General features: G+C 39.1%; 1 protein-coding gene, 1 long non-coding RNA gene and 1 other non-coding gene across 7 annotated transcripts; 1 reads left to right on the plus strand and 2 right to left on the minus strand.

Moving 5' to 3' along the window:
- Positions 1-15,028: 15,028 nt before the first annotated feature.
- Positions 15,029-16,885, minus strand: LOC141658716 (uncharacterized). Its single transcript, XR_012549365.1, has 3 exons — positions 16,312-16,885; positions 15,604-15,641; positions 15,029-15,284 (listed from the first exon to the last, which is right to left on the minus strand). It is a non-coding gene; the product is annotated as an uncharacterized LOC141658716 (long non-coding RNA).
- A 12,045-nt stretch (positions 16,886-28,930) lies between these two features.
- LOC141586746 (putative helicase MAGATAMA 3) lies at positions 28,931-38,904 on the minus strand. Of its 5 annotated transcripts, none has more exons than XR_012519618.1 (10): positions 38,746-38,904; positions 36,593-37,940; positions 35,789-35,977; positions 34,003-34,098; positions 33,738-33,903; positions 33,491-33,623; positions 31,559-33,325; positions 30,257-31,086; positions 29,690-29,830; positions 28,931-29,436 (listed from the first exon to the last, which is right to left on the minus strand). XR_012519618.1 is itself a non-coding variant. In XM_074408063.1 (8 exons), the coding sequence occupies exons 2-8, from the start codon at positions 37,851-37,853 to the stop codon at positions 30,802-30,804; spliced, it is 3,897 nt and encodes a 1,298-aa protein (XP_074264164.1). In that variant the 5' UTR covers positions 37,854-37,940; positions 38,746-38,904; the 3' UTR covers positions 29,993-30,801. The 5 variants fall into 5 exon arrangements, 2 of the variants coding, with proteins under 2 accessions (XP_074264164.1, XP_074264165.1); XR_012519617.1 differs by lacking the exon at positions 28,931-29,436 and adding an exon at positions 29,469-29,583; XR_012519616.1 differs by lacking the exon at positions 28,931-29,436 and having other exon boundaries at positions 29,469-29,830.
- On the plus strand, positions 35,570-35,688 carry LOC141589034 (small nucleolar RNA snoR80). Its single transcript, XR_012519992.1, has one exon. It is a non-coding gene; the product is annotated as a small nucleolar RNA snoR80 (small nucleolar RNA).
- Positions 38,905-72,089: the final 33,185 nt, after the last annotated feature.

A 72,089-nucleotide genomic window follows, 5' to 3' on the forward strand; every position in this document is an offset into this window, starting at 1 on the left:
ACGAACAAGCTGTTAGTCTATTATTTGGAGAGGATCGATTTGTTAGAGCCGCGCAGGATGAGATCATTACCATGATACTACAAAACGATCACTTCAACCCTACCGCGTTAATCACAGAAACAAACGCGAATCAACAGAAAGGATGGAGAAAATCAATCAAGTGGACCAACAATCAAGGAAGACTCTTCAAGCTCACCACTGTAGAAGGAGAGATGTTCAAAGGAGAACCAAAAGACGATGAATTCGAGTCGGAGTCGGAGTCGGAGTCAGAATCAGAGTCTAGAGAAGTCACTAGGGAGTCTCCTCATGTCGTCATCCCCATTCCCTTTGTTTCTCCTAGCTTAGCCTCGAGTAGTAACAGTAAATCGGGAAATGTCCCAACAACTGTCCCTTTACCGCCACTGACCACATATCAGATGGCTTCTTTGTTTCAACTTTTCTCAAACTTAAACATGAATAAATCAGGTTCTGCTTACTCTTTGTGTTTTCTTGAGTGCAATTCTGTTTACGATGATACTGAGGATGACCAAGACCCAGACTCAATTGAAATACCTCCCTACGTAGCCAAAGAAATACTACAGGAAGGTGAAGGGGGACCAGTAATAGAGGACACCGAACCCATGAATGTAGGAACCGAACTAGAACCCCAAGAACTTAGGATAGGGACTACCTTGAGCTCTACCGAAAGGGCCGACTTCATAGACCTCCTACACGAGTTCAAAGACGTCTTCTCAAGGTCCTACAAAGACATGCCAGGGATCGACAGGGATATCGCCGAGCATAGAATTCTGATTAAGCCAGGTTTCAAGCCTGTAAAACAGAAACTTCACCGAATGAGAACGGAATGGGCTCTCAAGATTAAGGAAGAAGTCGATAAGCAATTCAAAGCCGGGTTCATCAAAGTTTCCGAGTATTCTGACTGGGTAGCCAACATAGTACCTGTACCCAAAAAGGATGGGAGAATCCGTGTTTGTGTTGATTTTAGAGACTTAAACAAAGCAAGTCCTAAGGATGACTTCCCTCTACCACATATTGACATATTGGTGGACAATAATGCAGACCACACATTACTATCCTTCATGGATGGGTATGCGGGTTATAACCAAATCAAGATGGCCATAGAAGACATGCATAAGACTGCTTTCGTCACTCAATGGGGAACCTATTGCTATACGGTAATGCCGTTTGGGTTAATCAACGTCGGAGCTACATATCAACGCACCGCAACTACACTCTTACATGACATGATGCACAAGGAAGTTGAGGTATACGTAGACGACATGATTGTCAAGTCCAAGGATAGAGAAGGGCATATTGCGAACCTTCGCAAATTTTTCGCAAAGCTACGAAAGTACAACATGAGGCTGAATCCTCAGAAGTGCGCATTCAGAGTAACATCCGGCAAACTCCTGGGATACGTCGTTAGCCAACGAGGTATAGAAATAGACCCTTCCAAAATCAAAGCTCTGATCGAAATGCCGCTACCTCAAACAGAAAAAGAAGTCAGAGGATTCCTAGGAAAAGTGCAATATATAAGTCGATTCATATCGAAGCTCACCATGATTTGTGAGCCTATATTCAAGAAGCTCAAGAAAACGGATCACACCATGTGGGATGATGATTGTCAAAAGACATTTGATCGAATCAAGGATATATTGGCTAAACCACCAGTGCTCATGCCACCTCAACGAGATCAACCTCTTGGTTTATATCTCACAGTAACCAAAACAGCCATGGGTGCCATGCTAGCTCAAACTGTAGGAAGCGAAGAAAGGGCTATCTACTACCTTAGTAAGAAGTTCTTGGAGTACGAGTGCAAATACTCACAACTCGAAAAGACATGCCTCGCTCTTGTGTGGGCAACGAAGAAGCTACGCCATTACATGCTTAGCTACTCGGTCAAAATATACTCCAAAATGGATCCAGTCAAATACCTCTTCGAAAAACCCGTCCTCAACGGACGCCTAGCCAGATGGACTTTGATGCTCTCAGAGTTCGACCTCAAATACGTGCCCCTGAAAGTTATAAAAGGGCGCGCCGTTGCCGAATTCTTCGCAGAGAATCCCATCAATGATGCACAAACAATAGACACTTGGTCATTTCCAGACGAGGATATACTCCAAACTGATGTAGACTCCTGGGACCTTTACTTTGATGGAGCATCAAACTTAAGAGGATTTGGAATAAGAGTGTTGCTCATTTCTCCTGAAGGCGAGCATACACCAATCTCTGTCAAACTCGACTTCGAGATGACAAATAATGCTGCAGAATACGAAGCTTGTCTCATTGGACTACAAGCGGCAGTGAGCTTGGGCATTAAAAACCTCCGAGTACATGGGGACTCATCCCTGATCATCAATCAAGTTACAGGATCATGGAAAATTCGAAGTGAAAGCCTAGCGCCTTATCAAGCTAGAATAGATCAAGTGGCCCAATTCTTTGATCACGTGACCTATCTAGACCTACCTCGGGAAGAAAATCAATTTGCGGATGCTCTTGCAAAACTCGCATCTTTGATTAATATGCCAGATGACATGGTGGAAATGCCTTTATGCATCGAACGACGGTCGGAGCCGGCTTATGTCCATCAAATCACCGATGAAGAGGAAATCGCACAGGAACCCTGGTTCCAAGCAATCCTGAACTTTAAGCTCAACGGTACCTATCCACCGGATATGGACAAAAGGGGACAACGCGCTATACGCCTACTAGCTTCCCAATACGTTCTCATACAAGGAGAGTTATACAAAAGAACACCTCTTGGCGTAATCCTATGTTGCCTTGATCATTCACAGGCACGGAAAGTGATGGAAGAAGTCCACGATGGAGAATGCGGTCCTCACATGAGTGAGCCCATGATGGCAAAGAAAATCACACGTTTGGGGTATTATTGGACCACAATGGAATCCGATTGCATCAAATACGTAAGACATTGCCACAATTGCCAAATCTTCGGGAATGTACAACATGTCCCTCCTTCATTGCTCTACACAATGACATCTCCTTGGCCGTTTTCTGCCTGGGGAATTGACATAATCGGGAAGATAACTCCAGCCGGAACAGGAGGTCACTATTTCATCCTAGTGGCAATTGACTATTTCACCAAATGGGTAGAAGCGGCTTCCTACACTAGTCTCACGGCTAAAAACGTGGCAAAGTTCATACAAAACAACATCATATGTCAATACGGTTGCCCACATGAGATCATTAGTGATAACGGATCACATTTCCAAGCTGAGACGGAGCAATTGCTAGCCAAGTACAAAATTAGGCATCACCACTCTTCGCCTTATAGACCACAGACTAATGGCGCGGTAGAAGCGGCAAACAAGAACGTTGTCACAATTCTCAAGAAAATGATTGACAACTATTACCTCTTCCGTGATAGGAACAATTACTAACTCAGCTGTCTTCTCATTCCCCTCCTTGGTGGGTTCTGTCCCATATATCGCAGCCTCCAAGGCATCCATCTCGACTTTGAAAAGGGAAGATTCACCGTAACCATTGTCCTCCTTAAAATCGTCATCCAAAACGAACCAAGATGACATTTCATTACTCTCCATGGCCAAAATGTTCGATCGAGTAAAGATAGTACTCGATCGAAAGCTTTCCTCTTGAATAAATCCCTTGAGGCTAAAGACAGTACTCAAGGAAAAAGATAAGAACTGCCTCAAGGAATAAATCCCTTGAGGCTAAAGACAGACAAAAATTAAACAAGTAAATAAAATAGTTGCCTCCCCGACAACGGCGCCAAAATTTGATACCGTCGTTTCAGTACCAAAAATAAATACCTAAGTACTACTAACAGAAGTCAGCGGTAAGTAGGGTCGATCTTCACAGGGAGGCGGTCATTATCTACTTGTCAACTCGGTCTATCTACGGTCACAGTTAGGGGTTTTTAATTGTTTGAACTAAACTAAGGGAGATTAAAATGAGAAAAAGGAATAAGAGGTATTAACGATAGGGGAAAGAGAACTAGGAATGTCGGGTCATCAATGAATATCGGTTAATTGCAGCTAAGGTCACAGATCGGTCACGTGTATCAGTCTAGGTGGCAGTAAATATCTCCTTCCGGTCTCAATTCACCCTAAAATACTATTAGCTTAGCTTCCGCCCTCACTAAAGCATCCTAATGTTCACTGCAGGTCTCACCCCTTCCAACCTTCCGGTCTAGGTTAAGGCTTACCAAGATTAATTAAGCTAAGTGTATAGATTCAAGTAGCTATTTACAGTTAATTGCAGTGATTAAAAACAAAGACATGATAAGAACGAAAGATCAGTAACGTAATTAGAAACTAACAATAAATCATCGAATCCCCTAAATCCTAGAAGGAGATTTAGCTATGCATAGTAATGAACAAAGCAAGAACAAGATATGAAGAAGAAACAAACATTGCAAATTAAAGAGAATTAAAGAGAGTAAAGAGAGTAAAGGGAGAATTACAACTTAAGATCCGGAAAAATAGAGAGAAGCAGCATTCCACCAGAGAAAAGGGAGCAAAAAGGAGAAAAGAGGAGAGATAAGAGAGAGTTTAGACCTAATGACGTCTTTCCTATTTATAGGAAAGACAATTATTAACCTAAACGATATTAAAACCTTGCGGCAAATAGAAAAGTACTCGATCGAGTGGTTTAAAACCTCTCGATCGAATAAATTATAGAAAAACCTCTCGATCGAGTAGAAAACCTACTCGATCGAACACTATCTAAAATAAGCTATTCGATCGAGGACTTTAAACTACTCGGTTGAACACTATCTACTCGATCGAGTAGTTTCCAGCGCATAATTCCTGCTTCACGCACTGAACTTCAAACGGCTTCCATGTCTTCGTTACTTGGGAAAACAGAGTGTTTCCAGTGGTGTTGGAAAGCTAAGAGGACAAGCTTTTATTTCCAATTGGAATAACCTGAAAATCAGTTGTATAACTCGAGATATGGCTCTTCGAAGTAGGCACTAGTAATTTGAAGTTCTTCCTTTGCTCGCCTAGCCATCTTACTTCTTTGCGCATCATAATTAGTAGTTTCCAAGCTCCGACTCAACTCATCTCCTAAATGCATGCATAGGGACATGTTTTAGGCTTGATTATGCTCCTTTTCGGTTTATACCTGCAAATAATACAAGAGAAACCAAATTAGACAATTCGGGGGACATTTGTAGCTAAACACTACTAAATATGCATATAAATGCGTGCAAATGAAGTACGAAATACCTATATAAAATGCACGCATCACAACGCATCAGCAACCATGTTTGCTTTCCCTTCATGGTATATGATATCCATGTCATAGTCCTCTATCAGCTTCATCCATCTCCTCTGTCTCATGTTCAACTCATTTTGAGTAAAGATATACTTGAGACTCTTGTGATCTGAAAACACTTTAAATGTCGCTCCATAAATATAGTGCCTCCAAATCTTGAGAGCAAACACACCTGCACCTAACTCTAGATCATGTGTCTGGTAGTTCTCCTCATAAGGCTTCAATTGCCTAGAAGCATGGACAATTACTTTTCCATTCTACATCAACACACATCCTAACCCATTCTTTGAAGCATCTATATATACCTCAAAGTTCTCACACCCTTCAGGTAAAGCTAAGACTGGAGCTGTGGTTAAACGCTCATTTAATGTTTGGAACACCATCTCACAACTTTCATCCCAACGATACTTGTTCTCTTTCCTCATGAACGCTGTCATAACTCTGGCAATCTTTAAAAAGTCTTTCACAAACCGACGATAGTACTCTGCCAAACCCAAGAAACTCCTGATCTCTGCCACATTCTTTGGTGCTTCCCACCTAATTCTTTGCCTCTATCTTTTAGGATCCACAGCTACACCATTCTTGGAAATCACATGCCCTAGAAATGCAACTTCCTCGAGCCAGAACTCACACTTACACAACTTTTCATATATTTGATTGTCATGCAAAGTATGAAACACCAACCTCAAGGGCTCCTCATGCGCCTCTTTAGTCTTGGAATAGACTAAGATATCATATATGAACACCACCACAAACAGATCCAAAAACTGACTGAAGACCCGGTTCATCAAATCCATAAGCACTTCAGGTGCATTAGATAACCCAAACGGTGTCACCACGTACTCATAGTGACCATACCTCGATGTAAAAGTTGTCTTTGGTATGTCCTCGTCCCGAATCCTCACCTGATGGTAACCTGATCTCAAATCAATCTTGGAAGAGACTCCTGTCCTACTCAACTGTTCAAACAGATCATCTATCCTTGGCAAAGGATACTTGTTCTTTACTGTAACCCTGTTCAGCTCTCTGTAGTCTATGCATAATCTCAAACTCCCGTCTTTCTTCTTCACAAACAGAACTGGTGCTCCCCACGACGATACTCTAGGTCTAATGTATTCTTTATCAATCAAATCATCCAGCTCTTTCTTCAGCTCCTCCAACTCCTTAGAACCCATGCGGTACGGGGCCTTGGTCCCATCCCTGGTTTCAGCTCCACACTGAAATCTATCTCCCTCTTTGGTGGCACACCTGGTATCTCCTCCGGAAAAAAATCTGGAAACTCTCCCATCACTGGTAGATTAGCTGTCGAACTCACTTTACTATGGCCTCTCACATGGCATGAAATCAAAGGAGCTGGGGTATATCTCGTTACAACTGTGGTGGTATAGGCCATAAGTGTTGTGGGAAGGAGTTTTCAGAGGCCATCACATGGGAGTTTCTCTCAGGGTTTGTCTCAGATTTATTTTAGCAACAGGTCGGCTGGGTCATGGAACAATCAGGGTGGTCAGAGTAACAACAATGGGGGATCTAACCGCAATGACGGTAATTCTTTTCAGAAATTGGCAACTAACAACAACCAGGGGTCGGCTGCCAAGCCGTCTACTAGTGCTAGTACTAGAGGTGGCAATTATTGACATGACACGAAAACACGACATGAACCCGACACAAAGTTAGCTGGTTAGGGTTAAGACTTTGTGACCCATTTAAGTAATTGAGTCGACATGGATACGACATGAAATATAAGGTCGGGTTACGGTTGAGCTCTTTTGACACGAACCCGACGCGAATAACCCGTTTATTTAAAAGTGTCATAATATATTTGGACTGAATCAATAATTCAAACAAACAACTTAAGAATATGCAATTTCATTCATTATTTTTCGGATGATAAGGCTATAAAGCTTAATTTAGTTTATTAATTTATTGGGTTAAATTGGTTAAGTGTGTTAAAAAAGACCTGCTAAAAGATAAACGGGTTAAAAAGGTCGGGTTGGAATATGGAAAAATTAAATGAGTTGGGTTAGGATTGAGACAAATGACTCGTTCATGTAAATGGGTCGGGTTAGGGTTGGGGTGGTGATGACCCGTTCAAAGTTGACACGAGCACAAACACGACACGACCTGATCTGTTTGTCATATCTAGGTAGTACTGTCCAGGGAGATGGACAAAAGACTAGTGGCAAGTTATTCATGATGGACAAGAAAGCTGCTGAGGATGATGCTCACGTAATCACGGGTACGATTCTTGTTAAAGGTGTTTTTACATTTGTTTTGTTTGATTCAGGGGCGTCACACTCTTTTGTATCGTCGAGTCATGCTAAGCTTTTGGGTTTAAGAGAGTTTGAGTCTGTAAAAGATGAGGTTTTTATACCGTCGGGCGAGTATGTATATTTTGGGAGGTTATGTAAGGGTGTATCTATGATAGTTGGGCAGGTTAACCTTCCAGTGGATTTGTTAGAGTTTCCTATGATTGATTTTTGAGATGATAGTTGATATGGATTGGCTGGGTAAGTATAAGGCTAGAATAGATTGTCACCAAAAGAGAGTCTCTTTGAGAGGTCCTAAGGGAGTTAGTGTGTCTTATCGTGGGTTTGTTGTCAAACCCAAAGTCAAAGTAATTGCAGAGGTGACATTGAAGTCTTATCTAAGGAAGGGGTGTCCTTTGATTCTATGCCATGTGAGAGACCATAGTAAGGCGAGTTCGACAACTGATCAGATACCAGTGGTGGAAGATTTTCTAGATGTTTTTCCGGAGGAGATACCAGGTGTGCCACTAAAGAGGGAGATAGATTTCAATGTGGAGCTGAAACCAGGGACGAGACCAAGGCCCCGTACCGTATGGGTCCTAAGGAGTTGGAGGAGTTGAAGAAAGAGCTGAATGATTTGATTAATAAGGGATACATTGACCTAGTGTATCGCCGTGGGGAGCACCAGTTCTGTTTGTGAAGAAGAAAGATGGGAGTTTGAGGTTATGCATAGACTACAGAGAGCTGAATAGGGTTACAGTAAAGAACAAGTATCCTTTGCCAAGGATAGATGACCTGTTTGACCAGTTGAGTAGGGCATGAGTCTTTTCCAAGATTGATTTGAGATCAGGTTACCATCAGGTGAGGATTCGGGATGAGGACATACCAAAGACAGCATTTATATCGAGGTATGGTCACTATGAGTACGTGGCGATGCTGTTTGGGTTATCTAATGCACCTGCAGTGCTTATGGATTTGATAAACCGAGTCTTCAGTCAGTTTTTGGATCGGTTTCTGGTGGTGTTCATAGATGATATCTTAGTCTTTTTCAAGACTAAAGAGGAGCATGAGGAGCACTAGAGGTTGGTGTTGTAGACTTTGCATGACAATCAGCTGTATGCAAAGTTGTCTAAGTGTGAGTTCTGGCTCGAGGCAGTTGCCTTTCTAGGGCATGTGATTTCCAAGAATGGTGTAGCTGTGGATCTGGCAAAGATAGAGGCAGTAACTAGGTGGGTAGCACCAAAGAATGTGGCAAAGATCAGGAGTTTCTTGGGTTTGGCAGAGTACTATCGTCGGTTTGTGAAAGACTTTTTAAATATTGCCAGACTTATGACAACGTTGATGAGGAAAGAGAACATGTATCGTTGGGATGAAAGTTGTGAGACGGTGTTCCAAACATTAAAGGAGCATTTGACCACAGCTCCAGTCTTAGCTTTACCTGAAGGGTGTGAGAACTTTGAGGTATATACAGATGCTTCAAAAAATGGGTTAGGATGTGTGTTGATGTAGAATGGGAAAGTAATTGCCTATGCTTCTAGGAAATTGAAGCCTTATGAGGAGAACTACCTGACACATGATCTAGAATTAGGAGCAGGTGTGTTTGCTCTCAAGATTTTGAGGCACTATCTTTATAGAGCGACATTTAAAGTGTTTTCAGATCACAAGAGTCTCAAGTATATCTTTACTCAAAAGGAGCTGAACATGAGACATAGGAGATGGATGGAGCTGATAGAGAACTATGACATGGATATCATATTCTATGAAGGGAAAGTAAACGTGGTTGCTGATGCCTTGAGTAGAAAGAGTGTGCATTCTCTATGCACAACTATGTCCTTGATGAGATTGAGAGATGACGTGGGCAAGATGAGGATACATGTGATACAAAAGGGGATGCTAGAGGAGACTTGACCATGGAGCCATACCTTTATGATGATATTCGCAGGAAGCAGGCTCTTGATCCTAAGATTGAGGAGTTGAGAGCTGGAGTAGAGAAAGGGACAGTGTCACGCTTCTCTATTCATACAGATGGGAGTGTTCGGTTTGATGGGAGATGGTGTGTTCCAAATGATGAGGAGTTGAGAAAGATAATCATGACATAGGCTCATTGCACACCGTATTCAGTACATCTAGGTGCTGACAAGTTGTATAAAGATTTGAAGAAGACTTTCTGGTGGCCTGGGATGAAGAGGGAAACAGTTGAATTTGTAGCTCGATGTTTCACATGTCAGGGAGTTAAAGGAGAGCAACGACGACCACAAGGTAAGATTCAGTCTCTTGAGGTACCTGAGTGGAAATGGGAATCTATCTCTATGGACTTTATAGTGGGTTTATCGAGGAGCCAGCAGGGTAACAACATGATTTGGGTGATAGTTGACTGTTTGACTAAGTCAGCTCACTTTATTCCTATGAAAGATACTTGGAGTAAGGTTCAGTTGGCTAATGGAAACATATGTTACATGGAGTCCCTAAGGACATTGTATCAAATCGGGATGCGAGGTTTATTTCTCGATTTTGGGAAGAGTTACAGGGGATGATGGGAACTACCTTGAATGTGAGTACTGCTTTTCATCCTGCAACAGATAGGCAGACAGAGAGGACTATCAAGACCTTGGAGGATATGTTGAGAACTTGTGTAATGGAGTTTGGTGGTAGCTGGGAGGATAGGTTGGATCTGGCTGAGTTTTCTTATAACAACAGCTATCACACGAGTATTGGGATGGCACCATTTGAGGCTTTGTATAGGAGGAGGTGTAGGAGTCCGATTTGCTGGGATGATAGAGCTGAGGCAGTGGTTTTAGGACCACAGAATGGTACGGGAGATGATAGAACATGTTAAGGTGATTAGGCAAAAGATGAAAGTGGCCCAGGATCGACAATAGAGTTATGCAGACCTACATCGCCGTGACATAGAGTTTCCGGTTGAGGACAAGGTTCTTCTGAAAGTGTCTCCTATGTATGGGGTTATGAGGTTCGGTAAAAGGGAAGCTGAGCCAGAAGTTCATCGGACCATATGAGATTTTGGATCGCGCGGGAGAGGTTGCTTACCGGTTAGCGTTACCAGCTGTTGGAGTAGTGTCCTCCATAATGAGTGCGTTTACATATTAAATCTCGTAAAAGGAATATCAGGGATTTATTTATTTATTTGTCAGCTGGTCATCGTTAATCGGTAATGATTAGTTGACTAGAGTTTGACATTGCTGTCGTGTGACGGCGGTGATCAGCTGATCTCTTTAGGTCACACCTATAGGATGACGCCCAAATAGAATAAATTAATTATTTGTATGAGATACGAGATAATTAATTCCTTATATTATTTGACTTTTAGTTAGTCACATAAATGTATTATTTGATGACGGGTTACGAACTCGAGACAAGGAGATTTAGTATTTAATTATGTGATGTTTAAATAATAAATGATTAGAATTTATTAATTAATAGTTAATTAATTAATTTTATACGATATGTGTATATGTTTTGAGGTGGAATTAATTAGCTATTTAATTTTCCAAAAGGTTGTAAAATTAGCTAAGTGGGATAATATTGACACATTGTATGTTGATAAAATAGTCTTATGACCACTTAATAATTAAGTAGTCATTGGTAGTTAATTTGTATTATTTAAATGTTAAATAATAAAATTAATATTTAATTATGTAAGATAATTAAATATAAGACTTATAAGCATTTGTGGGGCAAATGTCGAAAATCGAAATGGACCCAAAATGGTCCATATGGACTATTTTTTAGGGCATTACAAGTGTTCATTTAGTGGCATTTTCCACTCATAATTCCCCCCCCCCCCCAAATTGCCTATAAATACCACCAAACTCCACCATTTTTTGTTGTTGGAAAAATTGGTCTTTTCTTGTTGTTTTGGAAGGCTCACTTGGAGTTTTTAAAGACCATTTTTCTTCTTATTTTGTTCATCTTAAAACATTTAAAACACATATAAAATAAACTAATAATATTATCAAAGTAATAATATAATTAGTACATCAAAAATACAAATAAACAAGGTTACTACTACATTTACCTAGTTAGTATTTTAGTAGTATTTTGGGTTAATCTTGGGTGCCACCTTAGGAGATTACCTACTTTGGTAATTAAGGTGTTGGAGGATCATCCTTATTGCATTAGCTCAAGAACAATTTCAAGGAAGGAGTCCTTGAGTTGTGCCCATTTTGCCTTATAACAATGTAAGGAATTTTTATCTTAAGATGGTTTTATACCATCTCTTTAATACTTTTCTTTGCATGCATGTAGATTTAGACCACAAAAATTAACTTGTAATTTTGATATCGTAAAATGAGTATTAATTTGGTCTAAATAACTAACACCAGCGGCTTTGGATCGTGTGCATAATGTGTTTCATGTGTCTGAGTTACGGAAGTATGTGAGCGATCCTTCACATGTGCTAGAGGTGTAGAACATAGAGTTGGACGAGTCCTTGTCTTATCTTGAGGTGCCAAAACAGATTCTTGATCGGAAGGTTCGGAAAACTAGGTCCGGGAAAACGGTGTTGCTTAAGGTCCTATGGTCTAATCATGAGGTTGAGTAAGCTATTTGGGAGGCGGAAGAGGCTATGAGGGAGCGGTATCCGTCTCTTTTTTATCAGGTATGTGTGATTACGGGGACGTAACCATATTTTTCTTTTAGGGGGGTAGGAGGTGATCGCATAAGGTTTTGATATGGGTTAGGTTAGTTTTGGTACAGTTAGTAGTTTCTTTGAGTCGGTTTGAGTTTTGGTTGGGAGTTTTATTTTGAGTTTTTAGTTGCGTTGTTGTGTCGTATTTGAGTTAGCATGTGTTTTTTTTGTGTATGGGTTGAACTCGGGGACGAAGTTCTTTTTAAGGAGGGAAGACTGTAATACTACGGTTTTCTATGTCTTTGGGTACTCTATCGAGTGGGGCTTACTCTGTCGAGTAAGTATGTTAGGTTTACGAAACAGTGTTTTGCTGAAGGGTACTCGATCGAGTAAGTGACTTACTCGATCGAGTAACTCGGTTCTGCGGGATATTTTAGTCGGGTTTTGTTAGCAACGCATGATTGATATTTAAAGCTTTTCGTCAGTTTCTTCATAACTTTTATCTTTTCTAAAAACCTTTCAAGAGAGAAAACAAGTTACGTTACTTTCATCTTCGCGTTTCTATCAAATCTCAAGAGCTAAGGTTGTCGGATCGTCGTGTTCTTTACGCCGTTGAGTTCGTTGTGTCGTGGGTAAGATCCTTGTATTGTTTTTGTACCTTTTCTTTGATTTTGTTTAAAACCCTAATTGGGTAATTTGGGGAGTTTTGGGAGTATAATATTGTATTAGATGGTAATGGTATGATTATGTGATTATAGGAGGTGGTTTTGTAGAGGAGCAATATTGATAGCTGCTTTGTGACAATCTGGTGATTGCTTATTCTAGGTAGGGTTTCCCTACTCGGTTATTGGTTACATAGTTGTTGGTGATGGTTGTGTTTACTGTTGATCTTTATCGTATTGGAATTGTATTGTTGTTGTTGTTGTATAATTGGTTGTGATGTGTTTGTCTGTGGTTCACGAGGCGTGTCCTCGGCTGAGTGAAGTCACTTGCGGGAGTGACTTCACGCCCTTGATTCGCCCTTCGTGGAACCCGCCACAGGAGGGGATGTGCACATTAAGGAACATGGGTTATCGCTCAGATTAGATGATCGGGGATTTGGTGGGTACGGCTGCGGTCCCCCACTGGCGGCGTGGAATATCTGTTGCGATGGGTATTTTGGCAGGACTACACACTTTAGTGTGTAGTCAGGTGTGTGGAGATATCATGGAGTTGGGAGTTGTGTGTTGTTTGTATATTGTGTATCTTGTTTTATGTAATCAGTAACTGCCCCGTTTTAAATGTTTTGAAAACTGTGGTGATCCATTCGGTGATGGTGAGCAGTTATTGAGCATGTATTAGATGGCTTGTGCGAGAGATAGCTGGGATGGAGTCATCACCTGTCATTAGAGTCTTCCGCTGTGTCATAAAGTTAGTTTGCTTTTCAGTTGATTAGTTTTTGGGAACATTTGTATTTGTTTTACAGTTTGGGATTTTGATATTGTAATCACTTAAACTCATTCACTTATTTAAATACGTTTCTTTATGGTCTATTTGATATATATTGCCTCGGGTAACCGAGATGGTAACATTTTCATGCATTAGATGGCCTTGGTAAGGCACATTGGTGTATGAGGGTGTTAGCATATATCTTGACCATCGCTAAATTAATTAAAGGCATCAAATTAAGCACTTAGTCATACACCTACTATGATCACATCACAATTTACGAAAACGTATCTCGTATCAGTCATGGTATAACATGATTCGCAAAATCTCAAATAATATAAATGTAAATTAGACCATGATTATTAAACTCAATAGTAAAAATAGTTAGAACGACTTACAAATTAGGTTGGCCTCATTTGTAATATAAGAATCAAATATAAGAGAATAAGATCCAGTATTTAAAAACGATGAATACTATTATCGGTAATTAATTGTTGGTATTGTATAGAGACTCGTGTTGATAACGCGTTATGAAATGTAAAGAAGTAAGTGTATGATAATAGAGAAATGTGTATATCTTATTAGCATATATGAGGTATATATACAAATATACAAGGAGGAGTTATACAATGGAAATGTAAAGAGACATTCTAGAATAATCCTATAGTAATTGACATTCATTAGCACATGACTTATGGACATTCACCATAATTCTCATAATATAAACCATTTTATCTATAGTGTGCAGGGGCAGAACCAGGAATTCAATCTATCTAGGGCTAAATTTTAATATATTATGTGTCACCTTCGTAATCTTTGAGCCAAACATAAAAACGTATTAAGTACAAGCTATTATCCTTCGTCCCAATCATTTGTTTACATTTGTTTAAAATATTTCCCGCAAAAAATAAAAATTGTACACAAATAACTGGGACAAGGGACTAATTTTTAATGATATTATACAATATTTATGGTTAGTGGAGCTAATTAATAACTAGAATTGCAAAATAACGCCTTTATTTTACTTGTTACGTCCGTAAAAATTACTTTTTTTGCCATCTTTAAATTTTTTTATATGTTTTCCACACTCCTTAGCAACAAATGCAATGAAAAAAAATATAAGAAGAAGAAATATAAATTAGCAACGAATAACCGATAACTTAAGTAAAAAAAACTTTATTGACAAATCAACGAATATTTTAGTATATATGATGTACTCATATTTCAATATAGAAACAAATGTACACATTTTTATTTATAAAATTATACAAGGAAAATTTTAAAAATATAAAAATCATTGTAATGAAAAAAGCATATAATTTTATATATTTAACTCAATATCCGTAATATGATTGATGGTCGATGAAAGAGAAAAAAAAAGTAACAAAGACAATAAAGCAAACAGCTATAAGTCTAAAACAAAAAAACAACAAATAATGAAAAAGAATCTCAAACTCCGTGTAACAAGGAGTTAGGAAGAATCAAATTAAGGAAAAAAAAGGCAAAATAAAAGTAGAAAAACTCTCCACTTAGGGTCGAACACGAGTTGCAAGCGTGAAAACCAAGTTCTGAGACCGATAGTATATATTTTTGCACGAAAATCTACTCGGACTAAAGCCCTTGATAGTGTGTAATTACAATAATATAAACATGAACTCAAAGCTCTACCACAGATGCGGGTTAATAAGACTACAATTGCAAACGTTGCATCAACAGAAGTGTAAGAAACAAAGATGGCATGATACAAATATAAATCTCCTTGATACCTGTGAACACCAAAACAAAAGAATTTATCACCCAGCTAGGCAGATGAATATTGATAGAAAATTAATTCGTATACCTTATACGGATTGACGGCCGATAATTTTCATGAATGATGGATACGTTTGATAATGATTTAAAGTGACGAATAGATAACGAATGATACTTTACTCGATTTAGATCCATTAACATCGCTTTTAAAGAGTCACATTAGAAAGAAAATTATACTCGGCATCCAACGATTTAAACAAAATAAAAGAAAAAGCTAAATAATACTCCGTATGTCATTAGTTAAAAAGGCAATGTGTAAAGATAATCATGTACCATTAAATATTAGTTTCACGGTGCCCGATTTCATGCACCTGAAAATGTGAAGCAAAACAATTAGACACAATCAATGTGCAAGACATTATACATAAATAATCATCAACATGAGAATAAAAATAAATAAAAACACATAATAGACGTAAAAAGTATTAGGCACAAAATTAAGGGGAAAGTCATAGCTATATTATTGCCGTTTATATGTATGCTCCATGCCAAAATTTTATCCACACACAATTTTAGATAGAATTTCAACTTGTTTGTAACCAATATAACTCTATCATGTTAATTAGATAGAATTTGTTTTTTTATTAGGGAATATAAATAAATATGTGTGTTAAAATTTTAAAAATTAATTAGGTGTTTTAGAAAAGTTGGAGACTACCACGTGCTCCGAAAAAACCCTCTTTTATATAAATAGGATGATTCCTTTTAGGTTGGCAACCAGAGGTAGTGCAGAAAACAAAAGATGGAAAAGTGTAATTGTGCGTTAACTTAAAAATATAAATATAAACAAAGTACCTCTTAACTCCTAGGGAAGATAACTGTTAGACAAATATAGTGTGGATATTGACCCCTTGATTCTCTCCTTAGTTAGCATAACTTCCTTCGTAATTCTAGCTATGTACATTGACTCATAAATAGTAATATATATATATATATAGGATCCGGTGAGAACGATCACTCGGTGAGAACGGTGAGAACGACCTTTACAATAAAAACATAACGCGCGTCCTTATTTGTGACTACCAAATTTCATTTCTCACTCTCCCAATCACTAACTTCCTCAAACCCTAACAACACTTCAAACTTCCCCTTACCACCTACCCCTGCCGTCGCCACCTACTTGTCATCATCTCCGACGACGATCGCCAACAACTCCGGCGACGAATCCTCCGAGCTTTCTCCAACACGCGATGCAATAAATCTTGACGCCGCAATCACCACGCTTGTGCACCTGACTGTTGTCGGCATCAACCATCATCGTAGATCTCCGACATCTCAAATCGTTGTTGTGAACTTCCCAAATGCCGGCTCAATTTCATGGCATCCATTCAACATTTCTTCCCGTTAATTTTTGTGCTCCAAATCTCGATTGTCCTTAGCTCTTAATCGTATAGAGTTTTAGGTTAATCTCTGGTTGTTTTCGGGTTTAGGTCTGTGTAGGTGGCGGCGTAGGTTAATCTTTTGTTTGAATGAAATGTTTAATAGTATGGAACTATGGTTGATGATGTAACTATGTCTCCGTTTCTATTGTTTAGGAATTAATGAATGAATGACTTTACACTGGAATCTCTCTGTTTTCGATCTTTCTGTTTTTAATTAATCGTTTCTGCATTACTACCTCGGTTATTTTTAGACTTGTTGATTTATTTTTAACAAAGGGGGCAATTCTTAAGAATCGGAGGGAGTAATTAATAGTCCTTCAATCCCTAATATTACGATTATATTGGATGTTATTACTGGTTTCGTTTGTCTCTATTTACTTGGTGACTATTAGTTCAGTGTTCATCCAGCAATTGTTCTGAGGAAGTACAATAACTAGTAATGATACAAGAGTCAATTCCGAATCGTTCAAATCATGTAACCGATTCTGCTAGATTATATATGTATCATTTCGTAATCGTCATGACGGGTAATTCTCTTTGTCTCGTGTATACAACTTAAACTTGTTGTGTACTAGATAATGGTATTGTGTGAGCTAGTGATATCAGTTTGGAGTTTGACGCAGAATATAGACTCACATTACTAGAAATTATTTGGGGATTCGTCATGGGGCTGGCGGTAATTTGGGGTTTTTTTTAATTGAAGTTTAGATTTGTAATTTGGTTGTCTATTTGTGTATCTGTATCAGATAAATACGTATCTATATTAATATTTAGTGTAACTAGGTAATCCGCTTTTTTGTATTATATTTTGGAAAAAAAATGTACCTAGGAAAAAAAAAATGTATCTGCATTGTTATAAAATGTAGGGTTTTTCCCATTTGCCCTCGTACTATTCACTTTTCCAATCTGTACCCCTTCGCATGAGAACTTATTAACCGTGCCCTTAAACTTAATTAGTTGGCCCATCATTAGCTAATCTTACATTAACCGTCTATTTTAGACGTTAAGTGCCATGTTGGCACGCTTAGTTGGCTTTTCTTTTTTTTTTTCCCCAAAAACTTTCCCTCCATTTTTTTCATTCTTTCCCTCCAAAGCTTCCCTCCATAAATTCACCTATATAATTCACTCCTCCCTCTATCTTATTTCATTATCAATCCTCCAATTTTTTCACACTCCTCTTATCTTAACAATGTCTTCTTCATCCAATTGGAGAAGGAATAACCCAATTGAAGATCTTGAATTTCGAAATCAAAAATGCGATTTATGTGGAAGAAATGCGGTTTTAAAGATATCGGGCTCAACATCGAATCCCCGGAAAGCTTATTTCAAATGTCTTCAATGTGATAGATTTTTTATGTGGCTAAGTGATGAACATGTCATTAAGAAAAAAGCTTTGGGGTTGAAGATGAAGAATGATTATGAAGATGAAGAGTGCATGAAGATGAAGAATGAAGATCTAATTAAATTTGAGCTTAATGGGTTGAAGTTGAAGTTTGAAGAACTTGTTACTTTCATGAAATTTATGCTCATGTTTAATGCTTTAATTTCATCTTTGTTGTTGTAGTTGTAGTGATTAAAATATAATGGAAAACCTTGAAATGTAATGGAAAAAATGGTTTGTTTGATGTTTTACAAACTTCCAGATTACTTCAATTTTGGCGTCAATTAATGGAAAGAAACAAATGGAATGATAACCTGGATTATGGAAATAAACAAGGCATCTATAACAAAAGCCAAACTAAGGCAATGTTTACATTGTTTTACTGATACTAGCTACCCAAAAAATTGCCAAACTGACATATACATAGCATCAGGATGCCTTACTTCATTGTTCAAGAGATCTAAACATGAAAAAAAAACAAGATCATGGATTGACAATTGCATCAAATGAAAACCATTCAATCCCACAAAAAGATGCTCCAACATGGCTCCAACACTTATCAGTTACCTATCTTCCTCTTTTTACCCTTTGGTGCATTAAGAGATGTTCCAACATGGCTCTGACTTTGGCTTCCTTCCCCTATCTCAGACACACTTCCAACTTGGCTTCTTGTTTGAATATGTAACTGTCGCTTCTCCTTAGCTGTGTACTCTCCTTTGCATGTCTTGGAGTTATGGCCAAAACATCCACACTTCTTGCATTTAACTGTGTTGGACCTCTTCCACTTTCTCTGTTCACCTGGCTCTCTCCTCCTATTTCTAGATGGTCTGCCAATGGACCTCTTAAGTGTTGGAGGTTCCAAGGTTGGGCAGTCCAAAGTTGGCCACTGGTCAGGGTCAGTTATAGGTAAAATTGGCAGCCCATATGCAACCTTATAATTGGCCACTGTAAACCAATGACTGACATAGTCTGAAAGGTTCTTGTTAGCAGTGATGATGGCACGGATGGCATGTTTGAAGGAATTCCAGATATTTGCCATTGGCCACATTTGCAGGTTCTATCTATAAGATTAACAGGCAGGTATGTTCTCCCATCACGTACCTCATACTGAGCCTTGACTGATGATGTAAATGCCTCACAGAACCTTGATTCTTTCTTCAGCACTTTCAACCTCTGTTTGATGTTTGGGCATATCCCATCATCTGGCCATGAATCTGCAATTTGAGCCCTTGTTGCATGTCTGACCATGGACATCCTTCTAATGCCTACAAAAGATGGAAATTGTTAGTGTTTCTATTCATGTCAAGACAGTAAAGACAAGATACAAGATACACAAGATGAAACATTAACTGACCTTCAAGTAAAGACAAGACTGGATTGTTCTTATGTATGCCAAGTGTGCTATTGAAACTCTCAACAAAGTTAGATGTGTTCTCATCATTAGAAACTCTTGGGTCAAATCTGTATCTGGCCCATGTCTCATGATCTCCTAAGTCTGAGAACCAACTACCACATCCTAAGCCACCATGCTGCACCAAAGACTCAAGTGACTTTTTGAAGGTGAACTCTGAATAGGAATTAACTAGCTTCCAAAATAGCTAGTGCATCAGAAGTCCAGGATAGTCTTTCTTGAAATTTTTGCACAAATGTCATGCACAAAATCTTCTATAACAACTTGGCCACACTTGTTCCAAAGCTGGTTCAATTCCTTTTTGTCTATCTGATATAATTGTCCAATCTTCCCTTCCACTTTCAGCCAAGACTTGTTTTAGGTGCCAAAAGAAATTGGACCAACTCTCTTTATTCTCAGACTCAACCACACCAACAGCTACAGGGAATATTTCATTATTACCATCAACAGCTATAGCTGACAATAACACACCTCCATAATTACCCTTCAAGTGTGTGCCATCCACCCCTATTAAACTTCTACATCCTGCAATTAATCCCTTAAACTGAGCACTGAATGACACAAACAAGGATTTAAATTGCAGAGGCTTCTCAGGGGTGTCCATAGTAGTCCATGCACAAATAGCATAAGATCCAGGGTTAGTAAGCTTTACTACCTCACAGTAAGTTGGTAATAATCCATAAGATGTGTCATGGCCACCATTGATAAGCTTTAAAGCTTTGTCCCTCATCCTATACAAGGTGGATTTCTTCATGTTGAGTCCATACCTTTCCATTAACTTTTTCTGAATGGACTCCCCAGTAATTGCATGATCTGCCCTTATGTCTTCAATAAGTTTCTTAGAAACCCATTCAGCATTTGCCAGGGGGTTATAACTTTTCACACCATTACAGCCATGTTCTGCAGCCCTGATGGATTTGATAGCTCAAGTGGTTCCATCTTGTAACACACTAACATGGATTCTCCATTCACACCCCACAGTGGCACATTCAGCAGTGTACCTGGACTTATCAGCCTTCACAATTATTATATGAAACCCCTCTTGAATGCAGAAATCTCTTAGGGTATCTTTGAAATGCTCTTGATCCATAAATAGCATCCAAGGCCTAAGCTTAATTGTGCCAAAGACCTTATCATCATATATCTCCCCATTTGCAAGAATTTTTGAGGCCCACCCTTCTTCATCTACTGACCATTCAGTAGTTGCATATGGATCATATCCATCATCAATTTTGTCAAGACCACAGAGGACTGTATTATCCTCAACCTCTAAGTCAGAAACTTCCTCATTATTAACATCTTCTTCATCAGTTGGATTGTAAGAAATGTCTGAGCCAGAATCATCTTCCAAATCATGAACCTCAGCATACTCAAGTCTCCTCCTTCTATTTCCTGTTCTACTTGGCTCAACAACTTGGCCTACAGTACTCCTAACCTTAGGCATATATACACCTTTCAGTTTAGCAGTTGATTTGGAAAGTTTAAATTGTGGTTGTTCCTCCATAAGTTGTTTTACAGTGGCTTTGGATTTCTTATTTGTGGCTGATGATTTTTTTTTGAGTAATGAGATTTTTTGAGTTGATTTTTGAGTGACAGATTTTGTGAGTGACAGCTTTTTGATGGATGTGTTTTCAATGACAGAGGACTGTGTTAATCTTAATCTTGGACTCCTTCTGATCATTGAGTTCTGGGCTATCACCTCATTAGGGGAAGGTGATACATTATGAATGGTCATTTTGTTCAATAACTCACCACTCATCACAGTCCTCAATGGTGACATGACATGTTCTCCACTATTCCTTGGAGATATTCTAGAGTTTTGGCTAGGTATTACAGGTTCAACAACATCATTTATTATCAAATTTCTCCTAACATCCAGTTTTTTCCTCACACCACCCTGATTACTTGGCCACATCTCCTCAATTTCAACAATCTGTTTCTCTTTCTCTTGGACTCCCATAAGTTTTCTAGCCAATTTTAACACAGTAGAAGGTGTTGTACCACATCCAATCCATTTATCAATCACCTTCTCTCCCTCAAACCTACTGAACATTTCTATGAGATCCTTATCACACAATAACTCTATGGATTTCATTTTGAAACTATAAGCAAGACTAGGATGATTAGGCAGAGGAACCTTCAATTTCACTGCCTCATCATATAAGTCATTCACAACATCTATGAGCAAGCATCTATCAGTATCATCAATGTCCACATAAACACAACGCCCTCTATAATTCATTTTCAATTTAATGTTCTCCATTCTGCAATAATCAATCACTACACTTCAATATAAGATACACAAAGACAGGGATGATATAAAAAAAAGCCATATTTTTTAGACCAAAATTATGTTCTTGACAAACCCTAAACCCTAAATGCAAAATTAAATCTTAACACTATACATTAAGCAATAATCAACTACCACACTCAAATTATAATATAGAAAAGTAATGGAAAATGGAAAAAGCCCTAATTTTTAAATCAATTATCTGATGATTATGAAACCCTAAATCGTAATTGTAAAACTAAAACTGTAGTCTGTTTTAGATGTAAACAAAATGTTCACCAAATAGATCATAATTCACATGCAAAAACATCAAACAAAAATGGAAAAAAAAAACACATCATATTGCAGCAACAAACAAATCTAGGGTTTCGAAAGACCGTTAGAGATGATTACATACCTGACAATGAGCAGAAGGAGAGCACCGTTGAAGGGATGAAGAAGCGACTGAAGAGAGTAGCGTTGTGGAGGTTGTGATGGGACAGTTGATGAAGATGAACAGGGGAAGTGAAGGGTTTGTTCAGGTTTTTGAATGGGAAGAGTGTATATGAGGAAGGGTATTTTAGAGGGAGTATATGTGGCTGCATAGTTGGCATAAGTTGCCAAGTCATATGCCAACTCACTGCTTAGTAAGACGCTTACTTGACAAAATGCGTGCCAACATGACACTTAACGTCTAAAATAGACGGATTATATAAGATTAGCTACTGATGGGCCAACTAATTAAGTTTAAGGGCACGGTTAATAAGTTCTCATACGAAGGGGTACAGATGGGAAAAGTGAATAGTAGGAGGGCATAAATGGGAAAAACTCTAAAATGTATCTAGCATTTATGTAAAAAAGTGTCTATATGAATAGCGTAAAGTAAATCTGAAATTTGGCTAATAAAAAAAATGTATCTATACCGTCAAAAAATGTATCTAGAATAATGAAAAAAGTGTATACCATGCATCAAAGTGTATCTCAGATTTTATTGAAAAAAAAATGCACTACATATATTTCAATGTATCTTGGGTCGTTCTCACCGAATGATCGTTAAAATATATTACAGATACACTTTTTATCAATAGTCATATACACTTTTTACTATCATAGATACGCTTTTTATATTAATTTAGATACATTTTATCTTAATGTAGATACAATTTTTCCATTTTTATATATATTTACAACTAGATACATTGAAATTTGTCTAGATACACTTTTTTTATACCAAAATCTCATATGCACTTTATGCTATTTTAGATGCACAAGCATATTCTTGTAGATACATCAATTTTTGATGTAGATACACCTATGACCTATACCAGCACTAACCTGAATACACAAAATAAATTAAATTTATTACCCATCTTTCTGATCTCCTTTATACTTATACATAAATCACCTCAAAATAGTGACGCATCACCATCACCAGTACACGCCTTCCACTGCCGACAAACACACGTGACGACGGCGCGCCATCTGAATATCTCGGAGACCTTCATCGAATACCGGTGACCAACTCCGTCACCGGACGTACCAGAAATCGCCAACGACATCATCTAGTCCACCTGACGAGACCGACAACACTATCCGCCTAAAAAACCCGAATTCATCTTCGAGTAGCTGGTGACCACCACCACCATCATAACTGGACCTGAATTCCCCAGACGACGTGTTCTCAGATTCAATTTTCCGAATAGGTCAAAATTGTTATCATTTTCTCAAAAATCTATTTCTTTTAATTAAATCTATAATCAAAATCGCAAAGAATTGTCATAGTATGTCGGAATTAAAATCTCAAAAATCTACACAGAGTACTGCGCTCGCCTGTTGGAATTGTTATCGTCTGTGTGACGGTGTCGGCTGCTCGGTTGTTGTGGTACGATGAAAAAGGGGGCAAACAAGGAGGGATGACGGTTATGGACTTGGTCGGAGCTCCATCGATCTTATGGCGTAGATGGCGAGATTTTTCGACGAGGGTATCGTCGGAGCTCCGGTGATTGGGGCTCTATGTGGAAGATGGTAAATTAAGAATGATGGAGTAAGGGAGGTTTGCGTTTATGTAGGGGTTGTTCTAGATTTAATCTCAGCCTCACATATTAGTCTAATCTAATGGTAGACATGCGTTCTCACCGAATGATCGTTCTCACCGGATCCTACCCCTCTCTCTCTCTCTCTCTCTCTCTCTCTCTCTCTCTCTCTCTCTCTCTCTCTCTCTCTCTATATATATATATATATATATATATATATGAAGGAATAGAATCCTTCCAAATCGGGGATTATAATCATTAACATGGTATCACAAGATTAAGGAGAATTTTCGAACTCTCATAGATCATGTGCTTGGTTATCTTTCGAGATAATCGCTGCCTCACGCATAATCATTATAACGAATGATTCTTCCTCTACATCTTCGTCCAAAGCAGGCCTGCATCCCTGTTTCATCGTATCCAACATCTAACGCAAGATTCGTGTTCTTGACGGCACGAATGTCACATATGCATTGTGGGTTCGCTTATTCAAAATTCATGCTCGTGGGTATAAGGTGTCTCACATCAATGGCACACCCGCTCCCGCTTAGACTGACGCGTCCTTTGACTCATGGTATGAAGTCGATGCGCATGTTCTTCAATGGATTTACGGAACACTCAGCGATGATCTCCTTCCCCGTGTTCTTGAAGACGAATCTAATGCCTGTGAAGCTTGCGTCCGGGTTGAAAACATCTTCAACAATAACAAAGGGACGCGTGCTGCTGCCCTTAAACAAGAGTTCAATACTCTCCGTCTCGAGCACATGCCGTTGTTGGAAGCTTACTGTCAACGCCTCCGCGAACTCGATAACATGCTTAAAGATGTCGACGACGCTGTCACTGACCGCCGCCTTGTCATTCAACTGGTACGTGGTCTACCTGGTGAGTATGACATCGTCGCATCGTATATTAATAAAACTTCTCCAAATTTCGAGACTGCTCGCAATATGCTCGAACTTGAGTTACATCGCAAATCTGGACGCGATGAACCTGCCACTGCGTTGGCTGCCCCTGTTGTTGAACCGTGGATTGACACCACCGCCAAGGCAACCCCTTCAGGTCCCCCACGCCAAACCAACAACAACATAAATAATAACCAAAACCGTTATCATCGTGGCAATAATAACAACATTCAGTCAAATCGCAACAATTACAACAATCGCCAATCGACCAACCAGTCTTCAACCACACCTACACCAGCTTCCCTGTGGGCCCTACACCGGCTTGGCCCTCTCCTTGGACACCACCACCATGTCCTTACCCCATCTACCCAAGCTGGACTCAACCGTGGCCCTCTTATGCTGTCCAACAACCACGGCCTCCCATATACCGAGGTCAATCATCTCGCTCCCAAAGACAGGCCTATGTCATGGAAACCGAGCCTCCTCAATTGACTGATCTAAGCCAATCGTTCCAGGCTCTCTCGGTGCACAATAACGTTGATCCTTGGTACATGGAAACAGGTACATCCTCTCACCTTACATCCGACTCAAATATGATTACTACTCCGCTTAATTCGAGCAAAATTCGTTCTATTTATGTCGGCAGCAACAATTGCATTCCAATTTTGGGTTCAGGCACATCCACTTTAAATACAAATTCCCGTACCCTTCACCTACGACAATTCTTTCACGCACCGAACATAATTAAAAATCTTATATCAGTGCGCCAATTTACCAAAGATAATAATGTAAGTGTATTCAACCCTTTTGGCTTTTCTGTGAAGGATATTCCGACTGGGAAAACGATTTTGCGGAGTGACAGTAACGGCGAACTCTACCTTGTGTCATCTGTCCCATCCTCGAGTCCATCCAGCTCATCCCCGTGTCCGCCTCAAGCTTTTCTAGTCCATCAACATGACGTTTGGCATCCTCGTCTCAGTCATCCCGGGACATCTATCTTAGGTTTATTAAGCTCTCAAAATCATATTAAATCTCATGATTTTAGTCTTTGTTCTTCCTGCCAAGTGAGTAAAAATAAAAGACTCCATTTTTATGACTCCGATTCAAACACTATTGCTCCTTTTGATATCATACATTGCGATTTATGGACGTCACCAATCTTGAGCAAGCAGGGGTACAAATATTATATGGTCCTTATTGATAATTTTACTCAGTTTGTCTGGGTATATCCCCTTAAATACAAATCTCAAGTGTTTAACAAATTTCTTCAATTTAGTAATTTCGTTCACACACAATTCAACCGAAAAATTAAATTTTTCAATGTGACATTGGTCGAGAATTTGATAATAGCGCTTTTCATAATTTTGCCACTAAGCATGGAATTGCGTTTCGGTTCTCATGTCAACAAACGTCACCACAAAACGGTAAATCCGAGCGCATGATCCGTCGCCTAAATGATATCGTCCTAGTCCTACTTCACCATGGCTCTGTCCCTTCTCACTACTGGGTCGATGCCTTCATGCTGCTTCCCATCTTCACAACATACTTCCCACATCTACCCTAAATTTACGTACACCCACTTCCGCTCTCTATCTCAAAAATCCCTCCTATGATCACCTTCGTGTTTTTGGGTGCGCTTGCTATCCTAATAATTTCCTCCACCCGTCCTCACAAACTCGCACCCTGATCTGTCATATGTGTCTTCTTAGGCTATCCCCCGAGTCAATGTGGTTATCGTTGTCTTAATATTTCCACTGGTCGAGTTTATGTGTCTCGTCAAGTTACTTTCGATGAAACCGCTTTCTCCTTCGCAGAAACGCCTACCCTTAACCCTCCCTCGTACACATTCTTGGACCCATCCTCCGCCATCATTAACCCTCTGGTTTTTGGCTCTATCACCACCACCACCCAACGGAATCCCACACCAGCCCACACACCTCACACAGCTACCCCAACCTCGCCAACCTCACCACGAACCCCTGCCACTCCTCCCCATACCTCCCCTGACCGTACCACTTCCCCGACAGCCCTCCTGCCCAACACCCCCACCACCCCAGCTTCCGCCACCCCCAGTCCTCCCTCACCGCCTCCTCCTCCCCCTCCCCCTCATCAAATGGCCACTCGTGCCAAAAGCGGTATCTTTAAACCAAAAGACCCTGGTGCCTTTACTGCCACCTCCACACCATCACCGACACCCAAATCCCCTCACCTCGCCCTACGAGACCAACATTGGAAACATGCTACGCAAGACGAATTTTTCGCATTAAGGGAAAATCATACTTGGGACTTGGTCCCTAGACCGACTGATGCATCTATTATTCATTGTATATGGTTGTTTCCTCATCAATTTAATGCAGATGGCTCACTTCAGCGCTACAAAGCTCGTCTTGGCAAGACACAACAAGTCGGAGTTGATTGTGACGAAACATTCAGTCCCATCGTAAAGCCCACTACCATTCGAACAATACTTATGTATCCAAGTATTGGCCAATGTATTAATTAGATGTTAAAAATGCGTTCTTACATGACAACTTGGAAGAAACAATTTATATGCATCAATCACCAGGTTTTGTCGATCCATCTGCCCCATATCATGCGTGCAAGCTCCGTTAGTCACTATATGGCCTTAAGCAAGCGCCCCGCGCTTGATATCACCAGTTTGTTACGTTTATTCTCTCGCGGGGCTTCACCAGTAGCGTATGTGATTCTTCATTATTTATTTATACATCGTCTACCGCCACTGCCTATTTGTTGCTATATGGCGATGACATCATCCTCACGGCCTCCAGCCCCACTTTCCTCCGCTCTATAATTCAGCGGTTATCAACAGAATTTGATATGACAGACCTTGGCACTCTCCATCATCTTTTGGGTATTTCGGTAACTCGTACTACTCAAGGCCTATTTTTATCAAAATGGGCTCTTCCAAGCCGTGTACTACACCAGTGGAATCGGGTTCGAAACTGAGTGTAGACGCCGACTCGAAAGTTGACGATCCTGCCCTTTATCGATCACTTGCAGGTGCACTTCAGTACTTAACTATTACTCGTCTTGACATCGCTTACGGTGTCCAACAAGTGTGCCTTTTCATGCATGATCCCCGTGCCTCACATTTTCAGTTTCTCAAACGCATTATACGGTACATCCAAGGCACATCTGATCACGGTATTACCATCCGCCCGTCTCGCTCTATTGCTCTTACTGCCTATTCAGATGCCAATTAGACCGGATGCCCTGACTCTCGTCGCTCCACATCCGGATGTTGTGTGTTTTTTGGAGACAATTTAGTCTCTTGGTCATCTAAACGACAAGCGACGATCTCTCGGTCTAGTGCCGAGGCTGAATACCGGGGCGTAGCAAACGCCGTCGCGGAAACAAGTTTGCTTCGAAATCTATTACTTGAACTTCATGTCCCACCACACCGGTCCACTCTTGTTTTTTGCGATAATATTTCAGCCGTTTATCTATCCGGCAACCCGGTACAACATCAGCGAACGAAACATGTTGAGCTCGATATACATTTTGTTCGCGATAAAGTTAAGCTTGGTGAAGTTCGTGTTTCACATGTGCCTTCCGACTACCAATACGCTGACATCTTCACCAAGGTCTCCCTCAACATTTGTTTGCTCGGTTTCGATCCAGTTTGAACGTCCGCTCTCCTACCGCTCCAACTACGGGAGTGGGTTAGACAAATATTGTGTAGATATTTGTTAGTTATTTAAGTCCATCTCCAGGCATCCTTTTTTTTCTCTTATCTACCATACTTAACCTATTTTAAGTTCGGATATTGTCATCTTAAATAAGAATTTGTATAGTAACTTAGCGTGCAGGCTATAACATATCAAGACGATACATGAGGATATGTGCATCATCCTATAAGGCACCTACAATGAGCACTTACATCAACAAAATAAGAAGCTTTCCTACCTTAATTAGAGGTCTCGGGTTTGAGTCATGATAATGCAACAATGTTAAAACTCATAGAAAGTCTTTCTGTGCCATAAGTAATCCTCTAGACTCGAATCCCGCCTAAGTGAATTGATAAATCTTGTGGGGCACCCATTGGCTACTAACCCACAATTATGCCATTTAGATTTTGCAATGTAGGAACCACTTATCAAAGAATCTTCTCCACTTTATTGGATGAAACGATGCATAAAGAGGTGGAGATATACCGTATATGTTGATGATAATAGTGTTAAATCCATGATGCAAGAGGGTCACACATTTGCGAGCTTTTCGCAATTATTTCGCTAAACTTTGCAATGTAGGAACCACTTATCTCAGTCATCAAGAATATTGGTTTTACTTTAAGAAAGCAATTCTTGCCGAAAATGAATCCGCTAACAAAACCATACGAAATCAATTGATACAAGTGCCGAAAATGAACCTCTTGGAACATATTGGCCTATGACTTGCTTCAAACGATATTCCGAAGCACATCGAATTCCATTGAGTTACAACACCATCCAACTTATCCTCTACAGCTATACAGGTAAAATCATCAAGACCTTTCTAGAGTTCTGAGATTCATGATTCAGCTACCAACTTTGCAAGATAGCATTGAATATCCGTTTTTATCTTTATCCGGAACTCAGTTGCCACGCCCTGAACTTAGCTGTTGTGTCATAGAAACAGACAGCAGTAACCTTCAAGCCATCTACAACTTGGTCATGAAGTAATGTCATTGCCCAGATTCTACCATGGGTTGACAAATGTCATATAGACCTGTTAGGAAATTTCAATTTTGACACAAGAAAGAATCCGGAAGAAATATATTTATATATCTAACCAGCAGGGAATGAATCATCAATACAATTCCCTAATTGAGAAATACTCGGACAACTTTTTGTGAAGCATCTAAAACCATGTCGTCTTCAAATATACATGCAATTAAGGCAAAGAAAAACACTCAGATGAAGTAAGGAAACAAATGTCCAAACATTCTGAAACTTGTCACTCAAGAATAGGGTGGAGATACCTGTAGCCGACGAGGAAAGTTTGTGTCAATGTGCAGTGACATTAGTGATTTGTGCCCCAGACTTAATCAGCAACCAATAATATATCACCTCCATATAAATGTTTACGTCTATTCTGGGTCCAGGCTATGAGAAAATGTCACCTGAAATTGGTGGAAAAGTAAAAGAAGAAACAAGTGATGCAGGATCAAGCTCTGCAAGAGCCAATGCATTCCAAAAACATTACATCGCAAAAAAAATAGTCGTTAATTTTAGCAGCAAAAAGAGAGAAAAGAACACAGTATACCAAACGATCTGACAAGACATTTAAAAAAATCATCTATTGCTGAATTGGGTTTGTACAAATTATTCTACCAGCATCCTTTAATACTTCTTTCCTAGTTTCCTAGCAGAAATTTCTTGTACAATTCATGTACTACTTTTTCTTCTTCTATAACTTCTTTTTGGGAAAAGGGGAAAAAAAAAAGCAACTAACTAACAAGTGATTTCCTGACAGATCTAATAAGGTCAAAGTGATGATGCACGTTCCAAAAAAGTGCATAGCATTTTTGAAACCTGAAAGGTAATACCTTCAACATATTACATCTGCAGCAAGCTCTCTACTAACTAGCAGCAGGCGGATTTGCTTCAATTGAGGCCATCATATTCCACAATGTGATTGCCACAAGCCTATAAAATTTGCTTCTTGAAAAGAAGTCGTCTACAAATTCGTCGATATACCACATTTTATCAGGCTTCCACTTTCATCGATATACCACCTTTTATAGGTTTCCACTTCAGAACACTGACCATTTCTGCTTAAGCCGGAGTATGAGTGTCAAGTTCTCAAATGAGCTTCCGTGAACGTTCTCTGCCCTTTATCGAGCTGACAAGTCTATGCTTGCCACGGGCTATCTTAACCTGCCAAAGGATTGGTATCTTTAAACCGGAAAATCCCTTCTCAGAACAGAGAGCAGCCAGAACATCAGAGGGGCATTGAGCTCAGTAATTCACCTATTTCTAGGGTTTGCCTATATAAGTTCTGCCACATGCATGTAAAGACATTTTCCGATTACCAAGTTGAACTGTCATTTTGCTAAGATCAAATATCTAGAGCAATTACTCGTTCAAATGTTCAATCCTTACGGTTGGAGAAGTGCTTTGACTTGTCCTCTTCCAAAAGCGTTCCAGGTTTGGATTCTGAAGATATATCAAATAACCTTGATCGCGGACCTCCCTGTCTTGAACCCCTTGCACCGGAGTTAAACTTACTACGAGCAAAATCATATGCAGGTCCTTTGGTAACCAATAATTCTTTTGGTAAAGAATCCATGTCCATGTAACAATTTCGAGCTTTTGCATCAGCTATGAGAGCTGCCCAGTCATCAGACTGCACCAAAGCATTAGCGTTCCCCATAACCTGTGGAAAGATGGCAAATTATGAACCATATCAGCAAAAAAGATTTAAGACCGTACAAACATAAAACAGATACTCCTTAAAACATTACCCAGTGCCTCAAGAACTCTCGCCTTAATCAACGAGGGCGGGGTGTCATGGATGGTGACTAGAAGTCGGCCCGTAACGGCGGCGGGGCGGGCGGGGGGGGAGAGTCTTACAGCTCTTATCCCTGTGCTGGAAGATACATCCAATACTTCCGAAATACCCAAAATGATGAATGTGTAGAGAATTGCATCATCTGGCTGCTGTTATAATGTACAAAAGTCACAGCCAGCTTAATGAATCAATTAGCTTTAGTTCATCATGTTCCAAAGCCAAAGATAAGTGAGTCTTTGGCTACAATAAAATGCACGAAGGACACAGAAACAAATACTCCTTCCTAACTTACATATATGAGACACAACCATACAATATCCAGAGTAAATAAGCATACCCATAGAGCCCTCCGTGCTCGAGTCAGCGCAACATTCATTCTCCGGATATCAGCAACAAAGCCAACCCCATGACTTGAGGCACGGACACATGACATGATAATGACATCACGTTCCTGGCCTTGAAAAGCATCCACCGTATTAATGTAGAGGTCCTTCCCTTCTTCGGAGTTAAGAACATCTGCAAACTCGCGCTGAAGACATTTTAGCTGCAGCTTATAAGGTGTTATAATGCCTACAGTAATTTTACCCAATCCCAGAGATTTCACTGTTTTCTGAAGATGCTCATATACACTAAGGCAAATTTGTGCTTCATGTACATTCTGAAAAGAGACAGAACCGCCTCTGTGGGACTCTCGGCCATGAGTTATATCATAGAAGAGATAAGGCTTAAGCAAAGGATCTTGGTGATATCTCTCATCAGGTAGGCCCACAACACTTTCACTATCGGTAAGTCGTCCCTGATAAAAGTACCTAGAAGGGAAGTCCCTGATTTGAGGGTGCATTCTATACTGGACCGACAATAACATCGTTGGACAGCCAGCTTGCTGGAACCTCTCAAAAAGGCTTCTGCTGTATAATAAAGTACCAGCAGCCTTGCTAATAACAGTAGCCGGAAGCTGCTGTGGGTCACCAACAAGAACACAGCGTGCTGCACCAAGAGACAGAGGAGGAAGAAGTCCTACTTCACTAGCTTGAGCTGCCTCATCAATCACAACCATATCAAACCCATGAGTAAGGCGTGAAAACAATTTGCGGCCACTGCTTGAGAGAGTCGTAAAAACGATTTCCGCTTCATTAGCAAAACTTGTCTCTAGACTAGCCCGAGCTTCCTCCAAATTGAAACTACTGCCTGGCCGGAATTTTCCTTCTAAAATAAGAAGACGGGACAATTCAACCAGAACTTTATCTCTTTCTTCAACTACAGCGGCAAGAGTTTGCAAGCAAGCATCCCGGTTTTGGTCTCGTGCCATAAGAACGTCGGGGTCCACTCCAACGGACCCTTGGGACCGTCCAGCAACTGCTACTGCATTAAGTTGTCTTTGGAGAGAAGCCATCTGGTGAGACAAATGAGCTTCACGGCCTTTCAACTGTTGCAACCATCCAAAAATTTCCTCCCGGGTTTTCACCAAAAGCTGTTCGGTTCTACGCTCGACAGAAACAGCTTGTGCTGCCCGCGTCTGTGAGTCAACACCAACACGAGCGACATCTGGCCTATAAACCTTCATCTCACCATCAATGAATCCCCGATCAAGGACACGTCCAAGCAGTTCATCGGTGGCAGCGTTAGATGGAGCGCACACCAGCATCCTAGGTTTAGGGCAAAGTTTTGGCAGGGTACGGAAAAGATTTTCATCCATGCTACGAAGAACTTCATCAATAGATCCTGAAGAAGTAATGTCGGTGTTTCGTTCGCTATTTTGCTTATAGCTTTCAGGTGCCAGTTTTTTAAGCAATGCTGTATAGTAATGCTGATATTGAACTAAATGGATCACATTTAACATCCCCCACACGGTATGTGTCTTGCCAGTCCCAGGAGGACCTTGTACTAAAGTGAAGGGCCATGGGTCTTGCTTCTTGGTCAGTCCATTACTAGTACCAGCAGCTGTGTGCATGGCAGCCCACTGGATGGCTGATAGCTGGGGCCCGTTGAATGTCCTATGAATGTGCTCAATAAAATTAGGAGTAAAGCATTCAGGAATAGCAGGAGTCTGCTCTTCATATTTGGGAAAGTGTTCTGGACTTGGCTTGAGAATTGCATTTTGCATCTGTACAGTGATAACTGAAAATTCTTAGAATAACATAATTTATAAACAAAAGAATAAGAAAAACTAAAGCAAAAACTTGAGAACTGCATTTGAAACTGTAAGTGAACTCAGAATCATGGTTTACAATAAACATTTCAAACAGAGGCACCAAAGCAAAACATCCACCTGTACGTTAAGTCGGCGGAAAGCATGTAATGCAACGTACTCGCGTTGTGTTGTTGCCAATGCACCAAGCACGCTTAAGAACCAGATGCCTCTTGGCTGAAGCTTCCTCAAAATGTGGCCATTGTCTTCAGTACTGTAGCAAAAGTATATAAATGAGGCAGATGTTCAAATATCAGTCATATTGGGTTAAAATTTAAAACTTCAGCATATGAATAGAGTACGATCAGCCCAGAAATGTTTAACCCACCTATTATTTGGATCATAAGAGTCCCCCACAAAAAAATGAAGTATTGCCCCAAGAGGGTCCCGCACATCAAGGGGTATGTGCCTTCTAACAGTTCCCACAACGCGCCCACTTCCTTCAGCCTCCTCAGATTCTTCGGTAGTTGGATTAGTGTTCCTTCGATATCGAGCTATCCATACAGCATAAAATTTAGTATGTAGATACCAATGAACCCATACAAATAAAAAAAAAAAAAAAAAAGGATACCAAGAAGAATCGTATCACAAACCTGAACTTGGCCTTGGTGTAGAAAGAACTGCAACATCACCCTCCTTAAAACTCCACTTTGCCTCATTCGCAGGAAGAACTATCACATCATACCATCCTAGCTCCCAAAAATGAATATCAAGTTAGGCGAGGAGGAAAGGTTCAAGTGTCCCAAATTCTTAACAAAACAGCTATCATACAATGAAAAAGAATACGGAGCACCTAAGAAAGACTTCAGAAAGTCGGCAAGGCAACAAAAGGAAAATTGCCATTTTCAGCTATTAAGAAATCACAGCAACGGTTATGACCGAAGGTCCTCGTCAATTACAGCTAACAACAGCAAGATACACGAGTACGGTTTATTGCTTGTCTATTTCACATACAGCATTAACTTGGGAATTTTAAGACAACAAAAATGACATCAAAATGATCAAACAACTTCAGCATTTTCTTCTTCCTCAAAACAGCTAATAAGATTAGCGCAATACCAACAGTTTGTTTGAAATGATGCAAAGGTATGTTTGTTGCGTTTTATAAACGCAAAACCTCAAGTAGTTATGTTGTAGGCATATGACGGTATTACGGAACTGATTGATTATTTTCTCATATGATTCTAATAAAAAGTGAAAGTATTGCGCTAATCTTTCATATGATTCTAATATGACTCTAATAAAAAGTGAAAGTATCCTGGTTATGAATTGAAAAAGGTGAATTTAAGCTCAAATTTTTATACCCATTGTGCTGATTTTTTAAAAAGAAATATATGTGCTATTGTGCTGTTCTATATTGATGGTTTTTTTATTTCCTATACAGAATCCTGATTTCATATTAGATATCAGGTGCAGTTCTTGTGATTGTAGTTGTAGGAGTCAACAAGCTAATAGTATAACAAGTTGGTGGCTAAGCTCATGTGAGTGAAATGGTCTCAAGTATTGTGATTGTGAGCCCACTTTTTGGTCAGCAACTATCTGTGCTATTGATGTCTATTGAGAGTGCATGATTAGGCCGAAAACGGCTTCAATTGGATTTTGAGTGTTACGTAGTGGAAGAGCCATTTTTCCAAACTATTCATTCCTCTCTTTCATTTGTTTATGTTTGTATCATGGAGCATCTATTCAAAAGGTTTGACATACCTTTATGAGAAAAAAGAAAAAAAACATAGTCAGAAATTAAAAAAAATATATATATCGTTGAACGGTATTCCAATCAATTTAGATATTTTTTTTACTTTTGAAGAATCCAAAAATAGAAATATAAAATTTAGGAAGGGGATATGGCAATGAGCTGAGGATTCAAGTTTTTCATATTTTAATACTGTACAAAATAAAACATTATGGTAGAGTATTTGAAATCTATTGTGCTAAGCTCACATATAATCAATTGCACACCTTTAGGGGAGTCAAAATCGAAATAATGAGAAGACATAACAGAGCATTTTTTAAATGCTTTAATCTCACAGCACGAGATATATCCACAATTCTCTTAATAGTGTTCTTGTTGTCAATACTTAAGACTAAAGAACACTAACACACGTCTCCCCACCACGCAGTCTAAGTCGTGATATATGAACACACTAAAAACGACATCAAAGTGATCAAACAACTAACACATTTTCTTCTTCCTCAAATTAATATATGGCTAGTGTGATATATCCTGATTAATGACTTTAATTTCGTGTCAATTAATCCTGGAAACGCCACATATACTTTAATCATATCCTTTTATAAATCAGCTAACTTGAATGTTTAAAATGGACTGCACTAGGAAGGTAAATACCAAAAGTTTAGTACATAATATTAGTACATTACCTCTTTCTCGTCTCTCAACCGATTTTATGCGGACCATCACATGTGCATCTCTAGAGGATGTTTCTGTTAGCTCCTCCCATGTGCTGTAGAGTTGTGCCCGGCATTCTTCAAATAGAAGAGGCTCAAAAACTCTAATGTACTCTTCTACAGATTCGAACTGACCAGGAACACACTGAAGCTCAGATTCCTCTACAAAAAGGAGAGACACAGAATAAAAAATGATTGCCACAATAAAGGCAGAAACAGAGTCAATAATCAGAGATGTGCTCTTGTGGTTCCCACGTGCCCACTCCAGTGTAGACGTGTAGTCATCTCCGAAATCACCCAAGTATAATCGCTATACTGATACATCTATAAGAGGATCATCAATTTTTATTGTTACCTAGAATCGCTAAATACCATGATTTAAAATCCTTGTCAAGCTGGATAGTAAACGAAACAGCAGAGAATAGGCAATAAATCAGTGTGTATTACACTGTTTACAAGTCAGCCAACAATGGGATACAGTGACAGTGATACAAGCTTCAAATTATCAAACTCTTAACTTTCACTAAGTTGAAGCTGGAAGGGTGTTTATTATAAAGTGAATTTAAATTCAAGCTTCAGCAAACCTTTAGTGTAGCTTAATTAAATAAAAGAGGCAAACAAATTCTTTACATTTTGTTCAGATTAGAAGCATCAAACAAACACGTCTCATTCTTTAACTAGAGATCATCATAATCAACGTCACCTAGTCTAGCAACAACAATACAATACAACAGCCAAATACCATCTACATGTTAAAAGCCGAGAAGTGAAGTCTACCTGGATTATGCCAGAACTTTTCACTGGTCACCTCACGCAAGAGCCGCTCTACTGATGTATCATGATACTGATTACTACTGGTCACAGTTTGCCTCTTTGGAGGATTTTTCTTGTTTGCTGGTTTAACATCAGTCGAAGCATGACTGTTAAACCCTAGCTTCCGTGATGACATTGATTGGTCTTTGTATTGCCTAGAATCACTGGGTTGCTTCCACGAATTTTGTCTAAGGTTTCCCTCCATTGAGAGATCGCTATAACTGTTCAATCTTCTAGGCCTGGCTAGAAGACCTGCATTCACATCACTGTTGCTTTCAGATTTACCGTCGACACATTCCGTTGAACTACGTTCTTCATTGCATGATAAATCAACCTGATTCTGGTCCTTAATTGCAGAATCATTCGGCTTCTCCCCATTAAGCTCGGTACAGAGTCGTACATTACGGCTTCCTTTGATGGTACGATTGCTACTAGGTGTGAGAACACTCTGCTTCCTAGGGGTTGAAGACTTTGCTGTGGCGGCTTGCTTAGCATCTTCTATGTTTATAAACACCGTTTTTCGCAGCCGCTTTTTTCCTAACATAGCCTCTTTTTGTTCATCAAGCTTGTGCTTTCTAGAATTATTCAAAGATTTTAACGCAGCACTAGATTCGGAACCCTTGATCTCCTTTTGTTTAGGAACTGACTCTGAATCTCCAGGAGTAACCATGGAAGAAGCACCACCTATATTGCCATTCAAAGTCTTATTGCTTTCACCTATAGTGTTAGTTCGGAGAGCACCATGTTCCTTTAAAAGTTTGTTGTCTCTCCCCAACAACTTTTCCTGTACCCTGTGGTTCACTTGGGGATCCGTACATTCCCCATCAGACCACTCTCCTTCCTCTTTTTCTAATGTCTGCATATTCAAACTACTTGATCCTATCAATCGCATCTCTTTACTATCGCTGTCGTTCGTTACACCATGTAATATGGTAGTATCAGAATTTTGGTAATTCACACGTGCCTGATCATCAGTTCTATCTACAGTGGAAGATATACTTGACCTAACAAAAGGTTGGAAGCCAGAAACGGAAGAAGCATGAGAAAAACCACTGTTATTTCCAATGCTGGGCTGACCAACTGATACCCCAGGCAGATCAGGAGGACGTGAACTTAGAGAAGGGAGAACTTTCTGGGGCTGGACACCAGATGAACCATCAATATCCTCATCTTCCTCTACTGGAGTCTCATTAAGATCAAAAAATGGCCTCCCACGTGATCCCATTTTTTACATATATGCATAAACCTGAAGAGTTTGTGTAAAAGAAGAGGACGCGAACTTAGGGAAGGCAGAACTTCGGCTTCTCTCGACCTAAATAGAAACACTATACCAATGTGAGCAATTGAGTAAAAGACCTATCGCAATATATCAGACTAAAAGCGCATAACAATTGAATAAAGCGCATTTTACATCAGTGTCCGCAGAAAGTATATATAACCTTCCACCCAAAGGACATGCAGAAAAACTGTCAAACAACAGCAAATAGAAACTCTGGGAGACAATTAGGGACGACGACAACAACAACAACAACAAAAGCCTTAATCCCGTAATGAAAACAAGAAACCAAGATTAATATTATTGGAGCACTTCAAGAACTTTGAAATTATATGCAGAAGCCGGCCGCAATGACGATTCCCTGAAGCTAGCATTCTAACAAGGGCTCCAAACACAGTGTCCCACAACCAAATTTACTCAACCCCTCCCAAATTCTTACATTAATGGTTTGACTTCATTCACTGTACAGTAAAACAGTAATAATAATGAAAACTTCCCAAATAACAAGTCACTAACAATATGTATCTACACCATTGAAACTATCAATGCAACACCATTACGAACCCGTAAAAAAACAGATCTCTTACATTAACCATTACTGCAGATTCACTACTTTGAATCCAAACACAATCAAAACAACTAACCACAACAATGATCGATCAAATTGAGTAATCCATCACTAGCCATTACACATTAGGCGAAATTTAGGGTATAATTAAGGTACAAATTCATCCCTAAAATACAATAAATTCACAATATAGAAACAAAACAGGTGGAAATAAATAGGTTATACAATTGAATTGAATTGAAGTTGTAATAAGGTGAAATATGAATGAATTACCAGATGATGAATGGCGTAAATTGGGATCTGAAGGTGTTCGAATTTCTAGGGTTTTGGTGGTGATTTGTCCTGTCAATTGTGGAAGGAGAGGAAGAGAGCATGTATCTGAGTATGAAATCAGATGATCTGAACATTGTTGATATATATATATATACATACACGGCAGGTACCTCGCTCTAGTCCGACCAATTATAGAAAATTCCCTTTTTTATTTTTATTTTTATTTTTTAATTTCTTTTTAAAATTATAAAAAATTATAAAGTATTTGTATAGTCGTATTCGAATATACCAAGTTAAACCCTAACAATATGCGAAAAACTTAAGAAAAAATGTTATACGATTCCGTAGTTTTTTCACTTGGAGGAATTCTGCCCGCACGGATTTATGGTGGTTAAGGGGGTCGTGATTACTCTCTAAGGAATATCTTCATTTTTCACCCTCGAAAAATCGTAGGAGCGGCTGAAGCAACTGAAGATTACAAATGCTCTTTTTTCTGAGGTTGAACAAGTTAGGAGCAAGAAAATATAAACTATCACGATTGTTATATAAATGAGACTGTATATAGAATCGTATCTCTCTCAACCATCAACATTAAATTCAAGAAAATACAGAGAAATAAGATTATCAAATTACTTAAGGAGAATGGGGAGTGGGCTACAGAGGAGACCGATATTGAGAACACACCCTATGGATATTTCAGATATTTGTTCACTGCAACTAACCCGAGTAATATCGACGATGTACTTCAGTGGATGAATCCGAAAGTGAATGATGATATGAATGACATGCTACGTCAGCCTTTTACTGGAGAGAAAGTTAAACAAGCGCTTGATCAAATGCACCCTCATAAAGCGTCGGGCCCTGACGGTATGAACGCCAATTTTTTCAAAACTTATGGGCATATTGTCGGGACGGATGTTATCAAGCTTGTCATTGGTTGTTTGGAAGGTAAAGTTGATATATCAAATATTAATAAGACTCACATTGTTTTAATCCCAAAGAAGCAGAATGCCCAATCCGTGCATGAGTTCAGACCATTTTCTTTGTGTAATGTGGTATACAAACTTGTGGCGAAGGTCATAGTAAAGAGAATGAAGAGCATCTCGAGGGAATTAATTTCAGAAGAGCAAAGTGCATTCATCCCAAGACGGCTTATATCGAACAATGCTATGATCGCGTTCGAAGTATTTCACCATCTTAAATCCCAACGTACAAGGGCTCAAGGCAATATGGCCTTCAAACTTGATATGAGTAAAGCATACGACCGTATAGAATGGATTTTTTTTGGAAGGGGTTATGAGACGGATGGGCTTCGAGAATGAGTGGGTATGCAAAGTTATGAGGTGTGTTTCGACCGTTACATCGTCTGTGCTATTCAATGGTAAACCGTCTAACACAATCTACCCGAGATGCATATTGAGACAAGGTGACCCGCTCTCGCCGTACCTGTTTATTCTATGTGCGGAAGCCTTCTCCAATCTCATCTCTAGGGCGGTTCATCAGAAGCCTATTGACGGCATAAAAATATGCCGTAATGCTCCCATATTGACCCACTTGTTTTTGCAGATGACTCGATCATTTTTTGCAAGGCAAATGATGAATATCAATAGAACCTATGAAGGGGTCTCTGGACAGCGGGTTAATGTTGATAAATCAGAGGTCTTTTTCAACCCGAACACAAGGGTGATGTGCTCCAAGAGGTGGGAGCTGAGCTGGGAGCGAAACTTGTGAATTGTCGGGGGAAGTATTTGGATTTGCCTGCTATCGTTGGAAGAAGAAGGATGTAATACCTCGTAATTTGTAAGGCGTTCACTCGACCGAGTAGACTGAGTGGACCGAGTATAACCAATACAAGACTTAGTAGAGTTGTTATAATGTCCGTCTATAAAAGAGTCGTCTTAAAACTGTCATAACTTGAGATCTAGACATATTTATTTTGAGTATAATTTTCATTATATTTATTGAAATATTTATTTTGATATGTAGAGATGATTAAAGTGAGTGTCTCACAATGTTTAACATTTACGTAAAAAAACATTTTGAGAAAGTTATAAAACTTAGACTATTAAATCCATTAAGAAAAATATATTTTTATAGTCTGGAAATGAAAAAAATTATATTGGACAAATTGAATACATATGATATTTTGATAGATTTCAATAGTGTGATAACGAGTATGTGTACGAGTGTGTATGTACATAGTGATCGCGAGTGCATTTGAATAATCAAAACAAAAGTAATGATTATTAAGTAATATAGTATTATAAACGACATGAAAAAGTAAAAAAACACGTTACATTTTTCTATAATATCTTTAATTAAATATGTATAAGTCAAATATAAAATATTGATTATGACTAACCAAATACTCTGTATTACTTTTAGTTAAATATTTTATATGTTATCTTTTAAATACTTTGAAGTTAAACATAAAAAATAATACTTGAGAAAGTTCAACCCATTATATTTACAGGTAATAAACTCTTAAACATCATTATATATAATTGTTTAAAAAAACAAAAGGTGAAAATTTCTCATAGATATGCACTACTACAAATCCAGGCAACTACAACGCCCCTTTAACAACGAATATTCACGAAAATCACAATAGACGTTGTAGAATGCATGGCGCGAATTTTACTAAAATCAATTACAACGGGTATGGTTATAAAAACCGTTGTTATTAGTTTTAACAACGGGTCACACATGCACAACCGTTGTTAATAATTTGGCGCAAAGTTAGTGAAAAGTAATCACAACGGTTATGTTTGAAACCCGTTGTTAAAACTTATTTAACAACGGGTGTTTTTTTATAACCGTTGTTAAAACATATTTCACAACGGTTGTTGTTTAATAACCGTTGTCAATACCTTCCATACTATAAACCACACAAACACAAGTCTCTTGCAGCACCACAAAACACAACCCTTAATACACAAACACAAACCCAAAGAAGACCAAACACAAACACAAAACACACACTTTCTCATCGTCTCTTTCTCTCTTTCTCATATATCGTCGCTTTATCTTCTCGCCGTCACTGTTGATTTCATCGTCTCTTTACGTACGTTCTGTAATTATCAGGTTTGTTTCATCGTCATTATTTTATTGTTCTAATTATTTCATTTCAATGTATGTGTTTTTATCGACCATTAGGTTCCGTTCAGCATCTGCTAATTATTTCATTTCCATGTATGTGTTTCTAATTATTTCATTTCCATCTTCTTTGGCGTCCTTCAGTACGGATCGAGCATGTTTTAGCAGTTAGGGTTTGGAGAATATATTGAGATAATGGAAATGCATGTTAGTTGAGATAATGCAATGTATTTATACTAATGTGTGGGTTGAGTTGTTTTTTAATTAATATATATGTTAGGAAGTTGTGCCATATATGTTAGGAAGTTGTGCCATAATCAGATCTTGATGATGACTGATAGATCTATGGAGTTGAAAAAATGGAAGCAAATCAAACAAGCATAACTCAACACTTTCAAAATGATCATTTCATTTAATTTTAAACCAAATACATTACAGCAATTATCAGAAATCAAAAGATGTATAATAAGCCGGAACAACCCCGGTTAAGCGTAAAAAGCGCTTCTCAACCTGCCACCAATCACGCCACTCTGGTATACCGCTAACTTCCGGGTCATTGGCTTCATATTTTGCAATAACAGATTGAATATATGCAAGGACACGACTTGCATGTGGAGATAAGGTTGGAAGAGTACAACTCAACATATCTCTGGCTGCAGCCAAGTTGCGAGTAACAGGCCGACGAGGGTATGAAGATGATGATGATGAGGAGGAGGAGGCTTTGTTGACAAGCCGGACTGCTTCACGCCTCTTAATCCAATAATTCCGTTGATGTTCAAGGGATGCTTTGATTAATGGGTGTTGATCGGGGAAGTCTTGCGAGAACCTTCCCATCATCTTCAATCGTTTGTGTAAGCCATTCTTCGTTGTTGATAAAATTAGGGTTCATTGCCATGTTGTTTCAATTAATGAATGTTAGTAAAAGATGCTTTAATATGTTAGTAAAGGATGCTTTAATATTTATAGCTAGTAATATTTAATTTAATTTTTTTTTATTTTTTAAGAACAAACAACAACGGTTATTTACAAACAACCCGTTGTTATAACTTTCCCCCCAAAATTGAGTCACACTTTCCACAACGGGTTTTTATACTTAAAACCGTTGTTAATATTTTTAGCAACGGTTTCCTTAAGAAAACCAACCGTTGTTAAAACCTTTTACAACGGACGCTTTAACAACGTCCGCTTTTTTATATAACAACGGTTTTTGACCGTTGTTATAGGTTGTATCTGTAGTAGTGATGTTTGACACATATCACATGCAAGACACAATCAAAACATTTAAATAAGTTGAGTTTGAACTCTATATGTTTAATAGATAAATATCACATATTATACATAAAAAATTAAAAATTACATAAAATTATGTTCACATCATTTTGAATAAATATTAATTGATTTGAGACATAAAGTATCGTGAAATAATATAATTTGAGAACTTATTGTTGATTGTTGTATTACTCGAATAAATTTTATTTTGATTAGTATGATATTTCACCAGTCACAAATTTATTTATAAAGCGTCGATCATGCATAATTAATTATCACTTATTAGTTTTACTTAAAACTCTTATGTATTTTATTTTAAAACATTGAAGTTAAACCTAAAAATATTAAATTTGAGAGAAAATTATTTATAAGAGAAAATATTGAAGGTTATATATGAATTATATAATTTTTCTTCAATTATAATAATAAAATATTAAAACAGGTCGCGTGAAGCGCGGGATACTACCTAGTTTATAATAAATGTTTCCTTATCGTATCTCCGATTTGCCGCCTCGGGAAACCGAGAAGGTAACGTCTCTAAATTACCTTGGTCGGGTAAGAAGGGGGTGTTACAAAGTGGTATCAGAGCGACGATTTTGGAACCTAAACCAATGAACCAAAATGAACCTAGGTTTGTCTAATAAAATGAACCCGACTTGAATACGATAGGAGATCGGTTTTGGATGAGTGGGCGCCCTCATATCAAAACTAGTGCCTATTGTCTCGGTTGGTCACTATGTGGGTGGTTAAAAGTATGGGTGAACGCTATGTGGAAGTTGTATAGTTGTATGCTTGCATGAATGTGTGATTTAGGTTAAGTTCTCGTATGATATAGTGCTTGCCATGATACATGAAAGTGTGGAAGTTGAATGCTAGGTTGTTAGGAGTATTATGCTTAGAAATAGTAGTATATGTTGGTATACGAATGCTGACCTTGCCTTTGAATTTTACACCGTGTGCTAAGTGAATGCATGTTAGTGTATTTGTCGTGTATGATTGGTGAATTATGTTGATAGAGTAGTCATTAGTACTACGATATTATACAAAAGACGGTAAAATGGGATAACGCATAAACTAACTCGGGTGAGTCACCGAAAGCCGGTGGACTCCCGAACCTTCTCTTTGTGTTACAGGGATTTCATCGTTCTTTTTCGACTCGAAATTTCCAGCCGTAAGCAACCACTCTACCGAGTACGAGTCCGCACTCGACCGAATGACGGCGCGCTCGACCGAGTTGACCATTTGAGGATAGAAACTTTCTGGAAAACAGGCCACTCGACCGAGTAAGACCCCACTCGACCGAGTGAAAGTTCACTCGACCGAGTGAACTCGCCACTCGACCGAGTGGAGCTGGGCTGAGATTTACACGGGTTTGATTCCCTTTTTCTTCATTCCTTATCTTCTTCATATCTCATTTTCACCTCATTCCAACAACCCCAAAATTCCTCTAAAAATAATTCTAAAACTCCATTTTTGGTGATTTGCTACTTGGCTAAGTTTTCCACTCACAATTTTTGTCTCAAGTCTCTCCTAATTAGCAATGTAAGTAGACCACCCTTCTTCTTATTCCTTCATCTTAATTAGTTAGATCTACACTAATGTGCTCAAGGTTTGTCAATTAATTTCATGTTTTTAATTAATTCATAGTAATAAATAGTTTTCTACACCATTGTTGTTGCTAAATATCAAAATTTTGTGTCAATTTTTCCACCTAAAGCGAAGAACACGAAAATGAATACTTGAGCTTGCATGTGGATTTTTGGTGCTTGTTGTTGAGTTTAATTGAACAACAAAGGCTTAACCTTGTTGTTATTCATGGATCTTGTTTAGTATGTGAAAATTTCGTCTTAACACTCCGTCTTAAATTTTCGAAATATAGGTAAGTTATGCCCAAATTTTGATTTTTCATGAGTAAAACTTGGTTTATTTGCCTTATAAAACTACCCTCTTTGTTAGTAATATGGTATATTGCCTTAAAACGAAATGAATTTCGTCTTAAAACGTGGTAAAATTTTCGAAATCCTTATATACCATGGACAAATTTTAATTTACGTCTTAAAAATGTGACTAATTTCTCAAAAATTTGGTACTAACCATGTCAAATTTTGAATTGTATGCTCACTACATGTTTCACTTACTCATGATTACCTTGAATCTCAAACCATGATACTTGGGGAAGCTTTACATCGAAACTTTTTCCGTCTTAAAGACCTTAAAGTGTTGGAAATAACTATCATACTTACCCGCATTTTTTTTATTTTGTCAAGTCAAATCTCATCATAATTGCTTCTTAATAATGTAACTTGGTTTGTAATAGCATGTTTCCTCTTATGTTGGAATTTTCCATCTTAAAATTTTCAAGAAATTCGAGACAAATGATCATTATGTTAAAGTTTTAATATAGCAATTCACATTTGAGTCAAGTTTGAGATAAATTTGCATAATAAGGAAGAGCATTTTACAAAGTTGCTAAAGTTGCTAGAGTTGAGTTTTAAAGTTGCATCATTTTATAAAATTCATCATATTTCAAGTGTGCTATTAAGATAAGTTGTGGTTTGGTTAAAATAGAAAGGAAGTCATGCCGTAATTTCTTCAATTCCATTCTTCGGGTTAAGTAAACTTCATCTCAATGACAAGCTCGTGTTAAAGGTTTACTTTAAAGTGTTGGTCATTGATCTAAGGCGTTGGGAAAATTTTCCATTTATTCCAAGTTATTTGATTTCATACCTCTTCCGTATCCGTTCCGGATTGTTTTAATTCCCATTGCTCCTATCCGGAATTTGACTTATGGAATGAATTCCGGGGCGTGCCGAAGTCATCAAGTAACGCGAGGAGCAACCAAGCAAATGAAGTTTGGTAAGAGCCGGTGGTACCCTATGTGATTACACCCCCGAGATCTCCGGGCATAAAATTTGTGTGTGAACCCAACCCTAGCCTTAGGTCTATGACCCTGATAAGGTATATGATATTGGATATAGTCATCGAGTTTGGGAATTTGGAAACGCTAGGAATATATGTTAGTATATGCAAAGTTTTGAGTTGAGTGAGTAGATCATGAGAGACAATCTACAAATAAGGAGTTGAGTGCGACCAAGGTTGGATATTTGGCGGTTGTTCGGACTCATAGTTAGCGAACGGAATTTAAAGGACATGTGAGAGCAACCTTATTGAGTATGACTCGAGTATTTTGGGATAACATATGTTTGAGTTGGGATTTATGGAATGATGATATAATAGTGAGGTACCAAGAGTGAAAGGAGAGTAACGACATGAGTTGATAAAAGTTTTCAGAAGGCGTGAGATTTAACTTACAGGATGGTATAAATCAAATAAATGGTGACAAAGATTTATGAAACCATAATATGAGAGTGAACACTAGAACGAGGGATGAGTGTGAGTTTTAATAATTGAGATATATGATGGTGAATTTAGTAATACCAAGCTTGGTTTTTGTGATTATGAGAGTAAGAGTGTGATACATAATGCGTGTGAGTTTAATCATATTGTTAACAGATTTAATCACTTATGTTATATAGTATGACTACTTAAGGTAAGTGTGTATGCATGAAGTGTGAAAGTAGTTGGGCGAGGTTCCGGCCTATGAGCGGTAGTATATATGTTGTTTGTAAAGTTGCCTCCCAATCGTTGAGTGAAGCGCCCACGGTGTACTTTGTGATCTTGTTGTAGTGTCCATTTGAGGAGCTAGAATGATAGCCCTAGGGCCAAGAGTTCATCTATTTGCATTGGTGTGAGGAAATAGGAAAGCTTGAAAGCGGGTTTGAGAATGAGAACCTTCTGCCCAGGTGACACTCGACCGAGTGCACCACGCACTCGATCGATGATCGTCTACTTGGCCGAGTGGTCTCCTACACTCGACCGAGTGGCCGCGTACTCCGCCGAGTGCCTTCTACACTCGACCGAGTGGTCTGCCTTGACCATTGTTTTATCCATACTCGACCAAATATCGAGTGTATACCCGTATTTTCGTGATTTATATTGGTTGGGTTATGTCGAATGAACATGTTGACCCCATATGGGTGAGACCTAGTGAATTGTTTGCGTTTGACCGTATTATGTGGCTTTTGCTATTTAAGAATGAAATTTACATGAAATTTGTTAATTGACATGTGTAATTGGATGACAAGAATGATATGATAATCTTGTTTGGTTTTGTGTTAATTGAAGTGATTTTATTGTGTACAATTAAGATGAAAATGCAAGTTATGCGTCACATCGTGGTCATTACATGATAGTGATTGTGGTCTTCCGTATGAGTGAAAGTGTTGAGAATGGATGGGAACGGATATGGAAACACATGTGTGATCATGTGGTGGATTTAACGCGGTATATGCGTGTCATGATGTCCGGAAAGGGGAATGTTGAGCATTGTTGAGTCACATAACAAGTAATTTTGCATTGTTTGATTGTTTTATAGAGTACGCGTAGTCGGGATTGATGTGCATACATGTGAACATATGAGATTTGACGTGATATAGATAGATAATAATAATCGAGTTATACCCCGTGATATATACGTATACATAGGACCAATGTTAATTGGGAGCTAGTTATGGGATTATAGATTGGAATCATGGGTTTGACCTAACATTTGACTTTTGGGAGGCTTTTAGGTGGGGGGGCCTTAAAGAGGCTTCTAGAGTGGGGCTAGAGCATGAAATCTGGAATATAGCCATTTGTGGAATTTAGTAACGAGTATATAAGACCACATTTTTAGGTTGGATAGTCGAACTTCGGGTTGAAGTTCTCTTTTAGGGGGAGTGAATGTAATAATTCGGAAATTTAGGAAAGAGAAAGTACGGAATGTGAGAAAGTAATGAGGTTTGAACAAGAACTTTGGGATGAGTGTAATGTTATGAAAGAGCGTATACAGTTGATAAACATATGAGGCGCGAGAGAGTGCATGAGAATCGGTGATGATACTTGAAGAGACTTGAGGAAGAGAGAGTGAGGTGAACTTCGGGAACGAAGTTCTTTTTAAGGAGGGAAGATTGTAATACCTCGTAATTTCTAAGGCGTTCACTCGACCGAGTAGACTGAGTGGACCGAGTATAACCAATACTAGACTTAGTAGAGTTGTTATAATGTCCGTCTATAGAAGAGTCATCTTAAAACTGTCATAACTTGATATCTAGACATGTTACTGATGTGATTCTAATTGGAGGTGATAGCTTGTTCTCTTATGATTCCAACGGTAGGTCGCACGCCCAAAATGACCAAGAAACGAGTGAGATATGACTGTTTTACGAAAACTGGTCATTGTTGAGAACTGCATTGTACTCGACCGAGTGGAGTGTCACTCGACTGAGTGAGTTTCACTCGACCGAGTGGAGTGTCACTCGACCGAGTGGACTCAGTACTCGGTCGAGTGCACTCTGGTCAGACGGGTTTTAAACCCGCAAACCCTCTTTCTTCTATTTCATTTCTATCTTCTTCCTTATCACTCTAAAATCTCTCCCTTCTCTCTAAAACCCTCACAAAAAACACCATATTTGGGGATTCAATCTTGGTTTAGCGGATTTCTCATCTTCCTCCTTCCTTCCTCTTAATTTGTAAGTATAGATCTACCCTTTTTATTTAGTATGAACCCTAGAAATTGGGGGTTTTGTTATGGGTAGTTAATTAGTAATTAGTATATGCTAAATGGGTAATTAATGGGTAATAATAAGGGGTTTTGTATTGTATAATAGATTAGGATGTATTATGATAGTTATTATGTGATTATTGTAGGATGAGACGGTTTTATGAGATGGATTCTTGTTGTCTTGGATTTGCTTATGGGGAATGCTAAAAGGTAGGTTAATCTTACTCGGTTTCAATGATGTTAAGTTATTTATGTTGATGTTGTAGTTAGTCTTGCATAATTAGGGCATTTGCATTATTACATGCTTAGTGGTAATCACATCATTAAGAGGACGATTATGATATGTTGGTTGTGGTCCATGTATTGGTTGTCATCATATATGTTGTTGTTGTTATTGTTGTTGTTGTTGTTGTTGTTGTTGTTGTTGTTGTTGTTGTTGTTGTTGTTGTTGTTGTTGTTGTTGTTGTTGTTGTTGTTGTTGTTGTTGTTGTTGTTGTTGTTGTTGTCGTGTTGTCGTTGTTGTTTTGGAGACGTAAGACGGTTGGGAGACCGTCTTACGCTTGAGACGCCTCTTGAAGCTTCCCACTCCAAGAGGGACGTGCACATTGATGGCTTGCGTTTGGAGGGACGCGTGTGATTGAGACACGACGTCTGGCAGGGGATCCGGTTGGCTTCCGGACCCGGTACGTCTGGGCGTGTCCCGATACCTGTTTGTGGTTATCGGTATGTTTGGGCGTGTCCCGGTACAGTGTGGTTATCGGAATGCCTGGGCGTGTCTCGATACCGTGGTGGTGGTCTTTTAGTATTATGTCATTCACATTGGTAGTCATATTACATGTTCACACTTTAGTTGTGTCGTCTTTTATTTGTCCATTGAAACTGACGTTTATTGTGTCTGTGTATTTGTCACCTGTCTCTTTTGGGGTGGCCTGTGTTGATCCATATGATATCCTTTGGTCATATGGGGAGCAGGTTAGGTACAGATTGTTGGATAGTACGCGGGAGACGGGACGAGGTTGATGAGTTACGAGATGAGTATCGCTAGTTAGATGAGTATTGTAGCCATGAGTTGTAATTTATTCATTAGTTTATGTTTGTAATCACTAAACTTGTCATTTATAATAAATGTTTCTTTATCGTATCTCCGATTTGCCGCCTCGGGAAACCGAGAAGGTAACATCTCCCAATTACCTTGGCCAGGTAAGAAGGGGGTGTTGCAAAGGAATGAAGCGTTTGGCCATTTAAAGGAATGGATATGGAAAAAACTCAAGGGGTGGAAGAAAAAATTATTATCCTTTGCGGGGAGGGAGATCCTCATTAAAGCCATGGCTCAATCGATCCCCACCTATGACATAGGTTTATTCAAAATCCCGACCATCTTTTGTACAAAATTAGACAGTGCCTTGGTCGTTTTTTGTGGGGGTTCAAAGATGAGAAGAGACATATATTTTGGGTCGCTTGGAAAAAGCTATGTAAGAGTAAGAGCGATGGAGGAATGGGGTTTAGGCATCTTGAGGCGTTTAATTTAGCAATGCTAGGAAAACAATTATGGAGGCTATTAAATCGCCCAAGCTCCTTAGCAGTTCGACCGATGAAAGCGCGTTACTACCCTCGTTCTAGCCCTCTTGAAGCAAGCATAGGACATCATCCCTCCTATATATGGAGGAGTTTGTTATAGGCACAATGAGTTGTGATGAAGGGGTCTAGATGGCTCATTGGAAACGGAGAAAAGATTAAATTTTGGACTGATGAGTGGAAATGTACATGCCCTTCATTTCGGATTTGGTCACCAAGAATGCTCCATGAGGACCACCTGGTGGCAGATATGTTAGTTGAGAGTGGATGGGGCGAGGAGAAATTAAGGGTGCAATTGTTCGAGTCGGAAGCTGACGAGGTGCTTATGATTCCTATTAATATTAAAAGAGGTGAGGATAAACGTATATGGCATTACTCTAAGGATGATGATTTTACGGTTAAAACAGCCTATCACTTTAGTAGATGGTCGATGGACAGTAATCAAGCCATCACAAGCGGAAGCTCCTCGCATGGGTTTTGGCGGAAGCTTTGGCACCTAAAAATTCCGCCTAAAGTCCGATCCTTTCTATTGCGGATGTGTAATGGGGCTTTGCCTAGTGGTGCTAACTTGCAGAACCGAGTCAAGGAGATTGACCCGATATGTTGTAGATGTGGAATGGAAATTGAGACGGATTCCTATGCTTTGGTTCATTATCCTCTGTTAAAGGATATATGGTTCGAGGCGGGAGTGGACGTTGAGGAGGAATGGGGGGCATATAGGCAGTTGAAAGATTGGGCAACTTGGGTCATCATGGAGGGGAGAGACGAGCCTGTAAGATGTAGACGGTTGATGATTGTTTGGGCCATATGGAATGACAGGAATACGATTTTGCACGGAGGCGAGGCTGCTAACCCACAATTACCGGTGGAGAGGACATGTATGTATCTTGATGCTTATTCGGAGATTAATGGAGAAGTGGGGCGATCAAGGAAGGAGTGTGCTGGAACTCATAATGAACGATGGAAGCCTCCACCAACGGGACTGTGGAAGATAAACGTTGGCGCTGCAATCCTAGGGTCAAAGGCGAGTGGCTTATGGGTTATTATACGGGATTGTGACGGGCATGTTGAGAGGGCCGCTGTCCAACAGGTGCTGGGAACCGACCATAGCTGAAGCCAAAGCGACTTTATTCGGTTTACAGGCGGCGAGGCAAATGGGATTGGAAGATGTGGTACCTGAGTCCGATTCGTTGTAGCTTGTGGATCTATTACGGATGCGCAAAACACCAGATAACTACATGGGTAACATAGTCCATGATATTATGCATCTTGCTCGAAATTTTGGGTCGGTTAGTTTTGCATTCGTACGTAGGTCTGGCAATAAAGTTGCTCATTTCATGGCTCATTACTTTCCTTTTGTTTACTCTACACGAGCTTGGGTCGATGTAGTTCCAGATTGTATTTGTGACTTGGTTGCCGCCGATTTTGTATCGGCTTTTACTTAATAATAATTACCTTTTCCCTTTAAAAAAATAAAATAAATTCAAGAAAATATGCTGGAGGGGGTTCTATCATACCTCTATGCTAAGCCTTATGTTATGAGTTTATAACGCCGAAAGACTAGAATCTTTTTTTTTCTTTCACAAGAAAGATAAAATGTCACTTCATATCTTATTATTTTTATATAAAAAGAGCCCAGAAAGCCCGATCAACAAAGGCTAAGGAAATTCAGCCGGTTAGTCCTTTTGCCCTAAGCAGGGACATTGGTCCCTGGTCAAGGTCACAACATAGTGGAAAATCAAACAGCTAGGACCTTGCCCTGATGTCTCGTTTTTACATTATAGTCGAAGTCAAAGTTTAGGGAAGGCTATTTTGGTGGAGTTGTCATCCTGGTGATGACGAATCCAGTTATTTTGATGATAGTGCTTCAAGCGATGTTTGATAATATTGTCAAGTGAACCATTTATGTCTATTGTTTATTTTGCCAGATTTAAATATTTATTTGAATTTGGATTTGTAAGACATAATTGATTTTTAGTTTATAAGATGATGTTTGTTTTGTCATTTCAGAGCATGTGGTTTGTAAATGACTAATTTTAGATGTTGGGTACGCCGTATAACTTAAAAGGGGGCTTCAAATTCCCTTTTTTTCAAAATTAGCTTTGATTTTTTTTTTTGTTCTATCTATATTCTGCAAAATTTGGAGTTTCACAACCGTATTTGTATTAGTGCTATCTAAGCCTTATGGTGATACGCTATGTTCAAGGCTCCAACGTCCCCGAGGCATCAGTCGAACTCGCCTCGGATGGGGTAAAACCACCCACAGCCCACCCCAATCAAGGGAAGCCCATGTGTGGAGAAACAAAAGCATGAAAAGAGCATGTCGTATTAGGGCGCTTCTCCCAATCTCATTTCTATTCCAAGCTCAACATCAGAGATGCCCTCTTTTCAATATATGTCCACCATCAACAGAGTTCATGAACCCAACAACACTTCAAACCAACTCCAACAATTTTAAAGCCCATAATTAACAATTCTTCAAACTTCAATAAGGCAAAATCTCATAAATTTGCATGCTCACAAGTCACAAGTCATATCATATACTCCCTCCATGTGGCGGTGCGGGTCATTCACTCACCTACATTATTTAAGGTATTTCAGTTAATTGTTTACCTTTTCTATTTTAGAAATATTTTTGATAGGCAATTTGATTCTCAACCCTCAATTTGGTTCACTTATCATCTAATAATTAACTCCCTCTTTTTTTTCTGCTTTTCTGCAAAACTAAAAGTAAACTAATGATCACGACGAACAATCAATTATACAAACAAGTCATAAACTCACAATAGCCCCATATACAAAGGCAAACACCAAAAATAAAAGGTAAGTATATAAATGTTGGGTAGCATAAACAAGAGAAGATTATTTGATGCTAAAACTTTATAAAATTATGCTAACTATGGCTAAGGCAAAGGGTAAACACTAGATTGATAACTTACTCAACAATGGAGGCAAAGCAAACGGATAAAGACGCTAAGTTTAAAGTATTAATCTCAGCAACAACGGACGAATGAATTCGGTATAAGGGGAATAAAAGAAAATGCAAATACGTTAATTTCCATCTTAAAAAGCATTTTTCTATTTTTGAATTTCCCTAAGGTAATGTTGTATAATGTAAAATAATGAAAAAAGTAAGCGGTCCATATTTTTCTTTAATAAATAATGTTTTATTTTGATGTTTTCTTTAATACTTTAAATTTTTAATAAACGTATTTTATAGTTCTTAATGAATAATAATAGTTTTTATTATAAGATTATAAGTTACAACTCATTCTATTACTTATTTCAACACTACATACAAGCGGTTTATATAATGATGATTAAGAGATTAATATATTACGAGTATTGTGAAGTTTAGGGATCAAATCATATCTGAACCAAAAGAAATCAAGTCTAGTACCTTCACTTATAACTTGGTACTTCTACTGTGTCAAATAGATAAATGTGTTGTAACAAAAGTCCAGTAACAATGAAAAAGAGATCAGAAAGTTACAACCAAATTCGTAGTGATGTAGTAAGAAATTTATTGCTTTGAAAACTATTTCGGTACGAGTGTACGACCGTGATGGCGATCAACAATTATCGGTAGTCCCACAAGGATTTACACTTCAACGCTTAGACTCGCCCACTCGAGACTAAGAGCTTTGGAACGAGAACATAATTGTTACTTTAACCCTGGAACGAATTATAGCGAAGAGAGGAGAGGAGAAGTAATGTTGTTGTGTGCTTTGATCTGCTAATCAGAGGCAGTTGAAGAAGCCTGTTAGTGCTCCTCAATCACAAGCTGAAAATGGGGAGTAAGACTCTCACCTAGACCTAGCAAAATGGGCCAGACCCGAATAACCGTCCCAAAAAAGCTGATCTAAGACTCGAAAGTGATCCGAACTCCCCCAGTTAATGTGCCAAGATATCATGCTCGATCGATTGCAATGAGAACCAGGCTCTACATGGTGGACTTCACTCGGGTTTGCAATTACTGGGAAAATAAATTGAAGAATGAAGGAGGTCCTCTGATCCGGTGGATCGTGCCGTGGTGGCATCTCAGGTCAGTCACTGGAGTCTCATCTTTGGACTTGACGTGGTCAGTTCGTATCCCTAGCTTGGAATTAATGATTTGCATTTATCCGGAGAGGTTGATGAGGCAAGTGGGCCTTAAGTAGAAGATTCCGAAGCTTGACACCGTTCCTCAAACTGCATTGGCGCATACTACAGAGATTTGTCGGGAATGGGCAATTAGGTGGGCTCAGAGGAACATGTGGTTCATACCAGTTCCTGTTGGCTCCTTATGGGTGTCTGACTCATACTTGCAATGGAAGAAGGCTGGTACTCCTGAAGTGCGCGAGAAATTGAGGTAACACGAGCCTGTTTACTACAAGATTCGTGAGGTATCAAAGGAGAACCAGAAGTACTTGACTAAGGAGGAAGAAAAGGTTGGGTTCCGAGTCGTTCATCCGTCGAAGAAACCGAAGACCACTTCTGCCGTAAAGATGGTGATGAATCGAAATGACAAGGCTAGACCGCGAGAGAGACCTTTGGTGATTAGGTCGGAGATAGCATAAGAGCGCCCGGCTCGTGGTCGAGACAAGAAGTATGACAAGGGTGACAAAGTCAAAGGGAAGATGGAAGAATAGCCTTAGTCATTTATTATAGTATTATTTATTATTATTTGAGTTGTAATAAACGGCGAGGTTTTTAGAATCCTAGCCTAGCATTTATTTTCAACATTTAATATTATTTGACATATTATTATTATTTATGGAACAAATGAATAAAAGATTAATTAGTTAAGAAACTAATATAGTTTTCTTTTATTATTCTTGTCGAATTTCAAATGCAAATGCAAATGCAAATGTCCTTCTATTTACATTAAATACAAAAATGGGTTGTATCCAGTGACGGATTGCCTACGTATTCATTAAAAAAATGAAATCAAACCCTGTGCGTAGTTCAAATAAATGCAAAAGAATAATTGTTCGAAGCAAGAGCTTGTAATGAACTTTAGAAAATAAGCATGAGCTTTACTTACTCCTAAAATAAAATTCAATTTATTTGATGATATGAGGATGTCGAAGTGTCAAAATGAAAGAGCAAGGTGACATAAGCTTTCTTTCAGCGGGCCAAGGGCCATTTTTATTTCGTGTCGCATGAGCGGCACGTGGGTGTTTACGCGAGGCACGTTTCCTATCCCGTACTAAGGGTAGTATTGTTTTAGTTAGTCGAGGTTAGTTGGGTTAGCAAATTCATTCCCATCTAGGTCTCTAATTCTAACTGCACCCCCCCGAGAGTATGGACTTGACTAGGAAGAGTCCGGCCTAGTTGGGTTTAAACTTTCCACGTGGATCGACAGGTAGGAGAGCTCTGACTGATTTGAGCACCAAATCTCCTTCTTTGATGTTCCTGGGTTTAACCCGTTTATTGAAGGCTTGTTTGATACGTGCCTGATATGTTTGCACATTATGCAATGCGCGCAACCTTCGTTCATCCAAGAGGATGAGTTCTTCATAACGATCCCTATTCCATTCAGCTTCTGGATTTTTTTTCAAGCAGAATGCATAAAGATGGGATTTCTAGTTCGACAGGTTGCACAGCTTCCATGCCATATGTTAGAAAGAAAGAAGTGGCCCCAGTGGGCGTCCTAACTGATGTGCGATAACCCCATAGTGCGAACGGTATTTTGCTAGGCCAATCTCGATAATTATCGATCATTTTCTTGAGGATCATGACGACATTCTTGTTAGCTGCCTCTACTACGCCATTAGTTTGAGGTCTATAAGGCGAGGAATGGTGGTACTTGATTTTGTATTTGGCTAGCAATTGTGCAGCCTCGTCATGAAAGTGTGACCCATTGTCACTATGTTCTCATGTGGACAACCGTATCGAATGATGATATTGGTTTGTATGAACTTTGCTACATGCTTAGCCGTAAGAGCAGTATAGGATGCTGCTTCGACCCATTTGGTAAAATAGTCGATAGCTACCAAAATGAAGCAATGACTGTTAGAAATCTATATCTCTTTACTCAACATATTCATAATGTTATAATTTTAATTTAGTCATAAAATTAAAAGATGATCTTATGCATGCAAACTATAAGTAAAATAAGGAAGAAATCTTCATTCTTACATTGAGGATTTCGGTTTACATGGGCACAAGAGAGTTCTCCTACTCTCTTGTTCTTGAGCTCTCCTTAATGGATGGACAAGGATTCAAGAAGAGAATCCCTCCCAAGGTTTTATACCCAAGATAACAACTTAATAAAATTAATATTATTATTACTAGAACAATATTAATTTTGTGTAAAAATGACCCAAAATATTATTTGGTCTCTCCATTATTTCGGTTAAGAGAGAGGGAGGAGAAGGAAGATTTTTATCTTTCTAAAATTCTAATTTTAGATGAAATGGAATGAATGATGATGCGTGTCATTTATATGATGTTTTACACCCTATTTTACACGCATTTCAGAGCTCAATTGAGTAGTTTATGCTACTATTTCCCTTGTTTCGTGTATTTCTTCCTTTTCTTGTGATTTTGTAGGAATATGAAGATTTCAGTGGAAAATAAGCCGAATCCGTCCCTAAGTACTTAGCATTGCATTTGACATGGAGTATTGACTCGAGGAATGATCTTGGTGCGCGTTTCAAGGCCTAAAGATAGCAAAAGCAAGGGTGCGTACGAGTTTAACAAGCAAGGAAGCATTTCACGATATTGCAGCCTCGTTCAGATGGCTATATCTCGAGTTCTAGAGCAGATACTCAAGTGATTCCAATTGGAGGTGAAAGCTTATCCTCTTAGCTTTCCAACTCTGCATAGAACGCTTGATTTGACCAAGTAACGAAGAAATGGCAGCTGTTTTAAGATCAGTCGCTGCAGAATCGTCGAATGCATTGACAAAGACACCTTTGGTCGATCGACTGGCCTAAGTGGTCGATCGACCACCACGCGAGTTGATACGCAAATTAAAAGTCGAGAATAGTTCAAGCCCATATTGTAATTAGGTTTTAGGAAGGAGTTACGTTATTTTCTTATATAACGTAACTTCAGTTTATCAGAGGGAGGATCATCTAGTTCCTAACATACAGTAGCTATTTTCGTAGTTTAGAATTCTCAATAAAGTTCGCACCTTATTTCCAGATTCATCGCTTGTTCCTTAGCTTTGGTAATTCTAATCCTTTAATTTCAGTATTGTTATTTCGTTTCAGTAGTATTATTTCTTGCTAGATAGAATCCCAAACCCTAGTTATAGTTTTATGCAAATTTATTCATCATTTATTTCAATTATGCAATTCTTTATGCCTATTATCGAATTAGTTCTTGTTATTTGCATAAGTATGAGTAGCTAAACACCCCTTGCTAAGATGTAGGGAATCTATGGCGTAGATGGCATTAGAATAGGTGACCTCGCATTAGGGCTTGGTCGATCGTTTCGGCTTAACTTGGTCGATCGAGTTTGCCTTGGTCGATCGATGGGATAGCTGGTCGATCGACTGACTTCGCGTCTGGTTTTGCTTTGTTTGTTTCGTTAAGTGCTTTATCTTTCAATGAGACCGAAAGGAGACTTGATAGATGCTTAAACTTGACCATCCCGTAGATCGAGAGATAGGAATGGGCAATAATTAACGAATTAAAACGATTAAGTTGCTAAGATCGAGAGATAACGTGATTTAGTTTGCATTAGGAATCATTAATCAAGAACGAGAGTTAGTATTAATGAGACTTAGGGATTAGTAGCATAGGCCGAGAGGTAGTTACTATTTGACATGGACCGAGAGGACTTGTTTTCCCCATCCTTCGCGACCGTATTTCGAAGTTACCTAGGATTATGTGCCATCGCAGCTATAGTGAACCGACCGTCTTAGCATTTCTTTTATCATTGTTTACCGTCCCTTGCAATCTTTATTTATTTATTTAATTTATGTCATTAGATTTAGATTCAATTCTTATCAAAACCCCCACAATTGTTACCGTTAGACTAAAGTTAGAAACAACTATTATCTCCTTACCTCCCTGCGGATCGACCCTTACTACCGCTTTCTAGTAGTAGTTTGGAATTTATAAATATTATTTTTGGTACTCATTTCGACAGGTATCAAATTTTGGCGCCGTTGCTGGGGAGGCAGCGCTAGCTTTAGTTGTTTTTCATTTTAGTCTGTTTTTCGCCTCAAGGGAAGACTGAGTACCTTGAGGCAGTTCTTATCTTCTTCTTTAGTGTTGTTTATTTAGTACTTGGTGAGTCCACTCATGTTCCATTCTCGGGAGCAAAGTCTTTGTTTTGGGGGAGATGCGGCGGAGTGGGACACACATCTGAGGCATGCGGGCACCCTAAGGAGAAGATGTTTGCTTTTCATCAACTTCAGCTCGACAATTCGTATAATTACGCTCCTGCTTCACCGCATCAACCATATGTGCCTCCTTATGAAGCCCCACCACCATCCACTCCGTCACAAAGAAGAGTTGAAAACGAAGTTGCGAGTTGACGAGTCTAGTGCGACTTCTTATGGTGGAGGTGAGAAAAGCAATGCGGCGAATCGGGCCTTAATCGCAAAGTGATATCTCAAATTGCTACATTAGACAAGAATGCGGTGAGATACGAGTCAATTTCACTCTCTGAATCGGCGTATTGAGACCGTACATGCAATGACGCCGAGGAGCGGTCCGCTCCCGATGGACCGAGAAAGTTGATGAAAAGGGGAAGAAGAAAAGGGGGAGAAAAAGACGATCAGCAGTAATCACAGTCGATCGACTGACATACCCAGTCGATCGACCAGTCCGCGCAAAGACACAACTTATGTTCCTGTAGAGGTCAGTCGATCGATTGACATTCATGGTCGATCGACTGACATCGTTGCTGAAAGTGATCCAATTCGTCCTCCAATGCCAGATAACTTGAGGGATTTCTTGTTTCGGGATGAGACGACTCCGAAATTAATGAGGCAAGATCCGAATGCTGATGGGTCGATTCGGTTCTAAGGTATGACCCTACGACGGTTAATGGTTCATTCCTAAGACGGTGCGAAGAAGGGTCAAGTTACAACAAAGACAGAGTAGTGGATTTTCAGCCTAAGTCCACTAATGCGGTGTGAGAGACCTAGAGGAGAGGGCAAAGCTACTTGTGACGGTCCCTTATCCGAGAAAGGCGGTGCCGACCAAAGATGAGGTAAAATTCGATAAATTTAAAGATGTCGTGCGTAGTCTTAACGTGCAAATTCCTTTCTTAGAGCTAGTTAATCAAATACCTGCATATACGAAGTTCATGAAACAGTTGCTAGCTAAGAAGAGGTCTTTGAATGTTGTGGAGTCGGTGCATTTAATCAAGAGTCTAGTTCGTACTTAACTCACACTCGCTACTCATAAACCGTCTCGACCAGGTAGTTTTTACGTCCCATGTAGCATTGGTACCTTCTCAATTGAGAAGGCATTATGTGATTTAGGGGCTAGTGTCAGTGTTATGCCTTTGAGTCTGGCTAAGAAGTTGGGATTGACTAGATTTCTTATTCGACATGACTGTGCAAATGGCTGACCGTTCTGCAGTTCGGCCAGTAGGGGTCCTAGAGAATGTGCCTGTTCAAATTGAAAAGTTCTTTTTTCCTGTTGACTTTGTTGTTTTGGATATTCCTGAAGATGTCAACACCCCAATTATTTTGGGAAGACCGTTTTTGCACACTCTTTGGTGCAATAATTGATGTAGGGGAAAGAACTTTGAGATTTAAGGTAGGGAAACACTCTATTATGTTTGCCCAGTCCCCTAGGAAGAAAGACCCCATGTGGCCCATGACCTGTAATATGATTTCTGAAAAGAAATCTTATTTTGTGCTTTCGACATTCCCACTTCCTTACCTGTACCTATTCTGTCATGACACCTCCGCCCAGATTGGGAGCAAATTGGAGGAAGATTCTTCTTTTGAATATTCGAGAACTGGTTTGGGGAAGGAGAAGCGCTCATTGCTCCATCCGTGAAGGAGCCAATTGTTCGAGAGAGGCGGTCTAGGATGTCTTAGCTATGGCCCTGACGAGGAGCCAGATGAGGAGCCCAAGAAGAAGGAGCCAGTCAAAATTTCGGAGTCGGATCTTGAATGTGAGGAGCTAGAAGATGATGTCCATGCTTGGGAAGATACTAGAGATGATCCATTGAGCATCCCAGTCGGAGTAGAATGGAGTCCAGCTTCTGAGATGAGCACTGCGAAAGCTACTTCATGTAGACAGAAGCCTTGGTCGGAGATTTTCCGCAATTTCCGTTGATCTATTCGCTTTTTGGACTTTTTTAAAGACTATTTATTGCTTTTAGACTATTTATCGTTTTTCGTGTGCGCGAAACTTCGCTTAGTTTGGTTTGCTTAGGATTTTTATAAACTTTAGACTGTGTTTTTGGGTTTGCGCAATTTTTGGGCGCGTTGTTATGTGCATTCACAGGTTTATAGACCATAATGGCTCAATTTATTGAGCTAATTCGAAGAAATCAGAACTTACATCAGGATTTTCAGTCGATCGACTGGCCTTATTGGTCGATCGATCGATCGCTACGATTCTGAGAGCTTGAGCTTCGTGTCAACTTGGTCGATCATTTGCTGCTATGGTCGATCGACCGCCTTTATTCTTTTTTACCTGCATTATCGATCATTCCCCTGCTTGTGTTTGATCAATTTGCGGAGTTAAGGGAGTATTCCCTTCACTTTATTCTCCGCTTAATTTCTGATTTCTTCTGTTTTTCTTATTCTTGCACATAATTTTGCGCTTCAACATTGTTTTCTCGAAATTACGCGCGGTACTTGTTTGTCTTTTCAGGTACTTTTTGGTAGCATCTGTTGCTCACTCGAAACCTCCTAGCTCACGCTGGTTTGGGAGGTTTCCTTTTTCTCAAGCGCTTAAAGTCTTGTGAGTTTCGAGTTAAATTTCATGTCTTTTATTTATTTTACCGCAAAATCCCATTTCCTTTGCTATTTTCATTACATGATTTTGCACAATGGGGACATTGTGCGATTTGGTTTGGGGAAGGGTTTTGCGTCGCATTTCATTTGCTTGCATTCACGTTTACATTTTGTCTTGCATTGTTGTTCATTTCACATTTATACATACAAAATCAAATTCAAAAATTTCAAAAATTTGCACGTTTATTTTAGCATGTAGGTTGAGTCGGAACGGTAGTATTTCTATGATGACATTGCATTTTCATCTGTTTATGCCTAAGCCTTGCTAATTAACATGTTATTAGTAGAATCAAATATGCATAATCTACGAGTTTTCGTTAAATTTCTTGCTGAACTTGAGACTTGACTTAGATTTTTGGCAAGCTACATCATATTCTGAGGATTAGAGCTTATAACTGGTGACATTCATGACCAGTTTATTTAGGAATGTGAGTAGTTACTCCTTATGAGACATGTTACATTAATATGCATAAATATGAACTTAATCTGCTTAATAATGTATACATTCAGTTTGTGGTTTGTTGACACATGTGGTAGAGGTTTCCCTTTATTTATTTTACCCATGAGCCTCTCATAGCCAAATTTAGCCTTTTGTCCCTTAACTACATCCTATATTCAGCCTGCCATCGTCAAGCTAGTAGTCTTAGTTTTTGGGAATATGTTTATTGCGGTTTGGTTATATGCTCTCATTGAGATGATGTTGGAAAAAGAATGAAGGAGGAAAAAGAATTTAGAAAAGGAAAAGAAAGAAAAAAAAATAGAACTGAAAAAAAAAGAAAAAAAGAGAAGAAAAATGATTCGAAAAAGAAAGAAAAAAGAAACGAGTGCTGTAGAATTCGGTCGATCGACTGACCATATTGGTCGATCGACTGCATCCCGAGAAAAAGAAGAAAGTTCGAAAAAATCACATGTTTCAATTATTATGATATGGCGATTTTTTCTCCCATGTTATCATCTATATTCTTTGGGGAGTTGACTTTTATGGAAGTTGCGAGATTTGTGCTTGATAATTAGCACCGGGTCTTGTTGAATATGAGCAAGAAGTTGGATGTTGTCATATGGTTTTGTTTAGGTACTAGCTTGATCACCTATACCTCCACACTCCCATAAATGTTTTGCCTCTTCTTACCCATTACCTCACATTTCCATATTTGCCTCGGCATGTGTCATGGTCATCTGTTTGGTTGGAATGCATATGTACGGTTGTAGAGATTATTTTCATATTAGATTGCAGGCATGTTCTTATAGGTCGTAGTTAGGTGAGAGTCTTCACAAAATTACTTCTTTCTATCTTTACATATATTCACCTGTGCTTATTTGAGTGATTTGAGTGACCCGTGAGAGTCCAATGTGATAAGTCTCTACAGTTGACGGTTCAGCAGTTTTTAACGACTTTATAACTCGTTTGCATGATTCACATTGCTAATTGATTGTTGGTTATTGCATTAAATTGGTTTAGGCTTGACAGTTTGCATTTCGCTCTGAGATTGAACTCGTTCCATTAGGTTTTAGGATCGAGTCTAGTTCTTGCTTGGAGACAAGCAAGGGTTTGGTTTGGGGAATTTTGATGCGTGTCATTTATATGATGTTTTACACCCTATTTTACACGCATTTCAGAGCTCAATTGAGTAGTTTATGCTACTATTTCCCTTGTTTCGTGTATTTCTTCCTTTTCTTGTGATTTTGTAGGAATATGAAGATTTCAGTGGAAAATAAGCCGAATCCGTCCCTAAGTACTTAGCATTGCATTTGACATGGAGTATTGACTCGAGGAATGAGCTTGGTGCGCGTTTCAAGGCCTAAAGATAGCAAAAGCAAGGGTGCGTACGAGTTTAACAAGCAAGGAAGCATTTCACGATATTGCAGCCTCGTTCAGATGGCTATATCTCGAGTTCTAGAGCAGATAATTGAGTGATTCTAATTGGAGGTGAAAGCTTATCCTCTTAGCTTTCCAACGCCACGTAGAACACTTGATTTGACCAAGTAAAGAAGAAATGGAAGCTGTTTTAAGATCGGTGCGCGCTGCAGGAATCGTCAGAATGCAATTCTGTACAGCACCTTTGGTCGATCGACTGGCATAAGTGGTCGATCGACCACCACGCGAGTTGATACGCAAATTAAAAGTCAAGAATAGTTCAAGCCCATATTGTAATTAGGTTTTAGGAAGGAGTTACGTTATTTTCTTATATAACGTAACTTCAGTTTATCAGAGGGAGGATCATCTAGTTCCTAACATACAGTAGCTATTTTCGTAGTTTAGAATTCTAAATAAAGTTCGCACCTTATTTCCGGATTCATCGCTTGTTCCTTAGCTTTGGTATTTCTAATCCTTTAATTTCAGTATTGTTATTTCGTTTCAGTAGTATTATTTCTTGCTAGATAGAATCCCAAACCCTAGTTATAGTTTTATGCAAATTTATTCATCATTTATTTCAATTATGCAATTCTTTATGCCTATTATCGAATTAGTTCTTGTTATTTGCATAAGTATGAGTAGCTAAACACCCCTTGCTAAGATGTAGGGAATCTATGGCGTAGATGGCATTAGAATAGGTGACCTCGCATTAGGGCTTGGTCAATCAACTGGCTTAACCAGTCGGTCGACTGAGCCGGTTGGTCGATCGACTGGGATAGCTGGTCGATCGAGTGACTTCGCGTCTGGTTTTGCTTTGTTTGTTTCGTTAAGTGCTTTATCTTTCAATGAGACCGAAAGGAGACTTGATAGATGCTTAAACTTGACCATCCCGTAGATCGAGAGATAGGAATGGGCAATAATTAACGAATTAAAACGATTAAGTTGCTAAGATCGAGAGATAAGGTGATTTAGTTTGCATTAGGAATCATTAATCAAGAACGAGAGTTAGTATTAATGAGACTTAGGGATTAGTAGCATAGGCCGAGAGGTAGTTACTATTTGACATGGACCGAGAGGACTTGTTTTCCCCATCCTTCGCGACCGTATTTCGAAGTTACCTAGGATTATGTGCCATCGCAGCTATAGTGAACCGACCATCTTAGCATTTCTTTTATCATTGTTTACCGTCCCTTGCAATCTTTATTTATTTATTTATTTAATTTATGTCATTAGATTTAGATTCAATTCTTATCAAAACCCCCACAATTGTTTCCGTTAGACTAAAATTAGAAACAACTATTATCTCCCTACCTCCCTGCGGATCGACCCTTACTACCGCTTGCTAGTAGTAGTTTGGAATTTATAAATATTATTTTTGGTACTCACTTCGACAGGTATCAAATGATACACTAGAGATTTTGGTAGTGTATATTAGGTAAAAATAAGGAGAAAAACCAATTGTTTTCTCCTCTTGAAAAACCGGTTGGCATGGGGAGGAAGGGACCAATGCATGCACAAGGCGGTCTTCACAAGATTAAGTAGGGTTGCATAGCTAGGTTTAGAAGGAAATGATTATGTTTACCACTAACATAATCAACACAATATATTCCTAATACTCCCCTTAATTTCGGTTTACATGGATAAAATGGACTCCATTTTATCTTTGTCAAATTGTCAATTTGTCATATGTCACATGTCACATGTCACATAAAATTGTTATGTATTTTTAACATATTAAAAATCAACGTATTAATAAAAAATACGTCATATACAAAATTGACTTAGTAATTCATAATTACTTGTACCAAAAATTTTACCAATTATAAATCACAACATCTTGTATTTATAATAATTTATTCATTCAAATGCAATTGTTTCCTTAAACAATAATTTCATCTAAGTAATAAAACAATTCGATTACTTAGACCGTATCTTATCAAATTACAATGAGACACGTAAATATTACTTCCAAAATCGTCCGTCAATTTTAAGTAATTTAATTAACCCGTATCGTCATACGATCAATTAAATGATCAATTAATAGTGTTACCCTTTAGGTATGACCTAAGGGGATCAACTGGTCACCACCGCACGACGACAATAATGTCAAACTCTAGTCACCAATTATTACCGATATGTGTGGACCGATTGTGAAGAAAATATTACTTCCCAATTGTATTCTTTAAAATGAGACTTAAACATGTGATCATTATGATCAACAGTTGTGATCGCATTATTGTCGGAGGACACATATTTCAACAATGACCTCCTATTCCAGGTGGAGTGATGTTTCCAATGATGTCGATTCCCCAAGCAGAAAACGGCCAAGGAGAGGTCATGGTGTAAAGAAGTGAAGGAGGGACGTGTTGCACATTCCCGAAGATTTGGCAATTATGGTAATGTCTGACGTACTTGATACAATCTGACTCCATTGTCGTCCAGTAATATCCTAGACGCGTGATTTTCTTTACCATTATGGGTCCACTCATGTGAGGACCGCATTCCCTATTGTGAAGTTCTTTCATCACTTTTTGTGCCTGTGAATGATCAAGGCAACACAAAACTACACCAAGAGGTGTTCTTTTGTACAATTCTCCTTGCATGAAGAGTTATTGAGAGGCTAGTAGGCGTATGGCATGCTGTCCCCTCTTATCCATATCCGGTGGGTATGTACCATTGAGTTTGAAGTTTAGAATGACTTGAAACCAAGGTTCCTCTGGGCTTTCTTCTTCATCTGTAATTTGGTGTACATAGGCTAGTTCTGACCGTCGTTCGATGCATAAAGGCATTTCTACCATGTTGTCTGGCATATTAATCAAAGATGCAAGTTTCACAAGAACGTCTGCAAATTGATTATCTTCACGAGGTAGGTGTAGATAAGTGACCTGATCAAAGAATTGGGCAACTTGGTCTATCCTAGCCTGATAGGGTGCTAGACTTTCACTTCGAATTTTTTAAGATCCCGTAATTTGGTTGATGATCAAGGAAGAGTCTCCATGAACTCGAAGATTCTTGATGCCTAAATTTACTGCTGCTTGTAGACCAATGAGGCAAGCTTCATATTCCGCTGCGTTATTTGTCACCTCGAAGTCGAGTTTGTCAGAAAGTGGTGTATGCTCATCTTCAGGAGAAATGAGCAACACTCTTATTCCAAATCCTCTTAGATTCGATGCCCCATCGAAATAAAGATCCCAAGAGTCTACACTGGTCTGTAAGATATCCTCGTCTGGAAATGACCACATGTCTATTGCTTGGGCATCGTCGATAGGATTATCTGCAAAGAATTCGGCAACGGCGCGTCCTTTTATGACCTTCAGAGGTACGTATTTGAGATCGAACTCTGAAAGTATTAGGGTCCATCTTGCCAAACGTCTGTTGAGAACGGGTTTCTCGAAGAGGTATTTGACGGGATCCATTTTGGAATACACCTTGACAGAGTAGCTAAGCATGTAGTGGCGTAGCTTCTTCATCGCCCACACAAGAGTGAGGCATGTCTTTTCGAGAGGTGTGTACTTACACTCGTATTCTATGAACTTCTTACTAAGGTAGTATATAGCTCTTTTTCTTTCCCAACAGTTTGTGCGAGCCTAGCCCCCATGGCTGTTTCAGTTACTGTGAGATATAAACCAAGAGGTTGATCTCGTTGGGGAGGCATTAGCACTGGTGGCTTAGCCAGTATCTCCTTAATTCTGTCAAATGCCTTTTGACAGTCGTCGTCCCATATGGTATAGTAAGCTTCGATATGAATCGGCTTATATAGCCCCCATGGCTGTTTTCTTGAGCTTTTTGAAAATGGGTTCGCAGATCATAGTAAGCTTCAATATGAATCGGCTTATATATGGCACCTTGCCTAGAAATCCTCTAACCTCCTTCTCTGTTTGGGGTTGCGGCATTTTGATTAAAGCTTTGATCTTGGATGGGTTAATTTCTATTCCTCTTTGACTAACAACGTATCCTAGAAGCTTGCCTGAAGTTTCCCCGAACGCACACTTCTGAGGATTGAGCCTCATGTTGTACTTTCGCAGTCTTAGGAAGAACTTGCGAAGGTTATCAATATGCCCCTTCCTATCTTTGGATTTAACAATCATATAATCGACGTACACTTCTACTTCTTTATGCATCATGTCATGTAGCAAAGTGGTCGCGGTGCATTGATATGTAGCTCCAACATTGATTAGCCCGAATGGCATATCAGTATAGCAATACGTGCCCCATTGAGTAACAAAGGCTGTCTTATGCATGTCTTCTATGGCCATTTTGATCTGATTATACCCCGCATACCCGTCCATGAAGGATAACAACACGTGATCAATTGTATTATCTACCAATATATCGATGTGTGGTGAAGGGAAGTCGTCTTTGGGACTTGCTTTGTTTAAGTCTCTGAAATCAACATAAACTCGGATTCGTCCAACCTTTTTGGGTACGGGGACTATGTTAGCCACCCAGTATGAATACTTGGAAACTTTGATGAACCCGGCTTTGAGTAGTTTATCGACTTCTTCTTTGATCTTAAGAGCCCATTCGGTCCTCATTCGACGAACCTTCTGTTTTACGGGTTTGAAACCTGGTTTTATTGGAATTCTGTGTTCTGCAATATCCCTGTCGATTCCTGACATGTCTTTGTAGGACCAAGCGAAAACGTCCTTGAACTCCTGTAGGAGATCTATGAAATTGGCCCTTTCAGTTGGGTTTAAGGTCGTCCCTATCCTAAGTTCTTGAGGTTCTAGTTCGGTTCCTACATTGATGGGTTCGGTATTTTCTATAACTGGTGCCCCCTCCCCCTCTTGTAATATTTCTTTAACTATGTAGGAAGGTAGTTCGACTGAGTCTGGGTCAGGATCATCCTCATTATCATCGTAAATAGAATTGCATTTAGAATAATACAAAGAGTAAGCAGAATCTGATTTATTCATATTAAATCTTGAAAAGAGTTGAAACAAAGAAGCCATCTGTTCAGTAGTCAATGGCGGTAAAGGGACAGCTGCTGGGACATTTCCCAAGCTGCTGTTACTTGACGCTATGCTAGGAGAAACAAGGGGATGGGGAGTAACGACAGAAGAAGACTCTATTGTGACTTCTCTAGACTCGACTCCGACTCCGACTCTGACTCTGACTCCTATTCGTCGTCTTCAGGTTCTCCTTTGAACATCTCTCCTTCTCTAGTTGTGAGCTTGAAGAGCCTTCCTTGACTGTTGGTCCGTTTGATCGACCTTCTCCATCCTTTTTGCTGGTTTGAGTTGGTGTCAGTAATCAATGTTGTAGGGTTGGGGTGGTCGTACCGAAGCATCGCGGTAATGATTTCATCCGTAAGACTTTCGACACTTTTGATCAAGGGAAGATCCTGGAAGTAGACATATTCATCCCTATCTGCCCATATTCCATTGACCTCGTACTCGATTGGAGAGATAAGGTATGAGCAATCCAAGGTGGATTCTTCATCTGTGATCATCAGAACACCAAGAGGATTCTGAGTATTGTTAGGCTTACCCCCAGGAGGTATGGGTAGATGGCCATCTTTGATCATATCTTGAAGGACATGTTTCAGTTGGAAGAATTTCTCTGTATCGCGTCCCTTGCCTCGATGATATTCGCAGTATGCACTCTCGTCCTAGAACTTAGACTTCTTTTCTGGGTCAGGTGTAGGTCCTATGGGTTGGAGCTTACCCTGTTTCATCAACCTTTTCAGAGCGTTAGAATATGAATCACCAATGTTCGTGAACTTCCTTTGTGGGTTATTCTTCTTAGAAGATTTGACAAGGTTGACCTCATCAGTCTTACTAGTAGAGCCATAAGAATGACTCGTTGAACATTAATATCCACGACCTACCGTTTTGGACAAGAGTCTTTTATGGATGTCATCTTCAATTCTCGTCCCTAGCACAGTCAGATCGTTGAAAGATTTTATGTTTTGATACCTCAAGTGATTTGCATAAATGGGTCTCAGATTATCCACGAACTTTTCCACAAGGGTGGCTTTGTCTGGACGTTCAACCAGTTGTGTGCTAGTCTTCCTCCACCTATTTAGGAAGTCGGTGAAGCCTTCTTTCTCATTTTGGGTAAGAACCTCTAGAGTGCGCATATTGACTTGGATCTCAGCATTATCCGCGTATTGTTTATTGAACTCAATTGTGGCATCATCCCGTGTGGCGATCTTCTTGTGCTCCAAAGAGTAAAACCATTGCTTAGGAATGGTGTCGAGAGATGAACGAAAGATCCTTAGGAACATCTCGGGTTAGATGCCTTTGATAGACATGTAATCCTTGAAAGCACGAATGTGGTTCAAAGGGTTTTCATGCCCCTTGAACTTTGGAATGTCAGTCATGTTGAAGTTGGTTGGTAGTCGATCATTTACCGCCTCATACTTGCGATTATTCTCCCTGTAGATGTTATCTTCCTTAAGGTACATTAGTTGCTCCTCCAAGTATTGGAGGCGCTTTGCAGCTTCAGTAGGACCTAGTGGAGGGTTGGTTTCTTGTTGTCCAACAAAGGGTGGAATGTCATCATGCACGCTTGCGTTAGGAACATCATTCTCTGCAGGAGGAAGCCTAGTTTCTACCGCAACAATTCGGCCTTCAATAGCGTTGAGGCGAGCATAAGCTTGGTCTTGGCTAGTTTGGAGATGAATGAACGCAGCTAGGATTAGATCATTACCATTTCCGGGTTGTCCATTAACACTTGCGTGACTAGTTCCAGGCATCTTGGAAACTGGATAAAGAGATCGACGACGAATCAAAACACGATCTACCATTTTAGCAAACTTACTTAGAAAAAAGACTCAACTTGTGAAGTGGGAGTGTGCCACTTGTGTTAAGTGAGGTTTGAAGACGACAAAGTTTTGAAATGTTTGTCCTAGGCAAAGATAGTGTAGTTGTAGGAGTGCTGACTCGAAGTGAGGTTTTGAAATGGGTTTTGAGACCCGAATTTTGATTGGACATTTGGACAAAGTTTCGACTTATTTTGCGCTATTTTAGGCAATCTTTGAAAATATTTATGTTTTGAAAAGGATTTTCAGTTTACAAAATTTCGTCATGGTTTTTTTACAAAATGGTGATCACATATGATGTAAGCATTCATACAGGCATTATAAAGGTATGCTTAGTGCATTTATAAGGGTTTTGGCTTAAAAGGTGGGTTGCCATACCAAGCAATCAAACCCTGGTCTGTGGAGAGGTCCGTGCCAAACATGAGTAAGGTCGTTTCCTAGTCCATTTCCTCGAGCAGTGAAAGCCCTTGATACAAACATGAGTATGCGTCACGGTATGGTTGACGTCAATCGCTCTCTATCCTTAGGCCCAGATCAGAATTTGGACCGTCCAGACGGGACGATTGGTCGAATGGGTTGGGTTGGGCCTAAGAAGGCCGAATAAAACGACCTAAGAAGGTCGAGTAATGAAAACCGACAACTATCTTGCATAAAATATTCCCTAACCTTGTTCAAGTTTCACCCTTAGCAACACGTAAGTGTATTCTCCCCAGCGGATTTGCCAAACTGTGGACACGGGGGCGCTTGGGAACAAGCGTTTGCATTTGTGGAGTCGCCACCAATTTTTATTGGAAATTGGAACCGTTTGAATACCTCGTGCCATGTCAAGACACAAAGTAGTGACATGAACACTAAGAACTCGTTACCCTTAGCATTCTATGTCTAGAATGACTCTCGTGGATGCCAATGAACACGGATGTTCACAGAGATCTGGAGTAAGGGGTGAGGGTATGTATTAGGAAGTCCTTTTACTGAACACCTAATCCCGCCGGCTTTGATAGCGGCCTCTACTAATGACTAGGGAAATCGTTCGTACTTGATATGCTGTCGATTATATGCATGCAATGCAACAAATAATGGATTAATCCTAGCATGTGAATTAAACTATGTCGGTGAACATGTAATTTAGCATTCAATTGGGTCAAAGTTGATGTTAGATTAATTACATGCGAAGAACAAGTAAATAAATCATCCATAATAATGTAATAAATAAATAACGATAATTAAAATTACAATGAATTACAATGACATAATTGATTTACGTCAAAAATATATTTAAGACGGACGATTTGAGGAAAATAAAGTAAAATAAATAAGGTTAGAAAATAAGGACAGATTAGGGGTGATATTACGACTAATAGTCAATTAATTACGTAATTAAAGGATTAAGTCAAAGCAAGAATGGACATTTAGAGACAGAACTCATCCCGGAACAGGTGCAGCATTGCTGCGTCCCTTGGAAGAGGCGCAACTCTCACTGCGTCTGTTCCAGAGGTGAGTTCTGGCTGTGAAGTCAGAACTGCAGGTAGTTAATGTTCGTTAGTGTGTTTTAATGATTGATTATCGATGTATGACTCGAGTGAAAGTGATTTATCATATTAATTACATATAAAACGTCGTAAAAGCAAAATACACAAATTAAAACGGATCGAAACAAGTTAAAGACGAATTAAAACGAGTTAAAACTAATTAGGTTTACATATGAAGGCGGAAACGAATTTGAAAGACATGATAAACTGGAATTAAATAAAAACATGTACAAGGGTCGAACTCCAGAAACTTGATATGAACAAATCGAGTCTCTAAAAATCCGAGTTTGATTTAATGACGAAAGCCCGCAAATATTAATTATTAGGGATTTAATTCGGAAACAAAATATGACAATTATTTAGACTGTATTAAATTTATTATGCATGAAGAAAAGAGAAGAAAATAAGAAAAGGATGAAAGGGACGAAATGAACAGAGAACGGAGGAAGAAGAAGAAGAGCAGGAACTCCGGCAGCCCCTGGAAGAGGCGCAACAGATGCTGCGACTCTTGGAAGAGGTGCAGCGATTCTTTGCGTTTATTCTCTGCGTCTGTTTACTGCTAATCCGTAAAAACGGTTTAACAAAAGGGTTTTAGAAGTCGCTTTTAAGCATACTTTTGACGTAAATCTTACATTAATTGGTACAAAAATAAAATATAATAAAAAGGATGGGATTTATACCCTCAGACTTACATGTTTGACGAAACGAGATTAACTAAGTTAACGTA

The sequence above is a fragment of the Silene latifolia genome, chromosome 6 (genome assembly GCF_048544455.1).
Source record: "Silene latifolia isolate original U9 population chromosome 6, ASM4854445v1, whole genome shotgun sequence".
In the NCBI taxonomy this organism is placed as follows: Eukaryota; Viridiplantae; Streptophyta; class Magnoliopsida; order Caryophyllales; family Caryophyllaceae; genus Silene; species Silene latifolia.

What these genes read in the sequence shown, in the direction of transcription:
- LOC141586746 (XM_074408063.1), bottom strand. Translation starts at nt 37,853, where the DNA reads ATGGGATCACGTGGGAGGCCATTTTTTGATCTTAATGAGACTCCAGTA. An exon ending in AAAGTTCTGGCATAATCCAG is followed by an intron (nt 35,978 to 36,592) that starts GTAGACTTCACT and finishes TCCTTTTTGTAG; the next exon opens with AGGAATCTGAGCTTCAGTGT. An exon ending in GAGCACGGAGGGCTCTATGG is followed by an intron (nt 31,087 to 31,558) that starts GTATGCTTATTT and finishes ATCTTTCCACAG; the next exon opens with GTTATGGGGAACGCTAATGC.